This window comes from Leptonotus elevatus, chromosome 4 (genome assembly GCF_054856555.1).
Source record: "Leptonotus elevatus isolate MCC_2025b chromosome 4, RoL_Lele_1.0, whole genome shotgun sequence".
Classification (NCBI taxonomy): Eukaryota; Metazoa; Chordata; class Actinopteri; order Syngnathiformes; family Syngnathidae; genus Leptonotus; species Leptonotus elevatus.
In genome coordinates, this window is record NC_141242.1 from 25,806,064 (window position 1) to 25,878,152 (window position 72,089).

A 72,089-nucleotide genomic window follows, 5' to 3' on the forward strand; every position below is an offset into this window, starting at 1 on the left:
GCCAAACCTTTTTCGAAAATATGGAAAGAAAGAATTTGAGCTATATTTGTTTTAAGTTTGTAATTAAGTATTCAGACTAACAAAATAAGTTGTTTTAAAGTCAAGCAAACTATAATAAACAATTAGGGCTCTAAATTAACTATTATGGCACAGTACCGATATTTATTGGAAATGTAGGAGTAACAGTGTAGAACATAGTATCCAGGGCTTGGAATTGTTTGAATTTGAATACATTCACCTGCACCATTCATCATTCCACTGGCCACATCAAAATTTAAAAAAATCATTATTTTGCTTTACGAAACGAGGAGGAGGCTCTCAGGCGCCATAAAATAAATAAATAATAAAAAAATAATATGGAAATGATTCCAGGATAATCACAATGTTAGTCCGGATTCCAATCGATTCTCAACAACACCTCCAACAAGATATAAAATAGAGTTGCCAGATTGGGGGCCCCCTAGTGGCTTGGGGCCCTAAGGAGCTGCTTAGTCTGCTTATAGGCAGGGCTGGCCCTGCCCCAGAGCCCAAACGTATGAATTTACTGAGTCTTCTTACAGCCACCATTTGTGTTTTACATGGCTAAGCATGGCTCTTTGTCTTGTTTTGACGATTCATCGTGAGGCACTATTTACAGTAACTGTCTCATTTGGTCATAGTCAACTAATCTCAAACTGGGTATGCAGCTGTGTTCATACAGCAGCAGTCTGCTATTCCGAGGAACTTAACTGTCACTCTATTTCCTGTTGTGTTCAATGTGATTGAGTTAAATGTTAAGAAACAAAATACACATATTGCTGTTTCTCAATCTTGGGTGAACTCCACAACAGTTACCGGTTTGTTGGCAATGTTTAATGTTTCAGACAAATTCAGCCATGGGTTTCACTTTCTGAAAAGCTTAATGCATAATGCAGTCCAAACAAAGACGTTTATTCAGATGCCTCTCTCAAGCATTATCTAATTGTGGGAATGCTGGAAGCATTGTTATTGAGATTCTTTATTCTTACTTATTGTAGCATTTTGTTCTCTTCTCTTTTTGCCGTGCAATAACTCTCACATAATCACAGATAACACTTTTCCATATACATTTCAACTTGCTTGAAAAATTCATGCCTCCCGGGGTTCAAGTGTTCTTTTTATTAATTTATCTTTCAGCTACAATTAATACTTTGTAATTTTCACATAATTTATCTTTCAATTTACTTCATAAGCATTCAGCTTAGCATTCAGCTATTAGCATTCAGCTTCCAGCATTCCCACACAATTTCTGCACTTAGTCTAGTATGATAAGCATTTGTCACAATTTATTGCGTTATATAATATCATTGTACTGTACAAATGAATGTGCTTGAAAATATTTGCTACCTGATGACTTTGGTAAATGTTTATGTCACAAGTTGTGTAATTGAGTCAATAAAGTTAGTGTTAAAGCAAATGTTGCTGGGCCAATGCAGCAAGCAAGGTGGCAATGGCCAAATCATTTTATGTAATTGTATTTGCTGAACTAAATATTATGCTGCTTTTCATTAAGCAAGCTACTACATTGCAACAGTGTAGTAGCGTTCACAGAAACTACATTTCCCCAGGCAGCTCTAAATCATAAATGCATCTCTTTCATTTGTCATCCCGTTATGTACAGTACCTACTAGAGTTCGGACTCGCACCCAAAATCTGCATTCGATATTCGTTGACTGTTTAAGCAGCGAATCCCAAATCAAGTTGAATGGGCCACTAATTGTACTTTTGTCATAGTCCCAAAACAATTAAAAATCCAATTTGATCATAATGGTAAATGGAGTGCACTTATGTAGCGCTTTATCTACACCATATGTTGTCCAAAGCGCTTTACCAAGCCTCATATTCACTTTTTGAAAACATGTTGCCATGACTTTATGCGCTAAAGCAGCCACGTCAACTCACGGAAAGGTTTCGTTTTTAGTTTAAAATAACTTACTTTAACCTCCAGAGTCCCTTGCCGTACAGTCTGGCAGAACCCAAGTTGTTTTGTTTTTTTCGCTTTTGGTAACATTTTGAATCCATCCATCTTCTATCGCAGTGGTTCTCAACCGCAGCCTTCGAGTACCCCTATCCAGCCTGTTTTCCATGTCTCCCACAGCCAACACAGGTGTTTCAAATGATCAGCTAATCAGCAAGCTCTGCATGAAGCCTGATAATGATCCTCAGCTGTGTTGGCTGAGGGACATGGAAAACAGGCGAGGACTGCGTATCAGCTAGTTAGCGCTAAACTAACATGGGAGGATTCTTCTCGTGCTTCTAACGTCCATGTTTACAAACTCCCTTAGTGCTAATAAATTACATGACTCAATTACTTTTTTTCTTCATCTTCATCCTCCTGTATATACAGCAATGCAGTGAGCTAATTTAGTCTAATTAAAGTTTTGTGTCTAAATCGTATGTTTACTCATTGTTTGGTTGCAGAAGTGACTGCAGAGTCCTGGATAAGGGTCTTCAGAGTACTGCCCTTTTCTTTGTCCCTCCATACCATGTAAAATAAATAATAAATAATCATATCACAAGATGGAGCAATAAAGCTATTTAAATAACTTCTTTGTTTATTGCATATTTGTGTACTGATATCTACTGAAATCTTCACAATAATTTTTGCCCATTATTAAATAATAAAATAATCTCCATCATGCCTCAAGGAAGGAAAGGGGGGAAAGACAAGAGTGTGATTTGAATATGAAACTTGATTTTAGCTTTCTGTTATCCATTTTCACAAAAAGCTTACACCCTAAATAGATAATGTACAGAATAAATTTTGCTAAATTTTACTTTGACTGTTGATAGACTGTTGAGGGGTCAAAATTAATTGATTAATCAATAACAAATCGATCATCAAATTTGTCAACAATTATTTTGGTAGTCAAGTAATTGTCTTGAGCCATTGTTGAACATAAAATTGCCCACATTTTCTGACATCAATGTCTGAACAGTAATTATTCTTTGATTTCTTTAGTCCTTCGTGAAAGCAGACTGCTTATCATTTTTGTTTAATCTAAATAAGACATTTTCAAACATCTGCTTTACTGACCAACCCAGTAACTGAATCACTTTCAAAACATTTGGCAAGTACAACATTAATCTCTTTTCCATTAGTCTGCCAAAGTGTTGTTAATAAACAAATATACATCAATAATTGGTTAATAAACAGTAATCATGAAAACAAAGGAAATTCACTTTAATGCAAATTAAGATTTATCCAATTAATCTGTCGTCTCCAGGCAGGGATGATTATTGAGTCTTTGGACCGGGTTAGTGTTAGTACATTGAGGACATCTCTCTACTTGGCATACTGCCTCTCATTCTTCTCTCTGCTCTGGCTAATTATTCAGAGGGTCCTTGGTCCCCCTTTTTAGCCACTCTGAAAAATCCATGTTAAAGGAAAAAAGTATCGTGTGTGTGGGGGGTGTGTGTGTGTGTGTGTGTGTGTGTGTATTCAGAGGGTCCTTGGTTCCCCTTTTTAGCCACTCTGAAACATCCATGTTAAAGGAAAAAAGTATAGTGTGCGTGTGTGTTTTGCCATTGGGGGATATACATGTTATGTAAGAGTAGCTTACCAACAGGAGCTCCATTCTTTCATTGATGTCCTCTGGCAGAGGTGCATCTGCAGTCCGACATGCAGCAAGAGCTCAGACAATACAAGCCATATCAATACCAATACATCAATGATTCAATCCCCACCCCAGCCGAAAAACAACACAAAAATTAATCTATGTTTTTTTGTGCTTGCCATGGCATGTGGCTAGCTGGGGGCTACCTTAGCTGACTTCAGACAAGAGGAGGTCCCTGGGCTGGTAGTTAGTCAGTCGCACTTGTGTAAATGTTAATATTAGGGTTATTCGATACAACTTTTGTTCAGACCGATACCAGTACAAGTACTCAACTCTTGAGTAGTCCTTGATACTAACGGCAAGTATCGATAGATCATTTTAAAGAAAGACCTATATTTCCCAATAAAGCATTTTTCCTTAAAATTGAATGAAATCAATTGAATTTTCTCTTCTAATATTTTAATTTCTAGTTCTTGATTGTACAACAGCCACAAACAGCAATACCAGTATCAGTTGCCATTGTGAGTACCGATACCTTAAAATAAGGCCGGGTATCCACCCAATACCTACACCTGTTACTGGTACTTGCCCATCCCTAGTTAATAATAAATGAATATCAAAAGTACTAAACTTAACATATCATTTAGTTTCCCTGGACTGACTCTTCTCCACGATTCAGAATGTACTCCACTGGCCATAGCCAGTGTCTTCTTGTGCCTGTCCCAAGCCCGGATAAATACAGAGGATTGTGTCAGGAAGGGCATCCGACGTAAAACTTTGGCCAAATCAAACATGTGAATCAAATATATGACTTCCATACCGGATCAGTCGAGGCCCGGGTTGACAACGACCGCCATCGGCGCTGTTAACCTACAGGGTGCCGGTGGAAACTGGACTACTGTTGGTCGAAGAAGGAGAGGAGGAAGGTGTGTTCGTAGGAAGAAAGAGAAGAGGAACACCAAGAGTCAAGGACTGAGAGCAGGGACTTTGAATGTTGGAACGATGACAGGAAAAGGTAGAGAGCTGGTTGGCATGATGCAGAGGAGGAAGGTGGACATACTGTGTGTTCAGGAGACCAGGTGGAAAGGGAGCAAAGCTAGAAGTTTAGGAGCAGGGTACAAGTTGTTCTATCATGGTGTAGATAGGAAGAGAAATGGAGTAGGAGTTATCGTGAAGGAGGAGTTTGTTAGGAACATCCTGGAGGTAAAAAGAGTGTCAGATACAGTGATGAGCCTGAAGCTAGGAATCGAAGTTGTGATGATCAATGTTCTTAGTGGGTATGCGCCACAGGTAGGATGTGAGCTGGAAGAGAAGGAGAACTTTTGGTTGGACCTTGATGAAATGATGCAGAGCATCCCTAGAAGTGAGAGAGTTGTCATTGGTGCAGACTTCAATGGACACGTTGGTGCAGGAAACAGAGGTGATGGGCAAGTTTGGTATCCAGGAGAGGAACGCAGAAGGACAGAAGGTGGTTGACGTTGCAAAAAGAATGGAAATGGCTGTCGTGAATACTTTCTTCCAGAAGAGGCAGGAACATAGAGTGACCTACAAGAGTGGAGGTAGGAGTACACAGGTAGACTACAGTTTGTGTACACGGTGTAATCTGTAGGAGATCAGCAACTGCAAAGTAGTGGTAGGCGAGAGTGTAGCCAGACAGCATAGGATGGTAGTGTGTAGGATGGCTCTGGTGGTGAGGAAGACAAAGACGGCAAAGGCAGAGCAGAGGACGAAATGGTGGAAGCTGAAAAAGGAAGAGTGTTGTATGACTTTCAGGAGTTGAGATGGGTTCTGGATGGTCAGGAAGTGCTTCCAGATGACTGGACAACTACAGCAAATGTGATCAGGTAGACAGGTAGGACAGTCCTTGGTGTGTCATCTGGAAGGAAAGGGAAAAAGGAGACTTGGTGGTGGATGAGGAGGTGCAGAAGTGGATCCAGAGAAAGAGGTTAACTAAGAAGAAGTGGGAGATAGTGAGTATATTGGCACAAGGATGCTGAGTTTCCAAATGCCAGGCAGGAGGTCTAGAGGAAGACCAAAGAGGAGGTTTATGGATGTAGTTAAAGGTGTGAGCGCAGAGGATGCAGAGGGCAGGGTTAGGTGGAGGCAATTGATTCGCTGTGGCGATCCCTGAAGGGAAAAGCCGAAAGGAAGAAGAAGAATGTCTATGCAGTCTATCAGTGTCTATAAGTGGGACATACGGCCCCCGGCCCACCCACCATGATCGTTGTGTGCCCCTGCTCGAGGCATGGATCTCTGAAAATTATTGAGTTCTTTATCCGTAAGACATTAAAATTATAAAGAAACATTGGTGTAATTTTGTTTGACAGTTAATCTAATGTGCAAAAGCCAATCACAGTCAGACTGAAAATAATGAGGTGCACACATTTTTGAAAGTGAATCTGCAAGTTTTTTGCGTGGCGCAGGCTTGTGAGAGTGCGTGTGCGTAGCCATTGCTTTTTTGGCAGGCTTCGTTGAATGTTGGAAAATGTTGCAAAGACACTCGCCACTCACTCCAAAACCCTCTTTATACTCAAAGAGAAATTTTGAACATGTTCATAATTTGATGGTGACATGAAAATGTTAAATTTTTACTTATCTTAGTTTGAATTTCAAACGAGTGTCCAGGGGTGAATTTTACAAAGCAGGTTTAGTGAGAACTCTGGGTCAAGAAAACCTGAAATGTGGGAAACTGCGACAGAAAGGGAGCTAACTAAAACCAGATGAAAAGAGGTAAACTCTAGCCTGTTTCATAAAAAGAGGTCATTTAAGCACTCGGTCAGTTACCATAGCAATATTGTCCATGAATCAAACCTGATCGGTTGCAGGTTTTTCACAATGAACCTTGAGGTTTTCTCTGTCCCCGCCTCCTTTCAGCCACACATCACGACATTTCATTTCCTCATTCATAAATTCCGCTGCAGTGAGTTTTTCCGTAAATACGCCTCTAGTCTAGAGTGTTAAGTCCACTTTTGTCACGAACATGGCATGTCCTTTTGACAGTGACCCTATTGACGAAGGTGCCGCTTTATTGCGCAGGGAATTAAATTGCAAGCTTGTTATCAGACCGCGCATAGATATGCTGGCATTTACGAACAGTTATCTTTTTTTCACATCCCAGTCCATTATCTACATCATACACAACTGAATCCGTCCTTACATTTGCAACATTACCAGCCGTACGTTGTCATGCGCTCACATCCCATCATATATTGTGTGTTGCGCTCAGTTTTTTTCTTATAACCGTTTGAATAATGTTTTTATATTTCATCTTAAGTCAAGTGCGCTTCTCCCCCGCAGGATTGCACCTAAAAGAAATGAATTAATGAGCTACCATTCAACAGGTTTCCCCTGTAATATTATTGTGATTGCGAAGGACTACATTTAAATTTACGCATTGACCCGACACCCGAGCAGCAACATTCTCTCACGCCGCCATCCTCTACGGGGAGCCGCTGCGGTGTTGCACTTTTTTTCTAAAGGCATGTTCAAATTCGCCATATGATCACATTAAGATTTTCAGTTGAGAGGGGTAAAAAAAAACAAAAAAAAACGCGGAAGCAGAGGGCGGTGCCGTGCTCTGAAATTCTCCGTTACCATGGTGACTCGACAAATCGGGGCTCCATTGATGTGGACTTTTTAGTGTCGTGGCAACGCTAGGTTAAATTACTCTGCGTTGATATAACTACCTCAAATCAGCTGTCCTGGAACCGAAAACGTAGAGTTTTCTATCTCAGGGCACGTCAACTTGCTGTTCAGGGTCTCGGTGTTGAACATGCTTTGTGAAATGGACCCCAGGGTCTGCAGCATCTCTTATAAAGTTAACTGAAAATTCTAATAAATATTTCCCTGAAGTTAACAGTTTTAAAGTGATCTATTATCAGTTATGTGTTTCTTCAAAAAGCCGATGCCAATAATCGTAAAAATGTTGAATAATCTGCGGCGATAATCAGCCCAGGTGAAAATTGGTCTAAGGAAGACTTACTTTTTTTTTGCCTTAGATTTCAGTGGCCTCCATGAGCACCAATACCTGGTCTCGGTACTTGCCCATCGCAAATAAAATTATTGATAATAATCATCCTCTTTTTAAACATAATTTTAATGAAATGCTCAATTGGTCTCAACTCAAAACAATTCTTGTGGACATCACTTCAGAGAGGCGCACACACTCTGAGAAGATGGAGGTTAGGTCTAAGTCATGTCTGGGTCTTTGTGTTTAGACGTATTAGCTACCGACTACATCATCGTGCACATGCCTTATTCAAACACACACATACACACATGTAGTATACCTACTAAACAGAATAAGTGCATGTTGCCCTCTCAGAGCTCCGGGGCCTCTGTACATGAACGCCCACGCGTTCCTGTCGCTGCTCCTACAGACCGCTCTAGCTGAGCCAGCTGGTGATAACACCACTTCCTCCTCTCTCCCCTCATGTGCTGAGCTGTTGTGCTCTTAACGACTGCAAAAACTGGCAGAGGCCAAGGCATGTTACCTACACAACTGCATACCCAAGCACTTCAGAGAATTTTTTTAGTTATTAAATATCAACTGGGAATAGATAGTGACGGAGGATGGAGAGACTAGCATAAAATCATTGCCGTCAACATGTTCACCCCTTTTTTTCTCGACCAATTGTGATGACAAATCTGTCACTTTTGACTAAAAAATGAAAAATCACAAATGTTATCAATTTCTGGCATATCCAGCACTAAGCAGTTAATAAACACAAAATATAATTCACATAATGAAAAAAAGAGACGTGGAATTTCATGTGGAGTTTTGAACATCCAAATTGATATACCCCCTCCAAATCAAGATCTGTATTTAAAAAAGTAAAGTCTGCCTTTATATGTTGTGATTGATAATGTCACATAGCTGAAATAATAGCTGTCCATCAAAACTTACATTATTTTGACATTGTTTGCAAATAAAGCAAGATGATTCTTTCATTGCTGTTGCTTTGTTTATGCAAAAAGTACATAATGTTATGGCTGACTAATGTCACTTTGCTAAATGTGGACCCAAAAGCGAAGAGGAGGCAGATAGTAAGAGTTGGGGTGGTGTTTAATGACATAAGCAAAGTTGGTGACCAGAGTCCATGAACAATGCAAGGCAGGTAGCGAATAAATGAGCTTCTGGGTGAAGCCGGGAAGCTGATGGCCAAGCAGACTGGCTCTTAAGCACAGTTGATGACTGATCACGTGGGTGTGTGCCCTCCAGTACCTACCCCGCCCAGTATGAAACAAGAGCAAAGCAGCACAGGAACGAGGTCCACCATAATAAAACAAAAGTAAGCCAGCACACAACCACCGCACATTACCAGTTTTTGCCAAATTTGCCAATATGTTGAAATTTGCAGTATTTATTTCAACCAACAAATCATCAGTTTGCTAACCTCTGGACAGCCAGCGAGCCATTTATGTTTTTCGTACGTGAAGTGACTTAATAGAAGCAAATACATAAATAAATACATAAATAATGATAAAATAACATAAAAAAGTAAAACTACTTTGCAGATATTTTGCGTTTTTTTTTATGTGCTTGACAGGGTACAGTTTAAATGTACATTTTAGAAATGAATGGTGATGATGAATAAAGGTCACGTGAAACTCAGTCAAGCTAATTAATTTGAATTTTGCATTTAGCAACTATTAAAGTAAAGTAAAGGGCAATTTCTACAAAAATGCATAAACAGTAAAAGAGCAACAATGGCAAATTTGGTTATAGGAAATACAAAACAGAAACTAAACAAATGCCATTTTTTAAATACACTTAAGTTGATGCACTTTCCACTCAATATCATAGCACTGCAGGACATCTTTAATTTATATCATAAGTGCTGAAGCATTGCATTACTTAATGTTTACTTTCCTGTTTGTAAAATGTTGTGTTATTACTCCAGAATGTAAAGTGGACCTTTACATTCAATATTTTTTCCATATGGATGCTTCATCTACATTCAGAGAACACATCCATCTTTTTAGCTTATCAGACATACAATATGTCATGTTTGTTCATGTAACTGGCATGTTGTTTGGAAAGTTTCGTCAAGCATTTTTTTACTACTACTTTTTAGCACATGTCTACGAGCGGATGTGCGATTGTAAATTGATATTCCGCAATGAATGAACACAATTCAATCGAGCCGTTACCGCGACGTCAATTGATTTGTATGTTGGAAAGTGCAAACTTGCTTTATGGCCAGCGTCTAATTTGTGCCGTCGTAGAACTTTTTGCCGCCAGCTTCTTTGAGCACAACACACAGAAATTGAAAGAAGTACCTGGCTCGTTTAGTTTCTGGCACCAGCTCAACAAAAGGCTTGCCGTCTCCAGTCCACCACTTTCTTCCATCCGTGCACAGCGCATTTTGTTTTTAAGACCCTTGTCAATTCGGACATCTTTCCCTGGCTACTCTCCATTTTTTTTTATCTCATTTTTTGTTTCGGTGAAACGACAATTGGCTTGGATGTTGCGCTCAAGACCATTCGGAAATAGCGGGCACGCCACAAAGTTACCTTGGCGGAGAAAAACTAAGTGGTTTTTTTCCCTGTTTTTTTTAATTAGTCAAAAGCCGGAGATCCGGCATGGTGCCGGAATACATTAAGCTGTTACTATTTCAGGAGTAGAATGACCACTTGAAATTATCTTCTTCTTTTCCTCAAAAGTTATCCGGGAAAATGGAGACTCTGCGATGAACTGAACCACTGACACAAAAAACTAGCAGAGGCAGGCATTTTATTGTCAGTACATCATTTTTTTTTCAAGCCGAACCAACCTGCAATTGTTGGTCCGCCGTTTTATTTCACCCACGCTTCAGTCGTCACTATGTCACCAACCGACAAACGTGGGCATTCCGTCAATATATCCTTCAAGTTGGAAACTAAAAAGCACTGATATTCCCCTGAGTCGACTGTTGCCTAGAAAATTCACAATATAAACGATACACATTCACATGAAACACATAATTAAACCAGTTAGCATATTAGCTGTAGCCAAAATAGCATAAACTGTTGTGACATTACATACGAGCATACACATATGATATTTTCAATCATCTCCTTGACTCGAACACTTACAACATAACGTATTGTGTGCACCTTGTAACCTAGGAGTAATCTCTCTGTCTCTCTCTTTCTCTCTCTCTCTCTCTCTCTCTCTCTCTCTCTCTCTCTCTCTCTCTCTCTCTCTCTCTCTCTCTCGCTCTTTCTCTCACTCACTCATGCACGCACACACGTGTCCAAACAGGAAGTAATTGTGTGACCCAAAATGGAAGTAATTGTTTACAAAATATTCTTGAAATAGTTTCACCCAGATTTAACAAAACCACTACAACCAAAATGTTTTATATGCAAATGAATAAATAAAAATATACATGTAATGTGTACTGTTTGTTGTTTAAATAAATTTAATTGTAAAAAAAAATTAAAGTCTCCTTAGCCATTATAGCCGGCTATATATTAAATGCAGTCAGCCCTCTTATGCGGCACACACGAACTAACACACCAGAGACGTGTAGCGTATGCTTCATTCAATCATCAGCAAAAAAGGCGTCCGTCTGTAAGAAGTACGCCGGTACTTGACCCGTTGAGTGATACACTACTACACTGATGGAGGAAAACCCACGTTTGTCGTTTATTAGTTAGATTTTTTTTTTAAGTTTCTCGTTGTTCATCAGAAAAACACAAAAATGGACAAACACAAAACAGACTCTCTTCAAAGAATGGATTCTCTTGCATTTCCTTTTTTTGTCAGAGTTCTAAGCAAACCCCATGGGCTAAAATGGTACAGTCCAACAATATTTTACGTTATCTCCCACATACTAGGAAGTGGCCTACAAGAACATATGTTGCATTCGAGCAGGGTGGGAAGTTTGATATATCCCACTCCCATTCTCCCATTCCGACTTCAAAGCATTCGGGGAAAATGTAAACAACAAAGACGGCTGAATCCGATAAATTTTTGTTGTTCTGGTTAACACATTCAGTCCAAACCACGTTAAGCTATGTAAATGATTGGTTGTTATATTCACTTGCCAACTAATCTGTTATTGATACTTTTGCATCAAGGTTTTGGTATGTGTGCTGGGTTTAGAACAGTATTACAATATCTGTCATACTGCAACGGATAAGCAAGGTTTCGTTAAATGTAGTGGTGGAGATTGACATTGAGCCCAAAAATGTCCTATTAGGTCTGAAAATTTAACAACTTGAAATCTGAATTAGTGCAAAGCAGGACAGTGCCAATTCAGTAAATTCTTAATGAAAACGACGGTCTAGCTGTTCAACTAGTCATTGGAGGAAGTAGAGAGAAGAGCGACAACGGAGCCATTCTGCAACAAGGGAGGGCAAACAACGGCATGCTGCTGGATGGCATCCTTGGGAAAGTTTGCAGCTCACTCTTCGCTCTCTGGATTTTAGCCGGGGACAAATACCACACAGTGCTGAGAGGAAGCCCGATGGAGTGTGCAGGGCCACAAGCACAGGAGAATGTAACGCTTCAAATGGAGACTCTTCACAGCTTTTGTTCCAGCTATCTTTCTAATGTTTATTTGTCTCAACTTGTAACACAAATTTATTTAAGCAACATGTTCCGCCACAGCTGATTATTTGTGCCTAAAGACATATTTTTAGACAGCAATACAGAGTAAGAGAGAGCAAATAAGGAGAACACCACCCACCAAGCCACCCGCAAACTCATCCAGACGCTTATACCAGGATTTGCTTTTTTCTCTAAAACCACTTTCCTGCCTTCCCTTTGCTTCCTGTGACGACACTATGCTGGAATTCACTCCTGGTTGGTCCTTGCTGCTCAGAGAGAGAGAGAGAGGGCACGAGCAAGAGAGAGAGAATATGATTGCATTGGTGTTTAGCAGCCATTTAACTTCACAATTGCTTTGCCGTTCCCTTTAAATCCACTTATTCTATGTTTGGCCTTTTTCTTTTAAAGTATTCTTTTCCCATTTGGGTTTGTGCCATTAACACATAGAGTAGCTGCTGTGGACTAGGTCATGTACTGAGGTCCAAGATCTTGTCCGACAGGTTACAGTAGACTATGTGCAGTAAGTTGCATCTTAAATTGCTAGAATCAAACAATGCGCTGCTGATAATCAGGCCATGTCAGTGTGTATTCAGTAGCTGTGTGTGAGAGACATGGGGGGCACGCTGTTGGGTCTTGTGGAGGCCTGCAAAGAGACTTGCTCCCACCTCCTTCCCCTAAAGCCAGTGGATCTAGATTGATGGGGGAGGTGTTGCCTCTGCTCAGTCATCCATCACACATTTATTTGTGTTTTAGAGGAAGGGAAAATGGAAGAAAAGGCAGGATAAAGAAAAAAGACTTCCAAAAATATCAGAGTTGGGGGCTGCAGTGTGGTGGGTTGAAGAGTTGAGCAAGGGGAGGCCCCTTGCCTGCACAACTCTTCTCTCCTGCCCCCTCTATGCAAGCAAATGCTGGAAAAGAAGTCTTACCCTTGTGACCCCCTACCATTCTACAGAACCGGCGCTGATAACAAAGGCAGATAAAGCCAAATGGGAGGGCAGATTTAGTGAAGATTAGCCAGCAGGTTTGGGATTTCCTCTGAGGTTTCTGTCAAGTATGAGTGTCCTTGCGCATGTGTTGTATTTATGCTAAATGCTAGTAGCGGATTGTAAAAGAGGATGGACAGCAAATGCTTGGTGGTCTTTGTCTTCCTTGCAGACCAGTGCTTGGTCTATGTGTGTCCAGACTGTGAGGCCAAATAACTTTGCAGCGCTGACAAAGGAATCAATACCTATAGTGCCACTGATCAAAACTTCCCATGGGAGCTATGTGGCAAATGGGGATAACATAACACAACTCAGCACATAAACTCAGACTCGACTGCAACCTGTTGCACAAGCTAGACTGATCAATGAGCGATTTCAGAAAAATTGGCAAAAGTTGTTGCAAGGCTATGTAGCAAAAATACATCCACAGTAAACTATAGATCAAAACTTTAAATCCGTTTTCCAGTTATAGTTTACTGTCAGATGATCAATTTGAGACATGAGAATAGAGTTGTGGCTCAGGCGGATTGTGACATGGGATTGTACGTCACTCCTCGTTGCAAAGGTCGTTGAAGTGTGATTAGTCAAGAATACGGAAACCAGAACCCCTTAAAGTGTATCTGGTCTACAAATTATTTGTGTTTGAAAGTTTACATGCCCTATGAGTGCACTGTATGGTGAGAAAAGGGCTTAATGCCTATAAAATCCAAAATACTGTGACAATTGTTTTGATATTTTCAGAAGTTGAAGTTGACATGAGTAGAGATGTGCAGGTGGATTTTGCTGATGATTAATAATAATTTTTTGGGGATAATGAAATGATATTTAGCTTTTGTACATTTATAGTTCTGCTCCTAAGTGGCCATCTAGCATCCAGGGCAGATGCCCGATGGGCTGGCCTCTTTTGGGGCCGATGCAGTGCTTTTTAATTATTATCTTCCTACATTTTACCCCAAGGCAAAATGCTGTCAAAATGCCAGGGCTGATTTTTTTGTGCCAGTCCAGTCCCTGACCTCAAGGGTATGTAAACTTTCAAGCACAACTGTGTTAATAGAGAATAAGTTGACCGCAAATTGAAAACTTAATATCTCTATAGTGGATAAGAATACAAATTTAAAGTAAGCTAACCAGACTAAACAGTGATCGAATATTAATGCACAGGTTGTTTTGTCTTGTAATTTTTTCATACAAGTTATGTTGCTTGAGACTTTACAACCGACAAGGTTAGTTGTTTGTTTTTTTTCCTTTTTGGGCATGGATATTTGTAGCAGTGCAGTACAGGGAGTCCTCGAGTTACGCCGTACGCGACCTACATCGTTTCGACTTTAAAGCACCCGTGCCTCGTCCGTAGCACCTTCTTTTTCGTTAATTTCCTACAGAATTCACGCCATTTTAAAGTTATTTAAAGTTGTGTTGTTGTTACCTCCAGCAATGGATGTCTATCGAGCAGGTTGGCTCGCCATCAGGCGCGTCACATTTCCGTGTTTAAGTTGAACTTATCTCCACTCTGCCGTCCAAGGGCAATGAATGTCCGCGCGGAAACACGAAATATTGGTCATGCAAATCAGTTTTTTTTAATTACTGTACAAAGTATTTTGATGTAAATATAGACTTTAATGGTGAAATCCGACTTAAGTCGAAATTCGGGTTACATCGCGAATGTAGGAATGGAACACGGCCGTAACTCGAGGACTCCCTGTATACTAATAAAAAGCTAGTTTCGCGTTTGATCAACATGCCAGCCGGAAAAAAAAACAACTCCAAAGAATTACCTGGTTTGCATTATTGCTATTGTCAAGCTTGGACATGGCTTCTGTGCCTTATGCCAAGCAAATACAAATGGAATGATAAATAAACAAAGATTGGAAATTATTACCTCCTGCATTTGCATGCTGGGCCCTAAGTGAGCTTCATAAAATGTAGCTTTTTTGTGTGTGTGACTGATGTTTACTGTCTAGACCAGAACACGTGTATCCTTCTGTCTTTGTTCAAGGCAAAATAAGGAAAATCACAATGTTTTATGATATAATATGATGAAGATGTGATGTGGGAAAAATGTGTGCAGTGGACAGGAGGCCCTGCTTAACTTGTCCTTGAGGCTATGGGAGAGTGTTTGTTTCTTCTGAGAAGTTTTCCCAACTGCATACCTCATGGATTGGTGGAACCCCCAAAGATCCTATTTAAATCACAAATGTCTTTCGTTTCTCAATCGTTCACAGGTTTTGGTCAGTTTAGGAATTTTGCGACCCATTAAAGCCTTGTGACAATGACTTTCACCCCTGGGACCACTGCAGGGGTCTACCCCCCTACTGACCTCTCTATTGCTGCCCAGTCCTACCTCCAACGGTTTTCCTCCAGAGCTCTGATTGGTTCAACTATGTACCCAACAAACCCTGTGAGGTCAACGTCTCTTTTCTCGCCGTCCGTCTTGTCCTATTTTTCCAGCTCAAGTTGGTGCTTATCAAAGACAACCCAGTTCTGTCATGTGGCCAAATCATCTTGACACCCATTTAGCATGCTCATCAGAGATAAGTTATGAATATTCAAGATGATGCTAGGGGCCATCAAGCAGAAGAAAAGAAGAGATGAGAGTGGCATATAATGAGAGTGTGTGAAGAGGTTGAAATAAAGCAAGACAGAGAATTATCCACAAGTACTTTAGTCACTATTGTTCTTTATTATTCAGTCAGATTTGCAAGATACATCAGTTTTTCTTAAGTATTTTTCAATGACTACTTATACATGCAGTCAAAATTTGGGTTAAGGTAAGAATTTCGGTTTCTGAAACAATCGAGGTAACAAGTTTACATGCATTACGTACCGAGTTAATCTCATTTACATGTAATTTGTGCTCGATTCGAATATCCCGTTTGGACCGCGATGCACAAACAACGTAATTACGTAAATAACATAATTTCCTTATTTAACTTACTATACGTTCAATAAAATACATTATATTTATGTCACTCACCGCGCTAAATAAAGTCGTCGGTTTCCTCCTTGCTCCAGAAGTGTGGTTCTTTGCTGCGAGTGTCATGTTTGTTTACACCACTTATTTACACCAGAGTATTTCCCGTGGGTTACATGCCAGAAGCACGGACTTAGATGCTTGTATAAATAGACACAAACTGTGGCGTTTTCGCCGTAGCGACCACAAAGTAATGTGAAAATGCAGCGGAGAGATCAATGTATTCAAGCGAGGCTCTTTTAGCGAGTAGGACGGAGCTGCGCATACAAGTCGTTACTACAAAGACCAAGATTCCTTGCAAATTAAAATAAGCAAAGAAGAAGAAGAAAAAGACAAAGAAGAAAATAGAGAGCATGCGCACAGCAAAAAAAAACAACGCACCGTTCAATCGAGGTATTACGAATGCTGGTTTTGAAAGTGGCAACCCAGGGGTCTTATATGGGTTTTTTAAAACCCGAATAAGAGCATGTTTACATGGCCTTACAAAAAAATATTCGGGTTTTACAAGGGTTATGAATCCCTTTGCTGTGTACCTCAAACATCCCACACTCAACCCCATATTGTGTGGAGTCAAGGAGGTTGACTTTTGCAACTTATATTTGAACACACATATACTTTAATGCCCCTACACTGTGCAGGACAATTTATACAGAAGCACCTTTTCTATTTGGATCAACCCTCTCTACTACTAAACACAGTAGTATTAAAGGCAACTACCCTTTGTCCGCTTGAATTAAAAATGCACCTCCATACAGTCACCACAGCCACTTGCTGAGAAGTTTTTGTTGTGAGCATCTCATATCTATTTGATGCAATAATTGTGGCGTTGCTTTTGCAGTTTCACAAAGAATTTTCTGCACAAAAATTAACCAGTTTAAGTTGTGATTTGAGTCTTCATGGCTAAGAGATACCAAAGATGTTAATGACTGAAAAGCGAGGTATACTCAATCACATGGCATAGTATATTTCGACTCATAATTATGAATTATTTCTAACATAGTAATTTACTTTTCTGTTTTTTTTTTAAGACAACAAGCTCATCACCGGCGGGTATGTACTGTATAAAGCATCAATGAGTGCAATCATGATAGTTGCCCATTCCTGCATTACGCTCACAATAGTGTCATCTGCCAATTCGAGATGCTCTGCAATCAAGACAATCCCGGAATTTGGCAGCGCCTTCTGACTCCGCTTGTTTCAAATGTGCTGCTCTTGATCCTCTTGTTGGACAGGCAAGAGTGGTTATGAATGTGTTGGATCTTGTGAGAACAAGCAAGCAGAGCTGGGCCAGGAAGGAACTAGTTTGTCTGAATGAGCCTGACTATCTCATTGACATGGATGTGAAGAACATCTAGGATATCATCCAAGCTAAGAGAAAAAGTTGTTTTGACTTTGGGAATGCGGCACCCTTCCAAGCTTTGATGTCTCGGCTGTGTTAATGACCACAAGAGGGGTTATCAATGGTGTTGCATCTTAATGAACTGAAAGTATAGTTTGCTTGCTGATTTGATTTGTTTTGTTTTTCTGGCAAGTTTAAAATTTACATTTGGTGTTGATTGAATAAATTGACATTCAGAAAAGCATCAAAACAGCATAAGTGAAGAAGATATGAATGACATAATCTAAAGTTTTCAAACTTTTTTGTCAAGAAACCAAATTCCCAACACCTATTCAAGTATGAGAGGCTGCCATTAATCCATTCATGCAACACTTTTTATCGTCTTGAGAATGCGAGGGGTCGTGGACTTAGGTTGAGAGAGGAGGCACTTCCTGGACTGGTCTCCAGTCAGTAACGCTAAATGCTCAAATATTAATGTGATTATATGCACTGAACACTAGAAATCACTTTTAATGCATAATTTATCTATATATGATCAAAGCATGATTCCAATCAGAGGCTACCGAATATATTTTCTGCTCTAACAGTTCTGAACTGTGTCACATGGGAGGATAAAATCCAAATTGGGTGACTTCAACCTTGAAATAAGTAAATCCAGCCTTAGAGGCTTCACGAACAATCAATGCATCAATCTTCGGTCAAGGTCAACGCATTGTGCAGCAGATTTTTTTTTTATTGACTCTCTCATATGAATAACAAGTATAATCCCCCAGTCATTCACCCCCTCCCAAATATAGATTTATGCGAACCACGACCGGATGTGAACCATAATCTATCCCGGAACATAACTGTTTGTGTGACCAAATTCGGTATGTTTATATACACAGATGGATGGTTGGATATAGTATAAGTGGCCACCAAAGCCATCTTGCCACTCATTGGCCTGGCCTCAATTTCATTCCCTTTAAATCTATGAATGTTGCATATTTGGAAGACACAGTGCCTTTGAACATCCCTCTTCCTGCTTCTCACCAAGATGAATATAGGTCAGGACTGGATTACCCACTTGATACCACAGTCCCAAACCTCTAAACGGACTAATTAAAACGTGTTTGAAAAATATGTCAAATGCATTCAGACAGTTATGTAAGACGCACAGATGTTAAATTTATTTTTAACTCCTAAATGTTAATCACTTCCACTTAAGCTGTCAAGAATATGAGCCAATTCCTGAGTCAAACTCATAGTTTGTCAGTGTCAACTGCCATTGGGTTGGAAAAGCAACTGGGATATTTCAGCAAGAAACAGCATACTATGTCCTTTGAAGATCAGTACACAGTACGGATTGTGATACGCAGTGGTCCGTATCACTACTCCACACCAAATCATTAGTTTGCAATAACCCTGAGCCATAATGATGTTTCTTAAATACTTCCTTCTTCTTTGATTGTTCAATTCCAGTCATATTTATCTAAATGGATTTGTCAGACTCCAGTTTCAGTCTGACAAGGATGGTGTCTGTCTGAAGAGGTCCATCTGGGTCACTGGCTGAGCTATTATCATCTTTTTATTGTTCTACTGTCTGTTGGTGCCCAATCCTCTGCAAGGGCTTCTTAAAAACAATGGGGAGGTGACAATGGTATTTGTACTCTGCTTACAAAACATATTTGAGGCAGTTTGAGGAACATCCGGTCTGCCTTATAGACCTTAATATATAAGCCCTATAGGATTGTTGTGCCATACAGTATAAATTATAAACTCCCAAATAAAATAGTATGTATGACGATAAAGTCACTCATTATCTTGAATGTATATCATTCTCCACATTTTTATGTATACTAATTGTTGCACTTTTTATTTTTCGCTGGTGATCTATGTAACATTGAAATGTCTATATCAGACTTAAAAAAATAATTTAAAAATACCTAAGTCTTCTTCTCCTATGTATTTATTTATTTATTTTGCCATTGTAGGATTATGTACAGAATTTGTATTTACCAGCCAGACAGATGCTTCCTATCCTGTCAGCTTGTTAGCAAGGGCAGTGAGGTAGATAATAATTGTCAGCTTGGCTGTCTTATTGCCAGTGACAGAGGGGGCTAGTCTGGGTGCTTTTGGCACAGAGAGCACTCATTCACTAGACATCAGGTGCCCACAGTACTGTGGGGACAAGAGAAGCTTAAATGGTAGACACTACAGCTCCTGTTCTTACGATTTGTTTTAATGCTTGATTACAGATGGCTACCCAGACGTTGATACAAACCACTCTCAGAAGGCATCACACAATGGACCAGAGACCAGGATGTCTGTCTCATTCTTGAAAATCGGTCTCCAACATCACGTGAAAGACATCATAAACAAAACCGACCTGCAAATAACTGATCTGAGCAGATTTCAAATGTAAGTCACGTTTCAATAATTGTTGATTTTATGAGTGTGGAGGCTTCACACCGACCTAAATGTTCTTTCAACCAACAATGTCTGTTGTTGTTGATGTTGACCTGGGGTCTATTTCATAAAGCAGGTTTAGTGAGAACTCTGGGTCAAGAAACCCTGAAATGTGGGAAACTGCGTCTTCCGTTTCAGAAAGGGAGGTAATTGAAACCAGAGAAAAAGAGGTAACTTGCCTGTCTCATAAAAAGAGGTCATTTAAGCTCTCGGTCAGTTACCGTAATAACATGTTCCATGAATCAAACCTGGTCAGTTGCAGGTTTTTCACAATGAACCTCGAGGTTTTCTCTGTCCCCGCCTCCTTTCAGCCACATCACGACATTTAATTTCCTCATTCATAAAGTCCGCTGTGGCGAGTTTTTGCGTAAATACGCATATAGCTATATAGTCTATAGCGTTAAGTCCACTTTTGTCACAAACATGGCATGTCCTTTTGACAATGACCTTATTGATGAAGATGCCGCATTATTGCGCAGGGAATTAAATATTCGTCATTAGATTATTATCAGACCGTGCATGGATATGCAGGTATTTCCGGACAGTTATCTTTTTGAGCAGTACCGTTTTACAACACAGTCCATCATCTACATCATACACAACTTAATTCTTCCTTACATTTGCAGCATTACCAGCTGTAGTCATGCGCTCACATCTCAGCATATATTGTGTGTTGCACTCCGTTTTTTTCTTATTACCGTTTGAATAATGCTTTTATATTTCATCTTAAGTCAGGTGTGCTTCTCCCCCGCAGGATTAAACCAAAATGAAATGAATTAATGAGTTACCATTCAACAGGCTGCACCTGTAATATTAGTGTGATTGCAAAGGACTACATTTAAATGTACGCATTGACCCGACACCCGAGCAGCAACGTTCTCCCACGCCGCCTTCCTCTACGGGTAGCCGCTGCGGTGTTGCACTTTTTTTCTAAAGGCATGTTAAAATTCGCCATAGGATCGCATTAAGATTTTAAGTTGAGAGGGGTTAAAAAAAAAAAAAACGCACTCTGCCAACACCCGTTGCCATGGTGACTCGACGAATCGGGACTCCATTGATGTGGACTTTTTAGTGTGGTGGCAACGCCAGGTGAAACTACTCTGCATTGATATAACTACCTCAAATAAGCTGTCTTGGAACCGAAAACGCAGTTTCTTATCTCAGGGAATATCAACTCATTCAGGGTTAGTCTCTGTGTTTGTTGAACATGCTTTGTGAAATGGACCCCTGATGTCATTAGCTTGCTTCAGGTGTGTCGGAATGATATATGCATTCAGGTGAAACAAGAGGAAATATTTGGATGTTTGAGCCCCATGGACATTGAGATGTCTGCGATACGTCACTGCAAAGGTGTTTGATGGGATATTTGATGGGAAGTTATTTAACACCAAGCTTATCCAACCACGCAAGCTTTTGTATGCTCTTTGGAAAAATAGACTACTAAAATGTTATGTATTGCCCGTTTAAATATCAGATACATTTATGCAGTAAATTCTAATTACATGTGCACAAAGTACAGAGCAACAAAATTAACTTAACAGGCACCACCCATCCAAGAAACATAGAAAGCAATGACCAATAGAGGGGGACAGGTCAGAAAGATTTGTCAGTACTCGCTTTCCAGGGCCCTGAGATCTTAGATGAGAGAGAAAAAAACACTAGGGAGGCAGAATGAAAGAAAGACAAAGCTCAAGCCATGCTCCCAAATGAGAGCATAATAAGAGCTTTGATTAAAAACCTCACACATATAGCACAACTAGATCATTTACATCAGATCTCAAGATCTGTTCATGTAGGTAGGAGACAGTGAGGATGATTTGGGGGTCAGGAGACATGATTGAACCAGGCTGAACTAGCAGCTTAGTCCTCAACAAGCGTTCTGCAGCACAGGTAACGTCATGGGGGAGGAGTGTGGCATCAAACGAAGACGGATAGCAACAGTCAGTTGGCAACATTCTTCAGATCAGGTCGCGGGGGCAGCAGCTTTAGGAGGGAAGCAACATCATCCTCTAAATCTTCCATCCCTGAACTTCCAACAAATATAATGGCCTCTCACTGTAGAATTCACTTCCTGTTGCATGTCTGCGGGTGTGAACCCAGTATGACCCAAGTTAACGTTGCAACAAGACATTGTAACCATCATATACGTGTCTGTTCATTCTGTCAGAAAAGTCAGACAGGAAAATGCAGACCTAAATCATGACTCGGATGTGCCATAGAGGAAGTGCCGTCTCTGTGGACCAATTAGTAAAGTTAGCTGTGTGTAAGGTGCCATGATTTTGTACCCCCAGGCTGATTCCTGGGTCAGCTTTCAGGGCAATGGTGTCCAGACCACAGAGGGGATTTCCACAGGCAATTAGTACTGCTTACAGTATGGCTTTGTATATGCTCCTTAGCCTGCTGCTCTAGAGTATTTCTCTTGCCTAAATTTTAACCGAGCGTGAGAACTTGTAAATTGATGAGTATCTGATCTTAAATTTGAGATCAAATCAATCTTACAAAAATCAATCCACAATTTCAAAGTGTATATATTGATTGCATTCTGTGATTGTATCGTGGAGGTAGAGCTTACGGCGCATTGTGTATTGTAACACACTGATAGTGCTTACCAGAATAAGCACCACAAGTTAATGGTTTGTAACTCTAGCTTATCTTGGCTATCGATGCAACAAAAGCTGTAATTATCTGCAAAATTAACTTGCGTTTAAAAAAAAAAAGAGAAAAGAAAGAAAAAAAAACTTGCGTCCTACACAAATAATGCATTAAACAGTCCCAGATAAATATTGTTTTCCACTATGTTGCAAGCCCCCACGAAGAAAGAGGCATTCAACCAACCGATGGTGGCTAAGCATTTTGTTGCTACTCAGGAAGTTGACTGGTTCATGTTCCAGTGCTTCTGAAAATATGAACCCTGATACTTGGTTTGTATCAGGAAAACGCATCTGTTGTGTCTTCTATTGAACAATATTGATGTAATTCTCATCTAATGACATTGCTTATATAGTCTAATAGACATTTATTTCCATTATTTTTACATCCCTCTCCTCCCACTTCGTCCGACCCATCTCCTTGAGGCCTGAGGATGGTTGGCACCAGCCTGAAGCTGTCAGCCAGTCCGGGGCAGCTGCGATCTAGGGTACTCCCTACAGTTCTCCAGTGAACTGGCAGCCCCTTCTCATTTGCCCCCGCGCTCCTGTTTCTGTCTTTTTTCTTCTCGCCAGCCGAAGAATACAATACAGAGAAGCACTGTGCTGTGCTGTGAATACAGACCCACACCCGAGGGCGTGCACACACATCCACACTTTTATAAGCCGTTGAAAGAGACATGGCTAAATGCAGAAAGAAGAGCAGACGCCTCTCAGATGCTGGGATTGGCTTTGTGTGCCACTTGACACAGACGGTGGCAAACAAGATAACTGTTGTTTGTTGTTTATGGAAGGACCCTCTGCCACACTCGACTGTCATCTGGGCACCCCGGAAGTGGCAGCAAGCCTCAGGGAAAAATAATCATTCAACTCACTGTACGACTTCTTCAATTTTGTTCCTGTGTAAACACATGTGAAAGACAACCTCTACGGTCGAACACAGGGAGCTGATCAACATCAGATTTAGTCAGTATTTGTAACAAAATATTATTGATTAGGTGTGCAGGCAATGCTTAAAGTAGCATGTCTACTTGGGATTTTTGATACCACTTTGTTTTTAGACCGATATCTCTATGGGTACTCAACTCTTGAGTACCGGTAGTCAACAATACTGATACCAAGTGTCGATACCACTAGTACTTTTGATGCAAAAAAAAAACATTGACATCTAATTTTATATAAACACCTACAGTATATACTGTATCCCAATATTGCATTTTTCATTAAAATTGCCTGAAATTAATGGCAAAAATACTATTCATCTAATTTCTACTTCCTGATCGTAAAACGACCACGAGAGACCTAGATAACTGCAGATTTAAGGACAACTAATTTCAAACTTCTATATTTACTACCACTTTGCTAAGTAATACTATTGGAGTTGGATCAAAATTATATCATAATATATAAAAATTAAAAATAATCCATCCATTTTCTATCCCACTTGTCTTTATTGGGGTTAGAGATGAGCTGGAACCTGTCCTAGGTGACTTGGGGCAAGAGGCGGTGTACACCCTGGTCTGGTCACTAGCAAATTGCAGGGCACAAATAGACAAACATTCACACCCACATTGACACCTATGGACAATTTAGAGTCTTCAATTAATCAAGCATGCATGTTGGAATGTAATGGCAACCTGGAGAAAACCAATGCAAGCTATATGACTATATGATTATTAGTGGTTCCCCTCATTTAGATCCTTGTTATGCAAAAATGCAAAACAATAATTGCAAATTCATCAACAACTTAACAGATTTCCTAAGAAAATATGCTGATTTCATATAATATGCTTGTGGCATTTTTAAGAACGAATTTAAGGATTACATAGATTTATAATAATTGCATTTTTACAACGTAAAACAGTTCCTAGGTGTCTTAAAGTGTACCTCCGGTGCCTCATTTTGAGGTATTGATGAGGAAACTAAGAAATATTGTAAAGTTTAAAAAATATTTGATATATATTGTTCCCATTTTTGTGTCGAGTCATGTATTTTCCCAAATAATTCCGCTGGTTAATTATAATGCTCGTTGCAATGTTGGGATGTAAGTCAGTCATCTAGACTCGGGTATTTATTTATTCTAATTTATTTATATGGAAAGGAGATAACCTTCCCCGACAGATAGGCTTCTGGTTTGCATACGGCGGGAGATTACTTATAGCACCTCAACATGTCTCATCTGTCAGCAAGCGAGCGTCGTCGGTGACGGATTGACAGACTTTCCGTGAGTATCGATACTGGAGAGTTGAGAGAATGACTCGGATTCGTCAAAAAATGCTGTGTTTAATCAGGGGAGTCGGTTGAGCGTGGCTTCGCTTCTCAGCGGTGAATATGGCTGAGAACAGTAGCTGTCATGGCGTCTCGACAAATACTTTCCTAGAGCTATTACAAGCTTGCTTTAGTACAGTGGTGTCTAAACTTGGTCCTCGGGGGTTGGAATCCTACAGGTTTTGTTCCATCGCACCTGTTCCAATGAACAGGATTGTTATCAAGTTTATGCAGAGCTTGCTGATGAGCTTCAGTTGTGTTTGAGAAGAGAAACATCCAAAACCTGCAGGACTCCGGCCCTCAAGGACCGAATTTCGACACCACTGCTTCAATACAACCAGTGTAACAAAATGCATGTGGATGCAGTTTTTATTGTTAAGACATATATATTTCTCCTTCTGAGCACCACAGGTAAACTTTAATAACATGTATTTGGCATATCGTTGCTGCTATGTCGTAGATGCTGTGGCTCAGGAGGTAGAGCTGGTTGTCCCGTAACCGGAAGGTTGGCTGTTGGATCCGTGCTCTCCCCAAGTCATGTTTCGTTATGTCTTTGGGCAAGACGCTCAACATACATTGCCTCCAGTGCCACTCACACTGGTGTCTGAAAGGTGCGAATGTTTGGTGGTTGTTGGAGGGGCCGTAGGCGCAAACTATCAGCCTGCTCCAGGGCGGCCGTGGCTACTTAAGTAGCTTACCACCACCAGAGTGTGAATGTGTGAGTCTGATGCATTATTATTGTGTGAAAAACACTTATGTCTATTTTTGTCATTTTTTTTACATTGTTATGTTCTTGGGAAGAAACTGAATGCAGACATCCCAAAAATGGATCTTTTTTTCTTCTTCATGTTTTTAGGATGAAACTGAATGATGACATCCCAATAACGTAAACATTTGGGGGGGGGGGGGGGGTGGCATAAGTGTTTTTCACATAGCAGCAATTATATTTTTAAAACACCCCATGGATCAAGAATTATGGTACACTTCAGACCCCATTATTTAAGCCTACTGGAACTGTTTCGAGGGGACAAGCATCTCTAATGAAGATAGGGAGCCGTTCACCCAGCCTGTTCCACTGCGAAGCCCGTTCACAGTACGGCAGCCCGAGGCAGTTTGAGTCCAGAGTATAGACAAGTGAAGACTGTTAAAACATTATCACTTATAGAGGCAGCGCTACAGTTATTACACTTGTCAATTAGTATGCTCTAGATCCCTGTATATGGTGCAATCACACAATGGCAAATTGTGCAATCACACAATGGCAAATTGATCTATTTTTCTTTTTCTATTTTTAATAGTTTTGGCATTGACATGATAGTGTTTTGACAGGAATAGTCATAATCATTGTGTATTTCTAAGGTCAAAAATATTAATTATATTCAGCTTAGGTAAACTCTTGGAATCAGCAATTGCAGTGCAGGACATTTTAAATTATGATCTTGCCAATAATATTTGGATGTGTACTGTAAATGCTCCATACACTGTATATGTGTCTGTAGTAATCAATAGAAAATAGAGTTATTTCCTGTGATGAATGAATAAAAGTAAATATTCCCTAATGTGATCATTTCAACCGCCAGCACCGCCCCAATGGAAAACCCCATTCATTTCCCTCCGTTTTATACATCTGAACAGTTCAACATGGTTTGATGTGTCTCCCTTGACCTTTTGTCAAAATGTGCGCTTGGTAGGAAAAAGGCTGCAGCTGGACACTGACGGCGGCAGTAGAGCATGAATAGCAGGGTAGCCCTGGGCACCATGAAAAATCCTGCTGAGAACTGTACAGACAGGGTCACAGCCCCTCCTTGCTGCTCCCCAAAAGGAGAGCGAGAGTAAACATGCGTAATAGGGAGCGCCTAAAAGAGACTTGGACTGTGCTCTTGTAAATAATTGCATTCATTGTTCTCTGCCACTGTTGGTTATGGTCACAAGCTGTTTGGTAGGCCCCTGTCTGTCTGGTGCTCCCCATGATCTTGGTGTCAGCTCCTCCGCCCCCAAGGGGAGCAACTTGTGCCAGGGGTGAGAATGCCAGCTCCCTGACCCGGTGGCCCTGCGTCTAATGTGCCCACGCTAGAAGCAAGCGGTCCCTCGGCCAACTCTGGGACTCGGGGCGTGCTGTGCGCATGCTGCTACGCTGTTAAATAAAGCTGGTTCAAAGAGCACATTCCTGCCCCTGGCCCAGCAGTGAAATGGCGAGCTCGCCGCCTCGTAGTGTCAAAGCAGCAGATTATCTCATTTTATTGCGTCGCCTTTATCTCGTCTGACGCGGGTACGAACTGATGCATGTTATTAGCCTCTGCTGTTGGATGCGGGTACAGCAAATGGCCTGTTTGGATGGAATTACCTGGGCTCCTTATCCTAAGTGACAAATTCACTTCAGTTGCTGAGATATTTCAGGAAAACTGCATGGACACATTATAAATACTTTGATGCCCACTCTAAATTTACAATAACCGTGGGAAGAACACACAATCAAGCACAATGGGTTAATAATAAGTGACTAAATACAGTAAATGAATATATGGACGCACTTAATCTTTAACATCAATTATATCAGTGTAAAATGAAAGTGAAAGAACCCAAAGCATTAATTATTTTAGCCTCTCTTTGGAAAAGTGTATAAGTGGAAAAGTTATTCACAAAATAGTCATTTATGCTGCATTCGAGGATGGTCAGAAGTCGAATATATATTTTCCCAGTTCCGACCTGAAAACGTTGGAGGCAAAAGTAAACAACCAAAATGGCAGATAGTGATACTTTTTTTATTTTTTTTTTATTTTGGTCCTCAAAACTCATTTTGACCTCCAGCAAACTTACCTTCTCACAATTTTGCTTCATTTATTGTTTTTAATCTTATTTCATAAACATTCCATACAATTCAGTATTTCACTGTATAATTTCTTGCAGAGAGACAGCAGCATATCGTCACGTACGTTGTGTTACGTGAAGTTATGTCGAATTATGAATGAACAAAGCTAACTAGATATGTTTTATACTCAAATAAATTGTGTTTTACTATTCATGGTCTGTGTTTCCAAAGCGGTCGCCATTGTAGAGTGACGTCACTTGTAGTCCGTCGGTGAAGTCAGTGTTTATTTTTCCCCCCAAAAAAGTACAAGGGGTCGTTCGCGTACACACTTCCTGGTTTGAACTCGGAAAAGTCTGACTTCCGACCATCCTCGAATGCAGCATTGGTTAAAGTCTGATTCCAAGAAAAACAATGTAAAAAAAACAGTACAAAAAAAGTTTAACTTTTACAAGCTAAACACATAACTGAGGTGCAATACCACAGGGGCAGTTGAGGAATGTAGTGAATCACACTAGGTTTTCACAAATAACACTCATCTGCATAAAAAAAAAAGTCTTAACATAGTAGCCAACAACATTTTCCAGGGCAGTTTCAGATGTAGAATCCAAATATCTCAGTTTGTTTTCTATATGCTCCCTAGTTTTTGTAATTTGACATTTTTTTAAGTATGATAATAATAACAATAACAATAATAATAATAACAATAATAATAATAATAATAATAAAATACCTGATTGTTATTTTGTCGAAACAAAGCTGAAAAAACGATCACATGCCAGTAGCGGCAATTTAATCCTAGAATGCTTACCTACTAAAATATGCCTTAAACTACCACCTAACCCTTAGAAAGTCTAAGATGTATATACCAGATTGTCCACTGAACCTTGTTGAGGCTACAACCAGTAGAGGATAAGCAGAGGTGGAGAATCGCACAAGCAGGTATTGAGTAGCGGCACCTGTGGCAAAAGCCAATACGTGGCAAGGTTTTTACTCTGTGGACCTGATTTTCCCCCTCTGAGGATAAGCTTACCTTGAGTTGGTCCTTGAAAGCTCCTGATAAACGGTCACCTGTTTCAGAGCAACTGGCCATGAGGAAAAGTGTTTAAAAATAATAATAATAAAAGTAAAAAAACTACAAATATCCTTACAGCAAAGTGATGTGAAACCTCCACTTAAAATGACCTAATAGATCCAGTATGTTCTAAGAATCCCTTGACATTTCAGGTATTGTTTTTTTAACCTCGCTTAGAAGTCAGAAGTGTGCAGTGTTTACTTAAAGTTGCATGGCTGCGCCAGTGCGCTACCTAGAAGTCTACCAAAATGCCCCCCCAAACACCCCCCACCCTAAAAAAAAAATGCCCCCCCCTCTCCCCCCAAATAAATAAATAAATAAATATATATATATATATATATATATATATAGTTGCTGTAAATTGAGATGGGAAACTTACCTCACAGTTTATCGGTTAAAACTTTTAGATTTCATGTTCTGCAATCAGATTCATTATGAGCAGTAAGCATATATATGCCTGTTGTAGCTTCCAAAAGGAAGAAGCATGGGAACTCACCCAGCGCAACACAGAATCATCTCCAGGCTGTAATGATCGAACCTCAATGACATCATGTGTGTTTGAGAGTGAGCTTTTGGTGCTGGTGCTGTGCGTCTTTTCAGAATACCAGTGGCCAAATGGAACACACAAGCTGTGGATGGAATGGAAGTCAGATGCTCTTGAGTAAGTTTGTTTCGTTCCTCATCTTCTGACTGGGATGGGGAGGTCTCTATAAGGGCTCTGTATGGTAGATGTCAGAAAGTAAGTCCAGGCCTTGGTAAGAAAATGGAATTGGATCTAATAAGCCCCAGGCTCATGTGTTTGATCTGCACCCTCACAGTACAGCTACTTACATCTTGAAGCGAAGAGCAGTACAGTCAGGATGTCATGGTATGTTGTTGTATAATAATTGCATGTTACAGTGAAGGAAAACCATTTTCTTGTGATGGTTGACATTATGAAAACTGCTTGCTACTTGAATTCAAACTTTTTGTAGGTTGCATTTAACGTCTACTTAGCAGCAACCAGGTTCACATATTCTTTGTTAACTATTTTTTTATACTGTATAAATTATCCTGCTGAGTACTTGCATCTGTGATGTGTTTTTACCGTCTTAGCTTGAAAAGCAAAAGCATTTTTACCCAGCAGCTACATCTGTCGGGATTTAATGGACCCTTTGTACGAGTGTATATTATATTGTTGCGTAGTTGTAATTGGCCAGTTTTATCAGCTCTGACTGAAGTAGGTGCCATTTAACCATAAAGGAGTAGACATCAAACAAAAGAGCGAACAAGGCCTGCAGGTAGTACTGTATAGTTAAACCGGAAGTGTGTCATATCCGCCCACACACGCTGAGTTTCCCAACAAGTGTGGGATGGTCACCCATGCTATGAAGCTTTGTATAGCGTGATGATCAGATAGAGAAATAGTCAGTAAAAATAGTTGTTTATGACATGTTGAAAGGTTGTTTGAGTAATAAAGCTCGGCAAAGACTTCTGAAACAGCTGCATATTTCTTTCATTCACATTCACTGGGTGCCTTGATGTTGTATTGATAAATATAATAAACCTTTACAGTCTTAAGTTTATTAGTCTCCAAATTGTGCAATGAAACAAAGACTGCATTTCAATGATGACATTTTTAATGAATTATTATTTTCCCACCAATCCATCTTAATTATTTTTTTTTTTTTTTTACTACGAATCCATTCTTCACTCAGCTTGTTAGTGTACTGGAGCCTTTACCATTTGACTTTGGGCAAGAGGCGGGGTACAATTACAGTATTCCAATTATTTGATATTAAACATATTTCCTTTTTATAGAGATCTGGATGTTGACGTCAGACATCCCAAAATGGGTGTTAGCGCCACCATTCTGGCAGGATAGAAAACACGTCTACTACTTTGAGTAAATGGCAGACATAACACTTTTACAATGATTGACAGCTGTTGTGGACCAGGTGCCACAACGAGAATGTGCAAAAGAAGGATCAAGCATTCTTCAGGCTACCAAAAGGGCAAAGAACAAGACGGAGGAATTGGGATCCTCATCATTGTGATATCCCTTTTTGTAGCGATCACTGCATATCAGGTGAATCAATTACTGTATCAAATAGTCGTGTCGATGTAGCTCAATTGTATAGTCATTAAATGAAGGCAAAGATGTGATCGGGCACTTTGTATACGGTGGCTGAACCAGCCGATGCAAATCGGCGTGAAGCTAGCGTCTTACCACATGCAAAATGTTGGAGAAATAATCTGTTTTGTTTGTTTGTGCTGCTGCCGTTTAATAGATATTACTCAATTAAATTTAATAACTGAACAATAGCAGAAAGAAGACTTTTTACAGCATGAATATTAATAACAGTGGTGCCGGGTGCGTCAGCAGATGCTAAGTTGGTAATATAGCTAAATAACACTGAAAGCCTTGCGTGAAACTGCTAATTTAGACGGCATTTACCACACATAAAGGAGAAATCGATGGAAACTGACCAACAGCAGAAAGGCCATTTAAACAGTATCAAAAACAAAGCAAAAAGGGCAAAGTGGAAGTTTTAAAATACCTTATCATTAAAGGGGAAGTCAACCCCCAAATTTTCTTTACAATACAATAGTATGTTCTCTGCATTCACTCTAGTCTAAGCATGGTACTCCGATTAATATTGTGTTTGTGGAATATGAGTTAAGCAGCAAAATCCACCTTTTTTTATTCATCTCAGGGGGCGGACATTTTGCCACTTGCTGTCAACTGAAAATTACATTGCAGTTACTCAGTGCTCATGTAACGACCAAACACGGCTCGCATGTTTGCTGAAGATGAGCCGTGATTGCTCACCTGTTTTCTGGACCTGAATCATGATAGGCCATTACCTGAGCCCTAAGCAATTGTGTTGTCATTTTCAGTCAACGGCAAGTGGCAAAATGACTGTCCCCTGAATGGGTGGATTTAGCTGCTTAACTCATATTCCACGGACGCAATATTAATCAGAATACCGTGTTTAGACGAGTGATGGTACATAGAACATATTATTTGTAAAGAACATTTTTAGGTTGACTTGCTCTTTAATGTTTTTACTATCTACTGTGGCATCACGAGGGAACGTGTAGTGGAAGGATGCTACATTCCTTTTTAGAAGGTGACTCACACCAAAATGGCCGCCCGTCTGGACACTACATCACCCAGGATGCATCACAACACCACCAGGTGTGGTCACTGAGACCCCTTGTTTAAAGCAGGGGAGGCTGAATGGAATGAGGAGAGAACAAAGAGGCAGAGGAAGACTGAGGAGGACTGGAGGGACTCAGGCCCCGTCCAGACGGAAGCAAAGCCGGCTTTGTTCCTCAAACAAATCCCATACACACAGAAGCATTTCAACACTTGCGTGTGTCCAAAAGAAGACGCTGAGGACGTTTAATGGTTAAAAAATATATGCCAAGTCTGGAGTGGCGCTGTAGCGCAGACACAAGGAGTTAACGGAAAGCGTAGAAGAAGAATCAGCGAAGAAGACGAACACTTTTTTTTTCAAATTTTATTGCAATCTACCTAACAAACATGGCTTTGCATGTATGAAAACAACATGAAAAAGGCAAACACAGGAGAAGTGACAATGGCAGGTGGTTCAAGTACACCGCTTTTGAACGTGGGAATAAAGAGGCAAAATATTTTGCTGCAAAAGCATAAGCAAGCTAAGGAGGCTGCGCAAAACGACTACGACACGGCTATACGCCATTGTTGTTGACAGACTGACAGTTAGCGCGCAGTCACGCACACGTCATCAATCTGCGAAAATGCGTCATCGAGCTGCGACCATTACATCATCACTGGAGGAGTATCCTGCATATGGTGTCCAGACGGACACGTACAAGGCGCGTTTAGAAATCTTTCCACTCTGGAGCCCGGTTTCAAGCTCTGAAACCGCGCCATCGTGTGGACGAACGGCCTAAACGGTAAGAAACTTGTGAGGATACATTGAAACTGGCTTTCGTGTGGACGGGGCCTCAAACACCGAAACCCACCCAACATGGAGGAAAGTTGTTTCTTTTGAGTAACAAAAACGACATTATTTTGGACTCTTGTTTTGCCAGCCTGAGTTGACACTTTATGATGATCTTTTGTTTTGTTTTTTAAGCCAACTGTCCTCGCCAAAGAAAAACAGTGATTTGTTTTAATGCTCAACATTGGCACACTCCTCCTGTCCTGGCGCACCTCTCATGATGTCACACCACAAAAAAATTGGTCTTTAAGCTGGGCAAACATTACTGTCAAAACGGCAATGATGTTAACTGTTGTGCTCCTCTTGTTTTCAAGCATGAACCTGAGGTGGTTCGTTGGTCTTTCTTTCCCTCCATCCAAGCTCACAGCATGGACAAAAGAGGAATCATTTTAATTCATGTTTTTTTTATAATTTTTTAATATCACTTAAACTCATTTTGATTTGAAAGATTAATACAATTGCTACAAACAAACTTCATGAATTAGTAGGTAACTTTCTATTGAAATGCTTTGAACTGCTTTTCAAATGCTTTGAAACGTCTTGCCAAATGTAATGGCTTTTTTCTAACAAGTATTGTGAAAATAAACAATTTGTGTTTTCATCACCTTTTTGAAAATAAAAGCAGGACACAGATCTCCAGGGTGTGGGTGCTACACAGAATCAATTCCTCACCATCCGATATCCTTTAAGAACAACCCCACTGGAAGATGTGCTTGACAATCTTGTCTTTAAAAAACATTTTTTGTAAAAACCCTGCCTGTGATTTCATACGCCTTTCAGTTGGCCCTTAAATTAATTATGCCCCACTTTTCTGTACCCCTCTTAAAGTCTTGCAATCTTTACTTTTAATGCTTTACATTCCATCCCACACGTTTGTTACTCGCCAAAGTCCTCGTTCACATATCATACAACGGAGAAGGACATTTTAAAGACAGTTTTGTTCGGAGTGACTAGAGGTTGGTGAGAGCCATTGCCATCTACTGGCCTGGCATGTGTGTTACATTATATTGCCGTGTTTGTAGTCGTTTTTGTAGGTCTGTTTAAACAGAGAAAATTTTGACAACAATGCCATTTGTGCATTTAAAAAAAAAAAAAAGAAATAGAACCCTTTTTATTTATTTTATTTAACTGCTGTCGTCATGTTCCCACCAATTGCTGTTATAGTAACTGATACAAACTAGTGGTGTTATTGTGTAATTCATCTTTTTTCTGGATAAACATATGATGAATTTACTTCCTGTTTCACCGGAAGCATTGCACTAGTTCTTTTTTTGCAGGAAGTGTGGAAATGAACTATACTTCTGCATTAAAGTTTCTGTTGAAATGTGTCAATGGCCAAAATAATCAGATTTTCTTTTCTTTTTTTAAGTGCTTGTCAGGCTGTATTTTACCTCCTTTTGCGCATCCGTTTACCCCCACGGAGAACCAGAAAATCTAACTGCAGCAGAAAGTGTTAACCAGTGATATGCACTTGGGTCTACCCCATCTCTGGGGCCAGACGTGATTGAGTCTGGAAATACTATCTCAGTTACACAGTGCAAGTTTCTCACAAACTTCTACCCTTATACAGATTACACACACAAGCACACAAGCATTTACTCACATCCCACATTTAAGTTCTAAACCAATTAGCCTTCTTTTTTCTTTTCTTTTTTTCTTATTTATAATTTCTCTTGATATGTTAGTACAATGGAAGCTCCACAGTTAAATGTCCGTAAAGTCATTCAACATGGATTTGGACTAAAATGTTCTGGACTTGTACTCTTTAGTTGCACAAAAATGGTTGTTTTGACATCCTGTTGTGAGATATAAAGTTAGTTAGTGAGATATATAAATACAGAAGGATATAAAGAAATGTGATGGTGACCACACCAATTTCTATTTAATTCATGACTTAAGAATGTACATACATGGAAGGTTAGTCCAATTAAAACATGACAAATTATGTTTGGCTGACAACAGTTTCTCCAGTTAGCTGGAAAATACTGCTGATGCAATTCTTTATTGCAATATAAGCCTTTAAGGTGACATGAACTTGTTTCAATGTGAGGAAACATACTAAGATGATGTGAGGTGATGTCATACAATATAGAGCAGCCGCACTTTTGGGGGTTATTGCACATGTTTGTGAATTGTAAGGGATTCTGCTGACCGGTATACTGCAAGAACTCGTGAGCGATACGCACAACTTGGTATGTGACCGCTATTAAAAACACTTGCAGTAATTTGTATTCATCTTTGAGCAGAGGTGGGCTATTCCGTCAATATTGAAGAGAGATCTGTCAATCTGTCAGTAATTTTAACAAAACCTGGTTAAATTAACATTGACGCATTGACGATTACACTTCTGTTCGTCTTCAAATATGACGAAAGTGAGTCAGATGATTTCCGAATGACGGATGTTCAAAATTCATTGACGTGCCCACTTCCAAGAATATGGTGTGCTTTGCTCTAGCTGCCATAGTATAGTATTGTATGGGAATTACTCAATTATGAAATGTGAAGATACATTCATTATTTTTTGTATTCTTATGTTGTGTTTTACTTTCTTAAGGAACGGCAGTGTTGCTAAAAGTCAAGTACCAGTGTGTTAATACCAAACTATCCCAACAGTTAAAACTGAACTCAAGTTCTGGAATGAATTCTGCACTTAAAGCAACAGGACAAGTCTTTGGAGAAGTTGCCACTGGACTATACCAACTGGTGGCAGTCTTTGTAAATTGCCTTCTGGGTTAAGATGCTAATTGTACTGTAAACTACAATAGATCCACAAAAACAAAATGTCATACCCAGCAAAAGGAGGCAAAAGTTCTCCGGCCATGTCTAAGTCTCCAAGATTTAGTGAGCATTCAAATTTAGGTACCGCCTCCAGCAGAAGAATGGATGCAGAAAATCATGAGGAACAATTCAACAAATGGGAGAGCAACTTTAAACTTCGAGAAGCAATGTTGTTGTCAGAAATGAATCAGAAAGAAGTAGAATGGAAACTTAAAGAGGCAATGTTGTTGTCCGAATTGAAGCAGAAGGAATGGAAACTAAGGGAGACGACACTGCTGTCAGAAATTAAGCATAAAGAGGTTGAGATGAAGCTCAGACTCGAAGAGGAGAGAACTAAATTGCAACAGTTACAAGCAAAAAAAGAAACCAAGAATTCTCCAACGCTTTCAAGGACATGCAACAGTTGCAAAGATCTGAACTGTTTTGGGGTTGAAATTCAGGGAAATGCTGCATATAAAGAAACTAAAGGTAACACTACAACAAACCCAATTGTATCAGCATTCCTTACTCAACCATTATCTCCTAAAATCTCAACAGCTCGGGAGCCTGGAAGTCAGACTCAAGCAAGTTCAATAAGCATGAATATTCCTCAAGTTCCACAGCCACCAACTTTCAGTAGTAAACCCCTGAAATGTAATGATTCGGAATTGTCTTCCGTGTCATTTATTGACAGAAAGCCACCAACAACGAAGAAGACAGTTACACTGAAAGATTATCCTTCTGATTATGCACACCAAGCTGCAGAAGGTTTCCTCCACAGAGATAAACAAAAAGCACGCAATGAAGCTTTCACAGTACTCCAAGAAAGAACTGATTGCCCCTCTTTTCTGGAAAGAGCGTTCAGAGATAAGCTGATGAGATGGCCCAAGATCAGAGATGATGATCCGCTGGCACTCAAAGCATTTGTAGACTTCTTGAAAAGCTGCAAGGGAGCGGTTGCACATGGTGAAGAACTAACCTTTTTGAACAGTTGTGAGGAAAACTGTAAGTTACTTGAAAAAATGCCTGAATGGATCATCCACAAGTGGAGTCAAATTGTTATTGATGAACTTGAAACTCATGGTGAATATCCTAATTTTGCACGTTTCACACAGTTTCTAAAAACAGAAGCACAGACTCTTTGCAGCCATGTCCCCTCTCGACCCATCATGAAAAACAAATCCTTGGACAATCATCGATCACTACAGCAGAAGAGGAGTCCCAAAACAAGTACACAACCAAAGACTACTATCTCCCAAATAGTGTCCAGCAGCAAAATGACATTGTTCTGCTTTTTTTGCAAAAAGGAAAGTCATGACATGGCTAGGTGCCCCATATTTGCAGCCAAGACTCTTGAGGGTAAGAAAACATTCATACATGGCAACCATCTGTGTTTTGGATGTTTAAAGAAGGGACACTTCATCAAGGAATGTAAACAAAGACATGTTTGTAACACATGTCACCGTCGTCATCCAACCATCCTACATACAAACTCCATTAAAAGACCTGCAAATATTGCAAAGAATGACTTTACTCCCACAGAAGGCCACAGAAGACCCGGGGTGAATAAGGTTCTATTCCACTCTTCAGCAAAACGTTCTTCTGCTACATCGAGTATTGTTCCAGTTTTTGTCTCGTCAATTGTGGAGCCAGAGAAGGAAGTACTTACTTATGCAATATTAGATGCACAGAGCAGCTCGACATTCATCTTAGAAGATGTGCTTGACAAATTGAATGTGGGTATCCAGTCAGTTAAACTAAAACTGAGCACTATGACTGCTACTGACACAATAATAGCAAGCAAGAATGTTCAAGATTTACAAGTAAGAGGCCTAAACTTGGACAGTCACATTCAGATAAAGCAGGCATACGCTCGTGACTTCATTCCAATGAATAAGGGTCAGATTCCTACCAGTCAGACCGCACTACAATGGCCACATCTGGCACACTTAGCTGACAAATTACCACCATTTCAAGACTGTAATGTGGGTCTTTTGATTGGATATGACTGTCCATCGGCCCTGGCTCCTCTTGAAGTCATTGTTGGTGCTACAAATGAAGCTTTTGCACAGCGGACAGAACTCGGGTGGAGCATCATAGGCCCATCAAACCCCAGCTTTGACTGGGAAAGAACCAAATCCACCTCCTTAGTGACAATTCAACCGTCTGAAGGTACTGATGTGAAACTTCAATAACTTTACATTATTCCATTTTTCTAAATAAACCAAAGTATCCATGGCATACTGGATCACCTGCACAGATGATTGTCAGCAAGTCTACAGCAGATGCCGTACAAAATGTAATTTCTACATACAAAGCCATGTTATCAGTTAAATGCAGTGTTGTCACTGTTACCTTGAAAAAGTGACTTAAGCCAGGTTCACGCAGCAAGATTTTAAAATTGTCTGGTGACTTCCAAACTGTGAGAGACACCACATGTGATGAGAAAAAAAATCACAAAGTAACAGTTTTGAACGTATAGTGTGTGGTGTGCAGCCACACGGCACAATCAACAACACTCACGAACCGAGTTCATTCATGAATGTGACGGGAAATCTAGCAAAACCTCTCAAGATAAAACGTGACTTCCAAGTCAACAAAAATGAAAAAAAGGTGTAAAAAGAATAGGCATCGTTTAAAGAAGTGTAAATGGGATCTGGGTGGCGAGGTGGTGGCATTGCTTGCCTTCAGCGCTGGCGGCATGGGTTTGCGTAGTATGTGTGTGTGGATTAAAAAAAGGAATGTTATAGCGCAAGCACGGACATTCTGCTGCATCATGACTGTTTTGATTTTGGATTCCCCACCGTTTTCCTCACCGGCTCGCTTTCTGATTGGCTGCAAGTCACCGGCAAACGGCAGCGAAATCGGGCCAAAACAGGGCCAAAACAATCCAACATGTTATGTTATATCCCCGATTTCAAGTTAGATGTCTTTCTGAGGGCTGATTGATATCAGTATGAGCCGAGTCTGGTGTCAACACACAGCAGGATTATTTGTTAAGATTATCGTTTGGATATTGGCACATACTTACAATTGTCGGGAGGGGAAACTCTGGGCTAACATCGGGCCAATTCTCCTGACATGTGAACCAGGCTCTAGTTACTTTACTGATAACCAGTTTAAACATACTTATGACCCAGTTTTGCAGGGAGTTAACGGGAAGCGTAGAAGAAGAATCAGCGAAGAAGACCAACACTTTTTTCCAACTTAATTGCAATCTACAGAACAAACATGGCTTTGCATGTATCTAAACAACATTAAATAGATGGACACAGGAGGAGTGACAATGGCGGGTGATTCAAGTACAACACCGCTTGTTGAACCTGGGAATAAAGAAGCTAAATATTTTGCTGCAAAAACGACTACGACACGGCTATTCGCCATTGTTGTTGACAGACTGACAGTTCGCACGCATACATCATCAATCTGCGACAATGTGTCATCAAGTTGCGACCATTACATCATCACTGGAGGAATATCTTGCATATGGTGTCCAGACGGACCCGTACGGGGCGCGTTTTGAAATCTTTCCACTCTGGAGCCCGGTTTCAAAAGTGATCGGTTTCAAAAGTGATCGAAACCGCGCCATCGTGTGGACGAACGGCCTAAACGGTAAGAAACTTGTGAGGATACATTGGGATGCATTGAAACTGGCTTTCGACGGGGCCTTAGGGTTAGGGTTGTCGAAGCCACTGGCCATTGTTGCAGCGTACCAACCAAACGGAAATAACTTACTTTAAGCATCAGGATGTCGTGCCGAGTTGAAGGCCCGACGGCAGAACCAAGGATATTTTGTCCTAGGGATGGAACAATACGGGTAACTCACGATTCAATACTGTGACGATAAGTGACCCACAATAACGATTATATCACAATACACGATATCTACGATATTCGATATATTGTCAGAAATGTTCTCGCCGATATATCACGATATTCAGTGTGAGTGACAGTGAAAACTTGCCGACTGCCAATAGTGTCTAGACACTAGTTCTTCGCCACTGCTTCTGCCTACTTTACCACCATTTAGGGATTAGCGCCCCCACAAACAGGACAGGAGAGATTAAGTACTGACGGTGACAGCAAAGGATCACAAAAGTCAGTTTGGATTGGATCACGGATTTGAGTCACAGATTGAATCATTTCAAAAGATAATTTTTTTTTTTTTTTTTTTGAAAGAAAACACCTTTGCCCATTACATTTTTTTTATTTATTTTTTTATCAACTCAAAATGGCTAATTTGGTCGTTTAGGATTTAGGAACACAACTTGAAGTGCAATAAAAGGCAGATACATTCTTATTTTATATCTGGTCCACGTATAAAATAAGGTATTAATGGCGCTTAAAGTTGTTTTCCTGAAATCTAGGAGTTGAATGTTTTTATTTATTGGAAAAGGTGTTTTATAAAATAAATGAAGACTAAGTTCTATTATCTTTTTTTTAATAATGAAAAAGACCCTTCCTTTCCTTTAAACATGGAGAGTGAATTACAAAGTAGCCTAGGCCCAGGATATTGAAAAAGTAAAGATAGAAAGCCAGGTAGGTGTCACTCATTACTGTTGCCAGCCCTTTTTTGCACTTCAGGGCCACCATTCCAGCCAGGCACTAATGCTAACACTCACTACTAGCGGCGTATCATACGATGATGACATAATTAACGAGCAGTAAATTAGCATCCTAAATTAGCGATTAAATATACTTTCGGGATGGCATTGGGAAAATGTTGGTAGAAAATATGTAATTTAAATAAAAACTTTGATATGTAAGCCAATACATCGAAAAAGGAAGTCAAGCTGGCGGTCACGTCGCCGCGCAGGCCGACTTCAAAGTAAAAGCCCACCAAATCATTGGTATCTATGTATTGTTTGGTAAAGCTTTATTTTTTAATTTAGCCTTGGTGTAGGCAGCGTGTTGAGTATGTTTCCAGCTTCATTGACATGTCTGAATGACGGGGTAAATCCATTATGTGCTTTGCGCTGGTGTGCCGTCATATCGATACTGCCGTTAGTGTATCGATATATTTCTTGCAACAGAGAGCACAATATATTGCAATATCGATATTTTTCCCCACCCCTATTTTTTCCTATTTAAAATGTATCTGCGTCCTTTGGCAAACTTGCACACCCACACATATGCTTGGAGCATGTGGTCACATGACCAAGTAAACAGCATGCAGGGTGTCAAACATTAAAGAGACAAGAGCATACCCTTTCACAACGGTTTGGTAGCCACGTTGCAACTAGCTTTGTCCTTGCTAATGCTAAGCTAGTTTTTCTCTAAGGTCCGCCAGCGTCCACGTTCGCAAATTAGGCTACTCCCTTTCATCTGTTGCTAAGGAAGCGTGCAGCGTTTGCAAAGTCCCGTTTGCAAAGTCCCGTTTGCAAAGTCCCGTTTGCAAAGTCCCTTTCATCTGTCGCGTGAGAAGCCAACAACTAGACGTTAAGCCAGCCAATTATTCCCGTTGCTATGATGGTGTCTCGCAGTCATACACCTTCCGGGTACGTCGCTTCCGCGCTTGTGCGATTCCCACATAAAGGAGACAGGAGATCCCATTCAAATGCTCCGCTCTGACATTATGCAATGACGCAATCTTACTCGAATGGAAAAATTATGAATTGGCGATATAGTAAACACCTGTCTACAGTACATGGTCCACAATCAACCCTAATATTTTCATCTTTAGTTGTCACAAACTCAACAGAGGGACTGTGTTTCCAGCTTGGAATTGCAAATGTCTGTACTTCCTTCATTGGTATGTACATGTGCAATGTTAACGTGCTAAAACGTGACATGGCGCATACGTGACATAGAACTCATTCCCTGACGCTTCACGGTTTAAAACGTAAATCTTTTCCCTTTATAACTTATATGTGCCTTAATGTACAGTTATTGTGTACCTGTGGATTTCGTAAAAGGTGTGTTTTACCGCCTTTATTTAATGTAGCACGTTAGATTCCTAGTTATGCAGAATGGCAGCCAATATTGAGTAACGTGTTAATAACGTGTTACTGTCATCACTGGTTGTGGTTAAGATAAAGTCAACTGTAATGTTTACAATTTGATAACACATTGGTAATTAATTTCTACTTTTTAGTAGGGATGTAATAATATCCAAACATCTCGATACGATATTATCACGATATGAAGGTCACGATACGATAATTATCACGATATTGTGGGGAGGTTGGCGATACAAAAAAAGGTCACAATATTGTAAAAAAGAAAAAAAGACCTCATTCTAAAAAACACACACAATATTGTGCTTTTGTACATTACAGCAATGAAAAATATTATAAATATATATAAAAAATATATAAATATAAAGTTAAAGTACCCACTGATTGTCAATATATATATTGAGGCACTTACTTGCTAATGCAAGCACACATTGAGTTCCTACACACATTGACTCTGTTCACAAGCATATTACGTGAACCATCGGTGTGGATTTTAAACATAGAAGGGCCAAAACATGCTTATGAAAATTAAACTGCACAAAAAAATTAGCCACCAGAGGGTGCTAGAACTGCACAAATGGAAATCAACCAGAATTTTTTAACAGATGTACTGCTTTTAATATTGTGACATGTCGACGACGATATATTGTGGCAGTTTTAATATCGCAATATCACAACATTGCCGTTATCGTTTCATCCCTTCTTTTTAGACAGAATATATTCTTCATGTAATTAATTTTTTTTTTTTTTACTTAGCATAATGCAAATGTACATAGGTTTCTCTTGTGGTTTGTTGGCAGTATATAAACAAATAGAGAAACAACAATGTAATGTCATACCAATTCTCTCCATTAGTCGTCAGACCTGTCTATCAAACATCCACTGCCTCCTTCCTTTGTGTTCAGAGTGTGACGGTGAATACAAGAGCCGATCATCAGTACTGTTCCATTAAACCAAGTGCCACCACCTTCAAGTATTAAATGTATAAGTTCATTATTGACAATAAAGCTGTCATTTCACTAAACCAAGTGGGATCGATGAACACAGGTGCCAAATGTTGACTTTTATTATTATTATTATTATTAGTATTATCAGTAGTAGTAGTAGTAGTAGTAGTAGTTGTTGTTGTTGTTGTATCATAATCATTGTCATTATTAAGGAATCAACACTATGTTGATTTAATAGCCACAATGGGGTAATAGTCTTTCTGATATTCGTATAAAATGTCAGTTTTTAGAAACCCAATGACATTATAGTAGATTGTTATATGATCACCCGGAATGGAGTTTGCTCTACACTCCTAATACGACTACATTTTCCCCCCACTTACTACTTTCATCTTGCATTAGAAAGAGCAATTTCCTTGGAAATGTTGTTTGAGTCATACATCAAGGGGCATAGTACCCTTCAGGTTTGGGCATGAATCCAGTTCACTGGTGACCTGAGCTTTCTTGTGCAAACTGTTCTAGCGTTCAAAGGCTGCTGAGTGCCCTTTCCTGCTTTGTCAAGCTCATACAAGGATGTATCAAGTATTGGCCGGGAAGGCATGACAGTACCACTTTTCAAGTGGCAGCCTGTGTATCAAAGTCTGCCATATTCTGTGTGTATTCATTTCTCGAATGTAGTGTTCTTAGACATGCATCAGTTTGGCATTCCACATGCATTTATGTAAGATTGCGTGTTGCTCTGGTGTCCCAATAGTTGTATGTGCGTGTGCTTTGTTCTGTGCTTGAACTCTGGGACTTTGTACCCTTTGAGAGGCATGCCAGCCAGTCAGCTGAGAGAGCAAAACAAGATGTGTTTGAATTGAAACAAACACACGGATGTAAACAGGGGAGATTACTAGGCCCACAGAACAGGAGAGATACGGTAAATGTAGTGATGCTGGACTTTGTGTTGTCGCTTTGAAGCTGGTTCCAGATGTTTGAGTGTTGCAAATATATCTAACATGAAAAGCAGACACAAGCCAGATTAGACTAGCATTTAGTCAACTGCACTATATTTTAATAGCAGCTTTTTAATCATTCACCAACCTTTTTTTTTTCACGTGTGATTCTTTCCTGTGAATAAGACAGTTAATACACCCCATGCCTTCAGGGGTTGCCGCACAGATGGTAAGATTAAATCCTTTGCATTTACCATGGACCAATATGGACTCCAGACTTAAAATTTGCCATTAAGCGATTATACGAACAGTCTGGGGATTAGCTCTATTGATTATGTGTCTATTATTCCCAGGCTGACCCGTGACTGACAAATTATCTAAATGCCCTTGCTACCCTCAAGACAGAGTCTACCTGATGATGTTGTCATCCAGAAAAGTGCAAACAGCAACGGCACTGACCGACCTGAAAATTCTTTGAACTGCCGATGAATTGCAAGTCTATCAGCAGCTGTTCAGGATGACCCTACCCCACAAAAATCAATCCGCTCAAACATGTGCAATGGCTGGGTTGTTAGAGCAGTAGAAAAGGACAGCACATGCGATTTTTTGCATGTAGGCCGTGGTGCAAAGATAATGGGACCTTTCCCAAAACGTTTTGACGTAACAGTTGTAAACCTTTGAAAGGTTCCACTCATTCAAGTTCAGTAAGTTGAACCTATGGACTCCTCTTCAGGGGAAAACGCTCTGACCAACTCACGACTTATGTCATTGTGTTATTTTCAATGATTAAAAGGTGACTGCACTTGTTAACCTCTTATTCATATCCATTTGTGTGAACCATCCAAAACTGATCAGTAAAGCAGCTACAGTTCAAGGCACCACTTGTGTGCCAGGTTGCCGCCTCCATCTGGGCATTGATCTGGACACATTGACTGACCGATTGCTTGGCATTTGGCAAAGCCAGCCATCTGAAGCTTCACATTGTTTTCCTTTTGCCATCGTATGCGTCTCGGGCCGCCTGTTGCCGCAATGCATGCTAATGTGGGGCGAAGTATGTGTCGGTTATCTCCTTCTGGAAAAAACAGTGCCCTTGTTGCTTCATATAGCCCGGCTCTGGTGACCGGCCATTGATAAGGCTAATGTCTACCGATAGCTACCACGCTTTCAAGTCCTGTCACAAAACAGCCGGCTGCCTTTTATGTTGTTTTCCCAAGCCAAGGACAGAACGGCCTCCCTGCAGAACCGAGCTGGCTAATCAGTAATCACTAACTTGCTGAGCCCAGCATTCCCCTTCTGATGGTCTGCCGCTTCACCACTTCTCCATATTCCTCTCTTTGCTTCTTGTTCAACCTTCTCTCATCTTGCTGCCTTTGTTTTCTTTTTACTCTTCTCTTTCTTTCTTCTCATTCTCAAGCTTCCCTGATGCTCTTCTATTATTCTTGAACCCCGACCCCCCACCCTGCGTGCCCCTCCCTCATTCTCTCTTGTTACTTTGCTCATCTTCGCGCCCTTCCTTCTTGCTGGCCACAGAACAAATGCTGCCCCCTTAGCTTGCTAATGAATCAGGATACAGAGGGGGTGTGGTCATAACTGTGCCACTGACACATGGTGTTATAATAAAACATTAGTACCACTATATGACTTTATTTAGTACTTGCCAAAGAAAATTGATTAAAAAGTAAATGACATGGGACAAAAGGGGGAATCATCCCCAACCACCCCAACTGGGTTTCTCTTTTCTGGGCCAACTGCAGCAGCTCCTCTTTCAACTTGTGTGGAGATATCATCTGGCCATGCTTCACCTCTTGTTCTTTCTCTTGGTTCAGTTCCATCTGAGTTCAGTCGCTTGTCTGTCCTATAATTTGCAGATATGAACTTGTATAGTATGTTCACAAAATGTATGTATTTGCAGTTGATAGATAATGTGCAACAACATCTTTTCTTTTTTTTTTACATGAGAAGGACCATAGTACCACACCACCATCGTAGTTATAGACTTGTGGCATTGAAGACTCCACTGCTGGTTCTTTTCTCTGACAACATTTACACAATATTTGGGTTATGGTCAGAATTCCGGTTTCTGAAGCAATCGAGGTAACACGTTTACATGCATGCGTGGCGGAAAGAGTTACTCCCGTTTACATGTAATTTGTGCTCGATTGGAATATCCCGTTCGGATCGCGATGCGCGGACAACGTAGTTACGTAAATAACATAATTTCCGCTTTTAACTTACTATGTTCAGTAAAATACATTATATTTACGTCACTCACCACGCTAAATAAAGTAGTCAGTTTCCTCCTCACTCCAGAAGTGTGGTTCTTTGTGTGTCATGTTTGTTGACACCGGCTTGAGTATTTCCAGTGGGTTACACGCCAAAAGCACGGACAAACTGTGACGTTTTCGCCGTAAAGACACAAAATAATGTGAAAACACCGCAGAGAAATCAATGTATTCAAGCAAGCTTCCTTTAGAGTAGGACGGAGCTGCGCATACAAGTCTTTACCACAAAGACCAAGATACCTTGTGAATTAAAATAAGCAAAGAAGAAGACAAAGAAGGAAATGGCAAGCATGCGCACAGCGAAAAACAATGCGCTGTTCGATCGAGGTATTCTGAATGCATTTATATGCGCAAGAATTCAGGTTTTGAAAGGGGTAACCCAGGGATCTTGTTCGGGTTTTTAAAAACCCGAATAAGAGCATATTTGGGTTATTGCGTGTGTTTACATGGCCTTACAAAACAATAGCAAAGCAATAACGCTTTTAAAACCCGAAGATTGGCAATATTCAGGTGTTAAAAGCATTATTGCCTGCATGTTGACGTAGTCTGTGATTGGACAATTGTTTTGAGCCACAATAAACAGCATCAGTGTACTTAAGCTCTAAAGGAAGAATATTAGCTTTTTGTGTTGCGTTGATGTGCATGCATCATTTGCATAGCTTCACCAGTGAGGCTTAGCATGCTACCTCGCTTCCTTGGTTAACCCACAAACTAGTTTGCCAGCTGGATCACATGTATTGTGGATAGAGGAAGTGACCTCAATGAAGAGGAACAATCTATCAGCTCCATCAAGGACATCCTTCATACAGTTTTGTCATTCAACAACATAACTTGGCGTTAAGGCCAATTCAGTGTCAAGTGCACTGACGGGGACATTTTCTGCACATTGTCATGCTGCTGGCTGCATTTCTTTGTTAACATCCATTATGAAATGGTTTTAAGAACACTACTGTATATTACAAATTATGACAATCACTTGAATAGTGCTACACAACAAATCGGTCAGTGTTCGATCAAATATGCAGTAAGTATTGTTATTTTACCACTGTTAGGATAACAAGTTACACTGTAAGAGTAAATTTCCTTGAATGTTGGCCGTTGGGGTGGATGTTGGGTGTAACCTGAATACCTTGAGTGTTAAATTGACTGCACCCTCTTTTCCGGTGGTTCCAATTTTCCAGTGCGCTGTGAACATTTCAATAGCGATACATCCACTTGTTGTTGTTGTTGGGTGGTGTGGTTCAGTGGTAAAGTGGTCGACTCCCAACTCATGGGTTCGATCCCAGGCCAGTGTTGACTATGTCAAAGTATTCTTGAGCAAAATACTGAACCCCAGTTGCTCCTGATGCCGTCATCAGTAGTCAAAATATAGTATAAAGTGTAGTTTGAGTTAAACTTTTAACACAGACACTAGTGCAGTACACTCATAAGTGTTTAAGCACCAAAGTTAAGTGTAGTTTGGCAGAATTAAATGTTTAACACTGACACAAGTGTAGAGTACTTTCAAACATTACTCAGTGTTTACCAGTGTAGATTTTAAATACTATATAGTGTTGGAGTAACAATGGTTACGTGTGAAAATAGTAACACTTTGAAGTGTCAGATTTACACTCATTTGTGTGGACACATAAACACTTTTCTAGTGTTTGATTTAACAATCTCAGTGTTAGTCTAGCACTGGCGATTTTGCTGTGTACATTCCATGTATTCCTGTATTTTAGTCTGGAGCAGATGATCAGTTGGGATAGAAAATTAAGAGACAGCTAACAGGCATATTCCTTCAGACTATTAGAAGACAATTATAAGTCTCCTAGTTTATGGTTTTGAGGGTTTTATTTGCATGGCAATGATTCGGGGGGGTATCATTTCATTTGTCCCCCCCCCCCCCCAAAAAAAAAAGAAAACATTTCTGTTCTCATGGGATGCTAGAAAAATAAACTGAAAAGGCTGGATTAGTCATCCTAGACCAATAGATAGTCTCCATGTAATTTGGAAAAGAAGCATTTTGTTGTCATAGATTTTGTTTTAATTTCTTCTTGACGCCACATACTTTAAGTGTAACTTCATTGACAAAATTATTTCCTTTATAATATTTGTCTTCTCCCTTAAATGAAGGTTAGGCTGCCATAAACGATTATTTTGCGAGTCGACTAATCACCAACAGTAGTCGTGATTAGTCGACTAATCGGATCATTTGTACATTGCGGCGTATTGCACCAAGCAGCTGCTCTTATAATAACCAACATTATCTTAAAGCTTGAATTTTTAAGGTATGTACAAATGTATAATATAAAGACAAGTAAGATGATTATGCATTCAACTTTGATTAAACTTTGCGGATTGTACCAGCATTCCTGACATGTTTATAAATGATAGAGCAACTTAAATTGAAGGCGATACTGCGGCCTGAAACATTTTAGCCGTAAATGTTAGCGCATTTTAAAATTGAACTAAATGTACACTTCTACACAATTAGGAAAATGCACTGTGCAAAAAATAGTGTTTAATTTTGTTTTTAGTTAACCTTTATCCAAAAACGTTGTGTGTGTGTGTGCGCGCGCATGCGTGCGTATGCAAAAACTTATTAATTAACATAAGTTCACTGACTAATGCATCCATAATCTATAGTAGTCGCTACAATATGTTAGCGTTTCAAATAGGATGTCAAAACACACACAGTAAACTATGTGTGCTAACGCTGGCTTCCAGACATGACTGTTCCTAAGTCAGAAATGAAATCAGGCATCAGCCACGTTTTCCTTTTTAGATGGTAGAGCGTCCCCGTCGTGCTGCCATGAAAGGCAGGTTTGCCTCATATAAAATGTACTGTAAGTTTCAGACTAACACTGGTGGGCCATGACACTGCATTGCCCACAATGCTTCGGTTTCCATCACGTATGACCCGGATTACCATTACTGCGCATGTACGTCACAGACAGGCATACAGACAGCGGCAGAAGCGCTACACAAGGCAGTATCAAAAGAAAAACAAAGTAGCAAATAGGTAAAGTTATAAATAAACGTAGACAATTTAACTAATTGTCAATGATTTTGATTGTCAACATAGTCGTGACTAGTCAACTAATCATGGCAGCCCTATTGATGGTGTCTTTCAATTATGTCAAATACAATAGTAACGTTTATCAAAAAACGTCACCCAATGACATTTTATTTATCAAGGATTGATATATCAATTAACAGTATAAATACGTACAAAGCCTGCATTCGATCCACATGATACATTGTCCTCCCCGGATAGCGGATATCTAGCAAAAACGACAGCTACCATTGAATTGTTATTGAGTCAACTGTAGGCAGAAGACACAGACGTTAAAGACACCATGAGGCCATACTAAGGGGAAAAACTGAGGAGAGAGACCAGAGAGCTGGGAGGCAGAGTTCCAAGGAAACGGTCTTAAACTTTCAGTTTGATTTCACTTTCACTTAACAGCGAATAAAAATAAATAAATAAATAAAAACAGCCACCTGAAGAGAACTTGAGTTTATGTGATCTTTCAATCAGTATTGAAATGTTAGGCTTATTGAACTTTTTGTTGCTTATCAAAGCTATATTATCATGCAACATGATGCTCTTTATGTTCTTTAAGTGTAACCCTTTTTAGTTGGTGGAAAGCTCAAATCTCCTGGTCTCTGCGTTGTTGTGTAATTAACAGGAGACTGCCTAATAGGCAGTTTCAACATAAGAAGAAATAAATTGTTAAATTAGCATTATTGGCTTAGCTAAGTAGCTAGTAGCAAGTGCACAGTAGGGATGGGCGATACCAGTGATTTTGGATTCGATCCAATATCAAATATCTCGATATCAATACCGTAAGCGTTTTATTTTTATTTAGTTTTTTTAATACACGTCAAAAAATATATATATATAATTTTTGGGACGTGTATTAAAAAAACTAATATAAATAAACAACGCTGGGAAAAAAAAATACATGTGAGCTGCTGCTGCGCTCACACCAATGGGGGCACACAAATCTTCAGTTTAACCAAACTACCTCAAACTAATATGTTACCAATTCCATGTCACCTTGTCAACAGTGGCACGCATTGCCCGCGAAATGTGGGCCTTGGTCTTCACCCTTATAAAAAAAAAAATGTTTTGACTAAAAAATAACAAATAACTAAAAAAAAAAAAAAAATACTAATAAACTTTAATACAACATAGTTGTGATTTTACAGTCAACAACACTCACCATCATCAATTGACGCCGACGATGCCGCTGCTATGCTTCCAAATGCTTGTTTGTGTTGGTGAGAAGGGCGAAGAAAAAGCATGCTTGGCACGGGTTTGGGACGTTAAGCATGGGCGGGGGCAGACGCCAGTGCACTGCTTACATGCATGCAGAAGGCGGAAGGAAAAAGTACTCGTATGCACAAAAATATATTTTTTTAAATAAAGATAAAGAAAATATAATAAATTCATTGCAAATATCGATACTTTAGCTTGGGGATTGATACTTAAAACTGAACTGGATCGAAATATCCATATTTTGGTATCGATCCACCCATCCCTAGTGCACAGCGCTCCCAACTCACATCAGCAACGACACAGTTGAACGGGCGGGAACTTTGGCACGCCCAGCTATTTATACCCGCCGCATGCAAGAGGGGGGCGCTGTTGAACCATTACATCTGAACAAGTGGAATCACTCCAATACCAAAATAACACCACTACATAAGCACTGTCTTTAAAATTGCATGACTATTTGCAAAAATGTGTAGATTTATTGCAGGGGTGTCAAACTCAATTTTGTCATGGGCCACTGTAGTTACGACTTCTCTCAGATGGTTGTTACGGCGGTGAAACCAAAAAAGTATTTAATTGTTATTGCACATACACAACCAATTGATGGCTTACTAGTTTCTTTTGAAATCAAAAGTCAAGGATAATAGTTTGTTCAATTATTGTAAGTTACTCTACAAAGGGTATCTTGACAATTGATACAGATTTTAGCAAGGATCGTGGAAGTTGACACTTGTTTTGCTTTCGTAGGCCACATAAAATGATGCGGTGAGCCGGATCTGGCCCCCAGGCCTGGAGTAATATAGATGTGATTTTTTTATTTTTTTTGGGTGATAACATAATTACACTGACACTCTTTAAGACATTTATGAGATGGTGTGTGGCAAATGTGAACGCGTGCTGAACATCGGCCATTTCTCCTCTTCAGATAAGATGTGACCTCGCTGGAGTGTATCCACTGAAGGCTTAATTTTATTCAGTGCAGTTCCATGTGGGAAAGGTCCTACTTCTTGTATTCCTCTGAGTATTCTGTGAATTCAAAGTGTGTGTTGTTCACTTTGTGAGTAAAATAAAAAACTGGACACAAACCAAATCAGATGTTTAAAAGTTTTAAGCTTAGTCATTTGAGGCATCTCTAAGGTACTCCTTACCATATGCAAAATCATTGTCAAATGTAAACGAAAAACACAAGTTTCATTTTCACTAATTTAATATTTAGTAAGTCATGAAATAAATTTCCCCCACCTACAGTGTTACCGAAGCCCCCTAGGAGTGTTTCTTTGACCTTTTTTTAATGTCCACAATGTGAGAACCAACATTGCACCCTGTCAGTTATGTAATAAAGTACATTTGAGGAATTACCAGTAGTATTGTTTTTCTCCATTTTGTCACCCATTGTACCCATTTAATACATTTACAGTCTTTTTATTACTATTCTTAAAATATTGTTTCTATGTTTGATGGATTTTTTTAAACCTACATGTACTGTAGTTGTCACATAAAAAAAAAAAATCACATTCCTAGAGCATGATCTAGACATACAACTTACTTCTTGCATGGCGTAAGTATGAGCATTTGTGAAGTAAGTGTGACTGATAGCAGAGCAGCTGTTTCCTGGGGCTGCACACACACACTTTGTCTCTGCACTGAGACTTGCTGGTGGCCATGCGGCACTGTGCATGACCAGCTGCCTGCAATGTTCTGCTGGAACATTTTTTAGCAGCTGCTCCTAGAGGGCGCTACTGAGACTAATGCTCTGCAGCTGCTGGGGGGCACAGAGGGAATACGAGCACATATAATAGTCTGGCCGCTTAACGCTTAAGGCTATCGCAGAAAGGCAGACAGACATCCATCGTATTGTAGATGCTGGAAAGACATGTTATATTAACGTTTATGTTTAGCTAACTGTTACGGCTCACTGATACAAATAAAAAATAATAAATTAATTAAATATTTAAGTAATAGAATATTAGAATAACTGTACACTGCGTACTAGGCAAATAATGTGTTATAGTTGCAGCTGTGGTCATCATTCTCATTTATCATAAATTTTCAGGTCTGGAAAAGTATGGAAAATTAAAGAAGAGCTGTGTTGTCTAAAACTAAAAAGGAATGGATGGATGGATTGGATGGGAAATTATGAATGTATAATACCATTTGGTGACTATACAATTCTTAGTAGTTCTGAGCATTACATTGTCAGCTGATAACCAGTGATGTACCTAAACGAGTTCAATGAACAATTGTTCATGAACTCGTTTCGTGCATTTTTGCCTTTGTGAACGTTTCTGTGAACGAGTTCATTTTGGGGTAAATGAACGGCTTTGAACGCAATACATTTTCATCCAGGTTGCCGTTTTTTTTTCTTGTTAGACAACCAGAGTAAAGACACCGCAAACAGGCGGGAAATACCATTATCTGGGAACCCCAGCGGTGACGAACGGTCGCAAGATGCATACGTCATCAAAATGCGACGCTAGCTTGCCCGATGTAACTCACAGCATCGCTGTGTTGCTTGCGTGGAGGGGTCAGTCGATTAAAATTTGTAATTGAAGTATATGGTGTAATAATTAACTCACAATAAATCGCAAATTAATCGCACATTTTATATCTTAATTTATATATAAATTTATAATAAAGTGTAAAAAGAAAATCTCTAATTTCTTATACTCTTGTTAACATTAATGTGGGAAGAAATGTTAACCTAATAGAAATATGGTTGCATTTTTTAGTCATTGAATCAGTAATTTCATAATAATTATTTTCTTTTTAAATTAAAAATAGGTGCTGTACTGTAAAAAAATTAATTGTGCGACATTTTTTGTCATTTTTCTGTCACTACATGGCATAATTGCGTTTGTAAGACAATGGTGACAGCTCAGTGAATTTTTATTTTCATATTAAGAGCTGACTATTTTTTAACATGAAGCAACTTGTGAAATTCTGCACATTTAAAAACTGTAAAATACAACTTGACCCCAGTCCCCACAAATATATGCATTGTTAATTCATTTATTACTGCTAAATTGTGTTACAGTGACTCCTTTGCACATCGTTGAATGCTTTTATTTTGTTAAGTTCGTTTGATGCTAACGCTAACCAAGTGCGTTCTTCCAAAGCAGAGAACCGGCGGTAGTGCTACACAGTCCAAATGGCTCCTCCACTCGAACATTCTGCCCCTTAAACATTGTGTATTGTAGCTCCAGTGCAGTACAGTGCATTTCTATTGGGTAATTTTGACATGGAAGTTTCTGCTGGCGTCATGACTGGAATTCACTTAGTAGAGGCTTTCAAAATAAGGAGCTGTTGTTAATCTAGCGCTAAATAAAATTAGTGCCGTTAAAGGCACTTTAAGCTAACGAGATATTAACGCAATCATTTTGACACCCTTTATATATATATATATATATATAGATATATATATATATATTATATATATATATATATATATATTAAATATTGTGAATAATTTATTTTAAGTACCCTGAGGACAGGCAATAGGTAATTTAAAACAATAATGGCTGATTTACTAATTTAATTTGTTTGGTTTGATTAACCGGCCTTTGAAGGCTGCGATGCTGATGAGGAATTGAGGATAAACAAAAATGAAAAAAATAGTCTGCTTTTGGTCCGGACCAAACAAGCGGACTAAAGGACTTTTCTGGTCTGAATGCACCCTTAGTGTTGTTGGTTTTGTTACGCATGTTCATTAATGTTTGCTCTTGTTAGCCACACTGCTAGCTTACATGTATATTCATTTATTTAAACTAGTGATTTCTGTAAACAGGAATATTGTTATTCAAGGACAATGCGGGAACATGTGTGGCTAATGTGCGTACCAAGCATTTCATAACAATGCTAACGGCAAAAGAAATCAAAAGATGAGGTTAGTTCTAAGATGTTTCCTTCCACATATCCATTCTGGTGACAAATTGTATGTAACATTTGGCAAAAAGAGCACCTTTTGCCAAGTGTGATTATTTGAATAGTTTGATACTGTAAATCGAGCTGGCCAACTATGTTGTTAAGTTTTATCATGACATCCTGTCATATTTGTATTGTAGTTGTAAAATGCAATAGAACACTTCCGATGTCGTGTAAAAAGTGGCAATGAGGTGCTGTGCTCATGATGTAGCAGAAAAACAGCAAACACGCATGGTGAGTCAAAACGAGACCTGTCAGCCGTCCTTCGTGATTCACACCAATGAAACATCCTGTCTGCTGCCATTCGGATGCATGTGTGCCCTTTGTAGCATTATATGCATTAGCCCCCCTTCGATTATTAATTTATAGAAACAGCTAAGAGTCGAACTACTATCAGTAATGTGTGTATTACATACATGAGGGTAGTTGTTGAGTTAATGTATTGTGTCTGGATCAGGGTTCACCAAAGCTCAACTTAATCCAACGTATTGGCTTCTGTTAATCAGTGATTCTACCTTTCCTTTCATTTACAGTAAATTGTGCATGAAAGGCGGCAACACCGATTTCAAAGATTCTTTCCGGCATTCCAAACACGGCAATTATCAACAAGTCACATGGGAATCAGTCGCCCTGTTGTCATGCGGAGTTATTTTGCCTAACTGCTGTTAAATTTTAGTCAGATCCCTTTGGGAGTGGAAGAGAATTCTTTACATGGACCTCAAACACAGAGCCTTTTTTCAAGTGCCTGCATGAAAGAATAGAGGCAAATAGCTCAAATCCAAGTCTGAAAAGTAGTAAAGAATTGAAAGGTGTCATAAGTAGCATGAAGATGTCATTATGGAGACACTTCAAGAATGCATTTAATTTGTCCCACTGAGATTTGTCTTAATAACTTGAAAGATAGAATGCAACTGGACTGTTTGGGTTGACATTCTAATTGACACCAGTCAATATGTTGATTTTCATTGATTTCATCACAATTCCCCACAAAATTATCATCCACAATGATTTTGTGTTTTACTACTTTCATTTAGGTACAGATGACAATCTTATGTGTATTATCAAATGCTTTAAAATATAGAATGGTATTTCAAGACACATTGTTTTGTATTTTCATGTGAATATTATTTGCTTTTGTTTGATTTTGTGGAGGCATTTGTCACCGATTTTTTTTTTCATATTTATATTTGTTTTCCTGTCGCTGGCTTCTTTGGATGAATACAGGAAGACGTTGACTGAGAGAAAAAGTGTATGTTTGTTTGTCGGCTAATATTTTCTGTTAAGCATTAAGTCAGACAATGGATGTCGTGGATGGATGTTTAATGTGTTCTCGTTCTTTATCAAGTGATTGTTGACAGTTTGCACTCCTCATGCCCTGAGGTTCCCCTTTTTCGTTACCTCTGTGCAAACTTCCTTTCACAATCATGAATGAATGGTATTTTAAAGTTCTGCTGCACTATCTGCTTTATTCATTTGGTCTAACGCTCAAGCCAGCACGCATGAAGACAGTTCTATATAGATGAATGTGTGTTTGGGTTGTCATGTCCTGTGGCTAAATCGTATAGGAATGTGGCCTTTGTACAAAATTAGTATCACAACAACCTTTAATGTGTCAAATTTAATTTGAAGCTCAGCAAAGCATGCTTTATTACAGCATAGCTTGTACAGCTCAATAGTGTGTTTGTGCAAGCATGGGCAACATCCATTATTTCCTCCCATTTATGATCTGTGCGATAATTTGCTCAGTGTATTAAACACTTGAGAGTGTTCCCAAAACCGTCCGAGTCCCAGGTGTTTCTGACACTGTCACTCTTATTTGCGTACACAGATGTTTAAGCTTCCACCTTCTGTATACATACTGTGGCTCAGCAAAATCCCCTAAGCCTCAACTGTACAACACTGTCATCCAAAATCGTGCATGCGTGCGTGTGTGTTACTGGCATGCGCATTTGACTCCACTTAATGTAGTGTATATCTACAGTACTTAGCTGTGGTTGCTTGGTATGTATGTGTGAGTGCTGCCAGCGGAGGTTATGAATGACCTACAGCTGGCCCAGCTAGACAGCTGACAACTGAAGTGGTAATCATTGAAATAAAACTCTGGATGATGCACCAACACTCGCTTCGGTGCTCTCCACAGCGCTTTATCCATATTTTTGTCACACGTGACTACACCGGCATTTTTGTGAAAGAAGTATGTTTTACCTGAGGCAATGGGATGGTGACACAACTCATCACAAATAAATAATGTGGATGTTATAAAGATGAACAAACTTGGGGCAAAATCCACTAAGAATGCATTGCGTCCGCCGATAGCGCCATAAACTGCTCTTCATTTGCACGTGCAGTTTGCTGCCTCTAACTTCAATGCTAGATTTGCTCCAAGAATACTATGGTAGAATAAAAGCAGTTGAGAGGAAGATGAAATGATCAGAAAGCGAGCTTGGATCGAGGAAGTGCAAAAGAAAACCGTTTCTGGACATAAGTGTTTTTCTCATTAACTCTTTGACTGCCAAACATTTTCAGAAAAGAGAACATGTGGGTGCCAGCTGATTTAAGGCATTTTGACTGATCTTTCAAGGTCCACATAAAATTCTGTGTTTGGACTATGGAAACACAGATACTACCAAATGAAAGATTGAACTCTCATCTTTCATCAGAAAAGTTAGTTTCTACCTTATTCCGTTTTTCAGTAATCAACAATAGAAAATAGGTTAGTTACACCCAAATGCTCTGTTTTGGACCAAAATACGGAGAAATCAAGCTTTTTGTGAAACGATATTATTTCATGCACTCTAGTGAATTTGACACCTTTTTTTTCCATGAATGATGCCACAAACACCTAAACAGTGCTTTACTTATGTAAAACACTACCACCAACAATGAAAAAGGGTTTTTTGATAGCAAAATACGTTTATTTACATTCAACAGTGTAACAATTTGACAAAACAATTTGGCAAACTATTTACAAATGTGTGCAACTGTGGTACTATTTACAATTGTGTGGATGTTTCAACTACACAGTTTTTCTTTTTGTGAGGTATATTGTGTAAAACTCCCCTGCGTGCATGGGGACGCAGCAGGATTTGCACCACAGATTAGTTTCACTGCGATTGCCCCTTCGTGTGCACTTTCTTGCCGGCCTTTTTTTCCGGGGAGTCGCAGGTTTATACTGCAGTGTGTGTTTGGCCATGTTGTCATCAAATCTACTCTCAGGATCATGATACAGTGACCTGGTGTTACGTCTGGCTTCCTCATGTCCTTCAGTTCCTATACCGGGTGGTAAGAGATGTTCTGATCCATCTTATCCACTCCATTCATGGTGGCATCGTAGTCCAGAACCAGTGTCTTCTCCGTGATCAGACTGTACCCACTCCTCCGATGAATATGCATTGGACTCGGGGTACTCTTCATCGTCCGATTGAACGTCCGCCTGTACAGAAATGCTCGGTTGTGCACCACGTTTTCCGCCGTTAGCATCGCGAGCCGGTGAGGTTTTACGACGTGATCGAAGCCGCCGCGTCAACGCTTCCAACTTCGCGTCAATCTCGGCGTCACCATCATCATCATCAATGTGCTCTTTAGCATTGGTCGATGCTTTTCGTCTTTGAAAAAAAATGCTCAAGCGTGAGCTGCTTGCAACCGGTCGCCATTTTCGCTTCCTCAGCCGTTCTCCCCTTAACACTCTAGCTCCGCCTCACGTCTTCTACTGACTCCTACCCGATCTTGTCCAAAGAGAGTCATCACTGCCATCTAGTGCCCAAAAATAGTCATTATACTAACTCGATCTGCTTGATACTTTCAGCACAGCTTGCCAAGGCTTTCCTCCACCCGTTTCCAAAAACAAAAAAAAACATAGTGAACGTCTTTTAACGTCTTTGGCGGCACTCATTTGGATTTTACTAAACGTTAGTAACGTTTTTGGCGGTCAAAGAGTTAAACACCATTAAGCTGTGGTGAGCGTAGAGGAATGCGACAACGTCATTCATATTCATTAATTTACCGTATTTTCACAACCATAAGGCGCACTTAAAAATCTTAAATTTTCTCAAAAATCGCCAGTGCGCCTCAAAGTGAGGTGCGCCTTTTGTGTGCACAGAGTTCCAAAATCTGTAAAATGTTGTGTGACTTTGGTAGCATTTCTGCCGACATATTGCTTATATACAGGAAATCCAGCCCTGGTTGAGGACTGGCAGGCATGAGAACCCGAAAGACTCAACTGAAAGATGACGTGAGTCTTTCGGTTTCTCATGCCTGCCAGTCTTCAACCACGGCCAGGTTTCCTGTATATAAGATACAGTTGGACACGTTGGGGCTCACTACTTTCGCTTTAGGAAACTGCTAGAGCAAGTTACGCCACAATTTGTGAATGGATTGTGCATGCTTGGGCTAAACGTGTCTGCTTGCACTAATCGAGCTTTCGTAAAAGCCAGCATAATTTCTGAGGAGCCGCACGGGAACGAGACTGACTCTATGACAATACTACAATGACGAGAGGGAACCTGGCATGTTTGATGGAGAACTAGCCCAGCTGTTTGTTTCAGATACAGAAGATGAGGACTTTGAGGGATTTGTGGATGAGGAGTGATCAAAAGTAACGTGAGTACATTGTTAAGTACAACTGAACTCACTGTTTACATTGTTAAATACTTCAGTAAAGTACAACCAAACTCAGTTTTGCTCCGCGGCCTTTTTAAAAACATACGCTAGCATGAAAGCATGCTACCATGTATTTTGAGCTAGCGTATATTTAACCGTGCCTGCGCCCAATAGTGCGGTGCGCCTTATGGTCGTGAAAATACGGTAATGTCCATAAAATACAAACTATTGGTGTGATCATTTTTATATTTTCAGAGGTTGATGTGGGCAATATGTAGAGATGTGCATGTGGATTTTAATATAGCATAACAGAGAGTTTATGCTTCCCATGCAAGTAATGATGCCCGGTCTGATTGGCGAACGCGGGAGGCAGGGGTGGTACGTCATGTCAGCCCCACCCGCAATCGCCTATATCACAAAACAGTGCAGTTATTATATCGTTGAATGCAGAAAAAGCCTTCGACTAAGTTAACTGGTTCTTCCTCCTTGCGGTTTTAAATAAATTTGGCTTTGGGAAGTAATTTATTCACCGGGTGTCAGTATTATATGATTCTCCTAAAGCTACAGTTACTACTAATGGGGTTACATCTCAGAGTTGTATTCTACAGAGAGGCACAAGACAGGGATTCTCATTGCCCCCTTTATTATTTGCGATATTTATTGAGCCGCTTGCATTAGCTATACGCCAGAAAAGAAGGATTCAAGGAATTCACTCCGGGGTGACAGAACACAAAATTGATCTATATGCCGATGATATTTTACTTTATTTAGAAAAACCTGCTATCTCTTTAGGGGAAATATTTAACTTAATAGCTAAATTCTCACATTTATCAGATTATTCTTTTAACTGGACAAAATCAACACTACTATCTATTACAGAAAATTAATGGAACCCTGCAAGCCAGGACCCACACTACTCATTTCCTAAAGGAAATTTAAAATACTTCACTCCACTTCTGGATAGCATTTACAGTGACTTGGAGCGCTGGAATAATCTTCCCATTTCTCTAATAGGACAAATAGCCACCATTAAAATGAAAGTTTTACCCAAAATAAATTATTTTTTCTCAATGATTCCATTCAAACATATGTCTTACTGGTTCCATTCGTTGGACTCGGCCGTTACAAAATTCTCCTGGAATAAAAAAAAAAAAAGCAACTCTCCAGAAAAGTTAATCCAACGGAGGTCTCGAGGCACCAAATTCTATGTATACTGTATAGCTAACCAGCTACAATATATAATTCTTTTTTCTTTTTTTTTCTTTCTCAAAGAGCTCAGTATTGTTCATTCGGTAATTTTGCCGATTTGACATGTCATCATCATTGCTTTTTTTTTATTTATTTATTATTATTTTTTTAAAAATTGGTATGTGGGTGAGAAGCAGATTGTGTCTGAGTTTCGATAGATGCTGGTGCGGTGGATCTGGCATGCCAGCCCCCGACCCCCAGATCCTGGGGACCCCCCGCACCCAGGCATCGGCGTCGGAGAGGGCACCCGCGCCCACCCCACCCCCCACCGCGTGGAGGGACGGAACACCGGGGGCAGAAGGGGAGATGGGGGCACCGGAGGACGGGCGGCGCCCCCGAACCCCAGGCCCAGCGGGGAAAGGCCCCGGTCGTCACTCCAGCGTTCTTAGTGAAAGCTAACCCTGTTACTGAGTCCGCCAGCTCGCCGACTGGCGAACTCTACCCCTAAACCTTGAATGTGACCCCACCCAGTGTATATACAAGTGTGTGTGTGTGTGTGTGTGTGTGGTGCATTAAAATTGGGAGCGATCCACCCGCCTCCTAGGCATGTCAGTGAGGGTATGTGGTGCATTAAAAAAATAAACAGGGGTGGGCGGGGACTCAGACAGGGGACCGCAGTATAGAGCAGTGCTGCGTTTTAATTATTATTTGAATTAAATGGATATGCAGTGTAATGCAGCTACAGTACTTACCAAAATGTCAGGGATATACAGCTTTTTGCTGAAATTTCGAAATGAATCTAAAATACACTATAAGCTTTACAGGTAAACTTAATTTAACTTTAAAATGCACAGGTCAAGCAGAGCAGTGTTTCAGTATGTTTTGCACAGCTTGCTGTTCTCTAAGGGCTGAAGGGCCAAATTGACCTTAGGTGTCCCTCTACCTACCCCTCACGGACATCCGATTCGATGCCTTTCTGCGATTCTTCCATTCTCTCTATCCCTGTTGCAATGTGTTGATGACACTGTGTGACACGCTAAGCTCAGTGCCCAACTCCCCTCTTGAGAACATTCTGTTCGCAATGGCGAGGTTCTGCAGATCAATTGTTTGGAAATGTACAAATCAAGGTCCATATGCGGACACAATCCAGAATGGTACAAACAAAAGCCATTCCCAAAAAGTTAAAGCAGTTATAGCTAATGTTGTGTTTTTAGTCTCTGTCGGTAGAATGGTGGCCATGTGTCCCAATACTTTTACCAGTATCAAGTGTCAGAGTTTGAGAGGGAAATAGTGAAAGCGACAGATGGACAGAGAAGGAGGTGACAAAGACAGGGAAACGGGGCTGGTGATGGATAGACGGGCATAGAAAAAGGGGAAGAAGGGCAACGATAAGGACAAAGACATCAGTCACGTTTATGGGGGGTTACCCTCCTCCCCATTCAGAGTGGACCTTGATCCAAGCCACACAGACTCCACTGTGTCATGGTGTGTGTGGGCTTGTGTCTGTGTGGGCCCACAAGTGGTGACTGAACAAATCATGACTAAGCAGAAATTTTGACAAATGGAAGCGAATGGAGCAGCACTTTAGTTTTATCATGCCTGGCATTCTTCTTAAAATAATTTGTGCTGCCTTGAATTATAATGAAGTTATTTCATAGTAATCCCTCGGGGATAATAATAGGCCACCAAAATGAAAGGATGCCATGGCTTTGATTATCAAGTTAACCAAGAACCAGTGAGGTGATCGTAATCTATAATTTCCGGTGTGAGAATATCCCATTAGCATCTTACTTTATTCATACATAAAAGTACTATATTCAAATGTAATGTGTGCAATTTTATGATTAAAAAAAAAAAAAGGCATAATTTCAGATTGTTTTAGTGTTTATACTTACATGCTTGCCGCCATTCTTACTTGGCCTTTGTACTTTAGATTGGATAGATTGTTTTCCCTTTTTATTTATTTATTTCATCTTTATTTATTTATTTAACAGTCCTGTGTATACTGCCTTCAACATGATTAGTCACATTATTTAATAAACTTTACCTATAGTTATAGGTAAGAGTAAAATGGTTTACACTTTACTCATAAACCATCATAAAATGTTAGTTTTAGCGTTTCAAATTTAAATTAATGTTAACTTATTTATGAGGGCTTTAAAAGAAGGCCAAATGCAAAAAGCAAAGGCCCCCTGTTGGCGGCCGTGGCTCAGGGTGTAGAGACGGTCGTCCAGTAACCGGAAGGTCAGCTGTTCGATCCCCGCTCTCCCACGAGTCATGTGTCGTTGTATCCTTGGGCAAGACACTTTACACACATTGCCTCCAATGCACACTGGTGTCTGTAAGGTGTGAATATTTGGTGGTGGTCGGGAGGGCCGTAGGCGCACACTGGCAGCCACGCTTCCGTTAGCCTGCCCCAGAGCAGCTGTGGCTACTTAAGTAGTTTACCGCCACCAGAGTGTGAATGTGTGAGCGCACAAATAATACATCCACTGTGAAGTGTCTTTGAGTGTCCAAAAAAGCACTATATAAATCTAATGCATTATTATTAAGACAAGTTTGCTGTTAAATACATTTTGAGATTTTTCTTGCATGCTACTAAACAGTTTTCATATTTGTTTGAGTTCAAAATAAAGCAATCATGCAATGCTTTTCGCTGTTTCCGATACTGATAACAGATGATTTTGTTCACAATAATTACGATATGAAGTTTTCATACCGTTTCAATTCAACTTGTGTGTAAGCCTCATGATCAACCCATAGTAATTAATTCGATATCATTCAAAACTACATGAAAGTATGCACAGATCCAAAGATGCTCTCATAGGCCTCCAACGCTGCAAGGCCCCTTGTTGAAATATCAAGCGCACAAGTCCTTATTCTTAGCCGAGTGTTGATATATTGACATGTCCGTAGCAAGTCTTCTCTTTAAAACTCGCACATCTCTCACATTGGCTGTCGTCGGGCAACTGAATAGCAGCAATCTCATTCTCTACAATAACCTGGCATTAAGGCCTGTAGCCTGGAAACAAACTTACCTTTGTTGTGCTGGTAATTCATCTCCACTCAGTGATCAACTTGTGAATGGGGAGCCTCATTCTAAATATCCTTATTGTCTGGTTGCCTTACATTCTTACTTTTAAGTGATCAGATGAGCTCGTAAAAGTGGGACAAGGGGGTCACCAGAGGCGAGCGCAAATGAATAAACAAATGTAACTACAATCAATGTCACTTGAGGATATTCTCAAACCAAACTCATTGAAATATGCGCTGCTTTACATGCTTTTGAGTATGTGTGTCGAACACTTGCACTTGCAGTTCCTGTTTGGGAGGTCCGCTGGTTCTGGCAAACAGTGTCTGGTCTTATCTCTTGTGTTTTATGTTCCTAGCAAGCTGAGGGTACAAGCAGCCCTTTGTGGCCCAGAGGTGGCTGGTCTCCATCCAGACAGACCCATGCAGCTGTTCACCATTGTTGGACTTACATGTGTGTGAGGGATACTTGTGTGTATGTGTGCCGAGGCGCATGGATGGTTGTACGCGTAAATGTTTCTGTATGTGAAGAAATATGTTTGTGTCTATCATGTAGCGGATTCTAAAGATGTCACATGATACTAAACCTAATTGGTTTGACATCTCATCAAGTAGTATCTAAACACCCCAAAAAATGCAATGTAACAACTAGGGGTGTCAAAATTGGTGCCTTAATTTTGAGTTAATTTAAAGTTCCTTTAACGCTGTACTGTAACCGTCTTACAAATGGAATTGTGCCATCTAGTGGCAGATAATGACCACAACACAAATCAATATCACACTCGTTTTTATGAATTATTTTGAAATTACTGTATCAATGACTAAAAGATGCAGCCATATTTCTATTACTTTAAAAACAAAATCACTTTTATTGGCAGAAGGATGCTGAGTTTCCAAATGCCAGGCAGGAGGTCTAGAGGAAGACGAATGAGGAGGTTTATAGATGTATTTAAAGTGGACATGAAGGTGTGAGAGCAGAGGACAGGGTTAGATGGAGGCAACTAATTCGCTGACGCGACCCCTGAAGGGAAAAGACAAAAGGAAAAGATGTTAACAAGAGTATGAAAACTTGGGGATTTTTTTTTATTGTACATTTATTGTACAACAGATATCAAATTTGTGATGAATCGTGAGTTAACTATTGAAGGCATGCGATTAATTACGATAAAAATAAATCACCTGACACCCCTATTAACAACACAACTGGTTGTCTGTTTTGCTGTAATAAGCAGGATATCCTTACTGGTCGATTTTATGGTTTCTAGTTAGGTTGTGATAAACCAAACAGTTTTGTCATGCAATGTTGTTCAGTTCAGTTTTGTTCACAAATGAAAGTAACAAGCAAAAATATTTCCTGGCAAAGTTGGGTATTCCGTAACGCAACCATCCAGCCTTAGTTTGTCATGTTATCAGTAGAGGGCGTCTGTCACTCCAACGTTAAGTTTTCGCTTCTGTGGGGCACTTTCATTTACAGCATGGCCCCTCTTGTTTTTCTTGGAGAGTGACTGTGAATGGTCAGACTGCAGGTCGGTGATATGAACTCATGATGGAGGTGACTGCGTGTGGTAAATGTGATGCTATGTCTGAACTTCAGCCCAGTATTTTAGCTTTTCTATTCTCCCTCAGTTCCCTCTCCTTCACCTGAACCCTGGTGACGCCAGAGTTCCCCTCAGTGGAGGTTTACTGCTTGGTAACACAAAGTGTATTGTGCGTGTGACCCATTAAGAACTCCTAAAAGGAGCCATCGGCGAAGCCTGCACAAAGCCACGTGCTGTGTTAGTAGTTGAGTGAGAGGAGGTCAAGAATGTGGCCCTAAAGACTCAGCTTCTGGTTTTTCAGTGTTACTGAGATCTACTGACCAGGGAATATTAAATTGATTTTAAGGCATTTAGATAAGAAAATCACAATTGAAAGATATGTTACCTTTGCAGGTCTAAATTAAGCCCATCCATGTATCCATTATCTGCTGCTTATCTGGAGTTGGAGACGAACAATTTAGGAATTGAGTATTGAGAGATCAAGTTCTTCTCGATCGAGTTTGCATATGTTCTCTGCATGTTTGTGAAGGTTCTTTCCAGGTATTCCGGCTTCCTCCTACATGCAATTTTGATGGCCTGTCTCTACATCCACATTTGCAAAAAGCAATATGATTCTCTTAACTCTTTTACTGCCAAACGTTATCCCAAAAAAGCAAAATTTTCACTTCAGGTCGTTTGGGTATAGGGAGGGGGTAGGGACTTGCACAGGAAACATCCTCTCAGCCAGCCTGCTTGTGGCTGTGTCTCCACTGCAGAGTACGACCCATTTCGCGACGTCACGAGTTTCGATCAACACGTAATAGCCGTGCAATGGTTTATCCCATGACGTCACCCAATCACGGCGCGGCGAAAATCCCAAACAACAACAAGGAAAGAGGACAACTTTAGGCAGTTGCCATTTCATCTAATACGTGAAATGCCCCTGTTCTCTCTTTAGTGTCATATGTGGTAAGATTGCATTTTTGTACATTATTTAGTGATGCAATGGTGTTATTAAGAGGTGGATTAAGTCACTTAAATTCCCACATGTGGTGCACAACGTGCCGACAGGAAACAACAAAAAGTCCTAAATCGAAGCAAACTCAAGTGGCATGACGAGGAACTGGTAAGACATGGGAGAACCGGCAAAACTTGGAAACGACAATGGACCGACACAGACTGGACAAACACAACAGACTAAAATACAGACTAAATACACCAACACTAACGAGAACACAATAGGCTGAGGGCACCGATTGGTCAGACACACTGTGAAGGGAAGAAACACACAGGTGGACGTGGTCGGACATGATGAGACAAGGGGAGAAATCAGGAACACATGACAAACACCAACCACAGACAAAAAACAACAAACACACCCATAAAAACAAAATCCAACCCCTACAAAACCGATTAGGCATTGTGTACAAAGAGTAAAAGTGCAAATATCTCTGGCATCTTATTCCCTAAATTGTCATTTAAACCGATTAAGTATCAAAATAAGAGCATACCGTGGTGAACGCCATTATCCTGGTCACGTGATCGTGATGACGTATCCCGTGCATACACGAAAGCCGCCTTCATTCATTTCAATGAGAGTTTGCTGACGTAATGGGCAAGAAAAAGGCCGTCTTTTATCCCAATTACTTCACCAATTCTGATCAGAGTAAAATCCTCAGCACGTCAGGTTTCATGTCATTATGTGTGGGGGTGGGGGGTGGCCTGTCCTCATGTGGGCTAAAGCGTGCTGAGCACACAACAGCCGCGTTTCCACCACAGGAACTTCGAGGTACATTTATGGGGCCAGCCCCATATGTGCGCGTCTCCACTGCAGGAGCCTTCCCAACCGGGCCACATGTACAGGAACTTACAGGGACGAGCATACTCGAGGTCGTACTCGAGGGTAGGTACTCCGCCGGCCCGATAAACTCCAGATCGGGCTTTCAGGCTGATTGGCTAAAATGTATTTACTATAAAAAATTATCTTATCTTCATGCGCAATGATAATGCATTCTCGGCTTAAGTCTCTTCCACCAAAACAATTCTCTTAATAATCCTTTCCCTATTTTCGTTCCACTCTACTGTTAGCCTTTTCAAATTCTTCATCCAAACAGCGTCTCCTCTCACTCAAACCATCCATCCACGGCAAGTACATTACAAAAAAAAGCAGAAAAAAAGGTTTTCTCTTTCCTCGTTCAGATTTTTGCGGCACCGTGCTTGGGTGACGTCACAGAAACCGTCGCAAGGCGATTACGTGTCAACCGAAACTCGTGACTTGCGTGTCAGCCTTTTCAAATTCTTCATCTAAACGCCATCTCCTCTCACTCAAACCATCCATCCATGCCAAGTACATAAAATAAAAAGCAGAGAAAAACAGCAACCACCTTAAGTTTTTCGCTTTCCTCGTGATTTTCATCGCACGGTGCTTGGGTGACGTCACGGGAGAAACCGTCGCACGGCGTTTACGTGTCGATTGAAACTCGTGACATCACGAAATAGGTCGTACTCTGCAGTGGAGACACAGCCACAAGCGGGCCGGCTGAGAGGACAGTTCCTGTGAAAGTCCCTACCCCACTCCCCATACCCGAACATCCTGCGGTGGAAACGCGGCTAACATGCACCTTGGCCTAGCAGAGTAAAAGTCACCCGAATGTTTACAGTCCAGGTTAGGAACCGTCCACAAATTACATTTCCAGAGTGAACAATGTCAATGGTGACTTGACTGGTAATTTGAGCCTCTGTAACATGCAACTTGCAGACGGTCCCCAACTTCGACTCGCTAGAGGCCGGCCGGCTGAATGAGTCGGCCACTTTCATCTGGCTTTCGGCTGGATACAAATCTTTGACGAGTCCTCCGTGGCTGTACTGCTTTTGAAGAAGTGCTTCTTAGCTATAAGGTGTAATTCCACCTTTGATGTCCGCCGTGGGACGCAATAATTCCTCATGAGTGGCTTCCTAATCATTATTATCATCATGTCATACTGTATATGCGTGTTTTACGCAAAAATGGCCGACACTGTACTTAATGCAAAAATATTCATAAAAAGTGCTATAAAATCAGAATTGCTCAACATACATTTTTTAAAAATTCAGGGAGGAGTTGAAATTAACCATTTCACAGAATAGCTGGTTAGCTTTTCATAAGTCTTGTATTCCTTTAAACTTGAATCTGTTATTGCTCTCGCACCAAATATTTAGTCCATGTCCACATAAACAAAATTATTTTGAGAAATGTTTTTTGCATCTTTTATTCATCCGTAACCGTTGAATAGAGGAAACTGTCCATCCAGCTGTATTTATATATATATATATATATATATATATATATATAAAATGTTATACAACAGCAGATGATGTCTTGGTGATGTGTCTTTAGTTTCTATATTTGATTACAGATAACGTACATCTCATCTATCACTATAGTGAGTATCGGAAACATCAGACCAGGCAGCAACATTACTTTTACAGGCTAAAAATGTTCATGTGGAGAGATCTTTATCTATTGATGTACTGTAGATCTTAAATATCCATGTACAGTACATGTGTATTCAATGTACTTGGTTCTATTCATTTGGCATTGTGACAAGGAACAAATGTGTTGCGACAGTGAGGATAATATAGCGCGAATGTCAGCTCTGTCTTAAATCATTCCTGTTGGTGAATCCACACATTGTTCTCATGTATGTCTGCACAAATAAGACCTATTTGTTCTACCTGTTTAAGATTCTTTGACAAGTAAAAACAGGCTGCTTCTTTGGCAGCCGGCAGCGTCCTTCTTTTCCTCGCACATTTGAAATGCATCTTCTGAGTCGACCTTTGACCTCCATGACCGTGTCACTTCCTTCTCCAGTGGTGCGCTACTCCAGGGGGTAATGCTAGATGGACCGCGAAGGTTAGCAAGCTAAGCTGTCAGCACAGGTTTGACCGGCTAGTAAGGGATTTGAATGGGATGCACAGAGACCGCATGACACTGTGTGGGGTCAGAACACATCTGATGGATTACTTTTGTCACAATGGACTCTTTAGTCTTTGCTCAAGTTCGTTACGTCCCTCAGCTCCCTGCACCGGTTTAAAATGCTGTCTTTATTTTCTCTACGTACAGCTCACCTGCTCATTCACGTTAGTTATTAACATTCATATTTATTTGCTCTGTTTTTCCACAGCAGGACTTGTGACTGCCTCAAGAATGTTGTCACAAAGTTTATTTTGTATGCAGCTTTTGAAATTAAGTGTCAATGTTTAAAGCCTGGAGGGTACATAAGTCAAACTTGTGCTATCAGATCGCTTGACACTTGAATCCGTCCACTTTATTGCTCACACTTTAGACATGGCTATTTTTTTCCCCGGAGCTACCAACTGTACGGTTAACAGGACAAACATTCATACTTTGTTCACGTTACTTGAAAGCTCTTTCTCTCATTAGTGTCTTTTTTTTCTGTCCACAAACCTTTCTGCTATGTTTCCTCTTTCTTTAAATATTAGGTCGTTGACAGCAGTTCCAATGTTTGTGCTTTTTCATTCATTTGTCATTCTTTGTCTTCTCTGTCACCTGAAGCAACATGGCTGTTCAAGCAAAGGGCAAACAGATTCCCAACAGGCCTCAGATGAACTTCTTTACAAAAGAGACAACACTGAAGTCTGCTATGAAATCTTTTAGATCAATCTGAGGTTTAAAAGATGGACAAACCCTCCCTGAACAAATTTACAGCAACTAAAGAGTTTTTACTCATAGGGCCAGCCTGTTGACTCAGGTTCTCAAATCAAAGTGGGGAACAGAATGAAAAGATTAGGAAAATAGACTAAGACTAGGATTCTACATATTTCCGTCCTCTATTTGATGTCACCCACCTGGATGAAACTTCATGCTTAGTAATATCACACACGTCTTTCCAAAACCCCGGTAAAACAAATTGCAGCTGCTTTTTTCTTTTCATTCAAAACTTTAGTGATGAGTTTAGCATTGTTGGCAATAGGAGATTCCCATTCCTCTGAAGCATTATGTCGCTCTCTGTGTGGCCTTTTCTTGCAGCTGCAGCCTTTCCAGGACATGACATGAACATTAAAGCTGCTGGTACATTGTTAGAACACTTATTCTTGCACCCAATGCGGAGAAGGAAAGCATAGGCAAGATAAACAGTTTGTTGCATGGTTTTGTCAAGTGAAATAAATAAAACAACAAAAAACTAAATCCTATGAAATTAGTTTTAGCATTAGTCATGATTGAAATGGTCAGGTGTTGCATAGTCCTTTTTGTATGTCAAGAGGCTCCTGCCAAAATGCCAAGTTTCAAAGACAAGGCTAGATAATGGAAGCTGTTTAAAGTGCGTTTGCAGGATCTGAAAATCCTCGACGTCTGCACTTCATTCATCTGACCCCATTTCCTGACTTCTGAAGACGTTGGGATCTAATTCTGCTTGTTGGTTTTGCAGTTCCACTGTATTCACTTCTTTGCCTAATAGAAGTTATTTTGATTAGAGTATCTTTAATTAGAGACCTAGTAAAAACATAAGAATGCTGTTGTATGCATGCCTGGCCAGTAGTTGACTGCTGATGTCACTTTGTAAAGAAGCACTAACCACAAGCACACCAACTGCTCAACTGCTTGCCATCTTTTGAAAACCCATTGTTGACATTTGTGCATTGGAAACTTCACGTAGCCTATTCAACCCTATTCTGGGACAGGGCAAGAAGGAAAAAACCCTAGTAAAGTTGAGTAATGCTATAAAAAAAAAAATGTTAGGAAAATTTCTCAGGTGAGGTGAACAGGTTCACTTGGAAACAGGTGACATGACGTGATTGAGTATAAAAGGATCACACCTGAAAGGTTCCGTTGTTCACAATCAAGAATGAGACAAAGTTCAGCACTTTGTGAACAACTGTGTAACAGTTTAAGAACAATGATCCTTAAAGTCGAATTGCAAGGAATGTAGAGATTTCATCATCTATGGCCAATAATAGCATCAAAAGATTCAGAGAATCTAGATAAATCTGTGCAAATACTGTTAGGTGGCAAGTCCGAAAACCAACATCGAATGCCCTTGACCTCCGATCCCTCAGGCGGTACTGCTTTAAAAACCGGCATCACTGTGTAAATCACATTCCCACATGGGCTCGGCAACACTTCAGAAATCCAGTGTCAGTTAACACAGTTACTTGATACTTCTACAATTTGGTAATAATGTATACTATCAGTCCACACGTGAGGATGTTATTTATTTATTTTTTAATAACTTATTGACTAATCTAAAGGGTTGAAAATGGCTTGCTCTCTTTGATGTTGCAATGTTAAGGGCTTAACAATGTTTTTGGGGTCTCCTGAAAAATGACAATTTGGCAGATACTGTACAAGGATTCTGCTTCAAAAGACTTTTCGCATTGCGAGGAGCGCCGAGGAGTGTCCCACTTTGTTCTTCATAAACATACGCATTGTCTCCCCTCGGGCTTATTAGCAGTTGGTCACCCTATTACGCAAATAGATGTCATTTCTGCTTTTAACTTTATACAATCAGCAAAAAGACATTATGCTCATGTCACTCACCACACTAATGAAGTAGATGGTTTCCTCCATCTGTGTGGTTCTATTGCTGTGTCATCATGTTTGTTTACCTCTGGGTGTGGGCTACGTGCCATACGCATGGGCATATATACATGTATACAGTATATGTGTGTATATACACACTGTGGCGTTTTCACCATAGAGACAGAAAATAACATGAAAACGCGGCAGATAAGTCATATGTATTCAAGTTAGGCTTGTTTAGTGAGTGAGATGGTGCCGCGCATACAAATATGTACTTGCTGTACTCAAAAGACCAAGATAAAGCATGTGCAGAACATAAATCAATCATGGTATTCTGATCACATTTATACGAGCAAATATTCCCAAAGTCTTTTTAAAAAACCCAAAATAGAGCATATTTGTTTTTTGTGTGTGTTTACATGGCCTATAACAACCCATATATTCGTTTTGAAAGTGTTATTGGCTGCATGTAAACATACTCTGTGAAAGCATCATTAATGCTGAAAGGTACTGTACATACAGGTTATGAAGTAACATATGTTACTGACGTCTTTTTCAGGATGTCCCTGCTTATTTCAGCGAGACAATGCCAAGCCACATTCTGCATGTGCGTTACAACTCGGGCTGAACGATTAATTACATTTGCAACTAAATCGCTGTTTCACAAAACACGATTACGTAATCGTGAAAGGCTGCGATTTAAATGCCCATTGAAACGTAGCGGAAAGAGAGAAAGAGGGAGGTAGAGCATGAACATCATTGCTGTAAATAGGTTTTTTTGTCTTATGAGACCTTGAGACAAGTGTCTAACATATTTAATCTGCTTGATTTTGGTTTTAAAACAATACTTCACCGTTGTGAGTTATGACTGTTCGGCTGCCGTAGTGTCGCGCGTTTTGTAAACTGAGTGTACGGCAGCGGCTGATAAATTTGAGTTGTCCTATATTTTGAGGCTAAATAGGTCTGTATGTGGCCATATGTTGTGTCATCCGATTTCATGCCTGAAAATTAGGACGAACAAAATGATTATTTCTTGTCATTACTCACCGTCATTTAGGAGCCGCCGCTGCCTCTTTTAATGTACATGCATTGTAGCGTTGGTGAACTAATCAGGCCAATTGGCGAACAAACATCAACAACTCTTTAATGACAATTTGCAAGTAACTGTCGGCCGTAACCACGCCAGAACACAACAGCTCCGAATACGCTTATCTTACCAAAACAAAAGTCTGTTGCGTTCACGTACTGTCCAGACCGTGGGAAACTACGCAACCCACAATCCACCCACAACAATTGCTATAGAATGCTAGTGTTTTTTTTTAATCAAATCAGAAAATGTTACATCATGTAAGCAGGTATCATTTTACTACTTTACTTTTACATTGTAATAAAAACTACATACAGTTGCAAGTAAGAGTTTGTGAACGTTTTGGAATTACTATGATTTTTCCCATAGATTGATCACAAAATGTCATCTGATCATCTCAGTAGTCAAACCATTTTGCTCAACTAAAAGCAATCATATGTTTGTCGTTGTATAGTGAACACAACA

At 40.0% G+C, this 72,089-nt stretch overlaps 1 pseudogene; it reads right to left on the bottom strand.

The window, feature by feature from the left end:
- Positions 1-12,188: 12,188 nt before the first annotated feature.
- On the bottom strand, positions 12,189-23,317 carry LOC147176372 (uncharacterized; annotated as a pseudogene).
- Between the last annotated feature and the right edge of the window lie 48,772 nt (positions 23,318-72,089).